The sequence below is a fragment of the Elgaria multicarinata genome, chromosome 1 (genome assembly GCF_023053635.1).
Source record: "Elgaria multicarinata webbii isolate HBS135686 ecotype San Diego chromosome 1, rElgMul1.1.pri, whole genome shotgun sequence".
In the NCBI taxonomy this organism is placed as follows: domain Eukaryota; kingdom Metazoa; phylum Chordata; class Lepidosauria; order Squamata; family Anguidae; genus Elgaria; species Elgaria multicarinata.
The window spans coordinates 524,646-576,236 of NC_086171.1; the positions used below are offsets into that span (position 1 = coordinate 524,646).

Here is a 51,591-nt window from a genome sequence, read left to right on the forward strand (position 1 = left end):
CGCCAAAGCGGCGCACCGCTGACCTACCCTGCAGGGTGGTTGTTGTATGCGCCTCTCCCTGAGTAAGGACTACACTGCAAGGTCGTTGTGAGCCGCTCTGCCAGCCCCCCAGCCGTATTCAGAGCCTCTAACCGGCAATAACGGGGCGGGGGGCAGCGGGAGGAGGAGAGAGAGGGGCGGAGCCCCAGGGGGCAGCGCGGCTCTCCGCACGCCAGCCCCGCAGTGCAGTCCGCTCTCAGCGGGCAGGGGCAAAGGCGCCACCTTTGAAAGAAGGCCCCTCCCACACCCCACACGAGACCAAAGACACCCCCCACAAAACCCCCAACAGTCCTACTCCCCCCGCCCCGGGGGGACGGACAGGCGGCGGCCTAATCCCAGCACGGCTGGAAGCCGGAAGTCCCCTCCGCCGGCGCCGCTGGGCAGCCCCCACTTCCGGCAAGAGGAGGCGGGGCGATGAGCAAGGTCTCCTGAGACCGGAAGGCGGAAGTAGCCCGTCCCGTCGTCCCCCGCGCGGGAGGGGGTAGGGGCGGAGCTCTCCGCAGAGCCGCCCTCGCGTATGCAAATTAGGCTCGCGTGGGCGGGGCCTGCTGAGAAGGTCGATGCAGCACCAGCAGGAGGAGGAGGAGGAGGAGGAAGGCTAAGCGGGGGGAAGCAGGCGCCGTCGCGCAGGCCGGAGTCGCACCGGTGCAGCGGCCTCCATCCCTCGGACATGCGGTGGTGGTGGGGGTTTGCCAGGTAAAGGCGTCTGCGTCCTCTTGCTTCGGGCGGAGGAGGAGGAAGAGGAAGAGGAAGAGGGGGGGCTACGGTTAGCGTGGCATGGACCCCCCCCCACGCGCGCCTCGGCTGCCTGGAGTGGCGCTGCTCGCGCGAGGCGTCCCTGCCCCGAGGCGCCTCCACTTGGCTGCCGCCGCTGCGCAGACTCTCCCGGGGACTTCCCCTGCGGCCCCGCCCCGCGAGCCGCCCCTCCTTCGCTGAGGACTGGCGCCTTGCGTGACTTTCGAGGGCAGAGGCCCTCTGGCGGAGCGGGAGGGAAGGGCCGGTCCGCGGCGCCCCCTGCCGGCAGGGCTGGGGAAAGGCGCCCTCGCGGGGGCTGCAGGTCGTCCTGCCCTGGCGGATGTGGCAGGCGAGGACAAGCCAGGGGACGAGGAAGCCCATGTGGCCGCGCGGCGGGGGAGTGGGGGTCGCGAGTCCTCTGGCAAAGCCCCGCGGAGCTGGAGCGCGTCCAGAGGAGGGCAGCCAGGATGATCAGATCAGGGGTCTGGAAAGGAAGACCTGCGAGGAGAGACGCTGAAAGAACTGGGCCTGCTGAGCCTGGAGAAGAGGAGATGGAGGGGAGGCATGAGAGCGCTCTTCAAGGACTTGGAAGGTTGTCCCACTGTTAGGCAAGTCCTTCGCCCCAGGGACGGGATCCCCTCAGCCCCGCAGCACGACTCCACACTTCAGCGACAGAGGGTTCAAAAGCGCTTTATTGATTATTAATCAAGGTCTGGTCTCTTGAAGGCGAGCAGTCAGACAGAGAAGAAGGGAATTCGGTAAAGCATTTGTAGCCTGCAAAGGGCAGAGCCTAGGAACAGCATGAACCAATCAGAACGTAACACTGGGGCATAACGGTCTTCCTAATCTTTGCTAAACAACCCCGTTGCTCAACTGTAAACTAACCTTCGTGTTGGAGACAGAGGCTCTTGTTTTTGGTAGGTAAGACAGACACAAGACGACACCCTTGAATACGTGGCGCCTCGCTTGCTACATAATGGCTGCTTCATAGTTTCCTTTTTAAAATGGAGTCACTTATGCTAACAACACAGAGGAGGGCCAGGATCATTACAGAGTGCATAAGGGACTCAAGTTACAGGAAGCCAGATTCCAGCTCAAGATCAGGAAAAACTTCCTGGCTGTTAGAGCAGTACGACAATGGAACCAGTTACCTAGGGAGGTGGTGGGCTCTCCCACACTGGAGGCCTTCAAGAGGCAGCTTGACAACCCTCTGTCAGGGATGCTTTAGGGTGGATTCCTGCATGGAGCAGGGGGTTGGACTCGATGGCCTTGTAGGCCCCTTCCAAGTGTACTATTCTATGATTCTATGATCTGCAGACTGGGCTTGTGAAGAACTTTCTGTGACCAAAACACTCCAGAGAGCTATTCTGGCCCAGCCAGCATAGCTGGGCCAGTGCCCTGACTCAGTGGGCCAGGCCGCACGACAGGATAGCCCATGCAGGGTTAATTTACTCTCGAGAAGTTGCAGCGCATCCTCTCCCTCGACTTGGGGTTGTCGCCTCATGCGAACGTGGCCATTGGTAGTTATGTGAGGATTAAACAATCCCTGCATCGGCCTTCAACAGACAGTGGGTAATGCAAGGCTTGTTTGACCCTCAAATAAGCCTTGCCGGCTAGGTTTGTGTGGCACAACCCTCTGGGTCGAAACGGTGGCCAGCGTAAGCTGCAGCTCCTTCAAGGCAAATGCATCCTCGATGGTGCCGTGTGGCCCAGGTCAGGTTGCAGCAGCTGCTCACTCCATGTGCTTCTGCACAGCTGTGTTCTCTAAATGGGCCCCCTTTGCTGGGGAGGGGCAAAGTTGGGCCAGGCTGCCTTGGGACCTCACCCTACCCCTTCTCTCTTGCAGGTCTGCGGGCCCCCACAGCTCCCCGAATGCTCCGCCATGCTTTGCCTGCTGCGCCTCTGGGCCCTGGGCAAGGGGAGCACTGGCCCCCGCAAGCCTTGGGTTGGGATGCTCCCGGCCCACTGCTGCACGGAGAGGACCACGCCACCACCAGCCCCACGGCTGCCTCCAGGGCCCAGCAGGGATTCCCCGTTGCAGAGCCCTCAGCAGGAGGCGCGCTGGACGGCCCCCCACCCCCAGACCTCCATCAGCAGGGAGCGGCTGTCCCACAACACCTTCTTCACCATGAAGCGGCTGCTGGAACGCTCCCGGAGCGTGGGTGAGGTGCTGCGCTGGCTCTCGCAGAACCCGGGCAAGGTATCGGCTGGCCACTATGCCATCGCCTTGCACTGCCTGGGCCGCTTGCTCCCCCAGGGCGGAGGCAGCCCCCGGCCCGCACCCCTCCTGGAGCAGCCTGACTTCCAGGGCCTGAGCCGGGCCGTCGCCAGGGGCTGCACCACCTTCGAGGACACACCCCTGGTCCGCTGCCTCCAAGCCGCTGCTGCACTGGGTGAGCCCTGGAAAGGGGTGGGGCTGGGGGAAGGCCAGGCAGAGAGGCTGGGCAGGGCTGCTGGGGGAGGGCAAGGGGGGAGCCCCCTGGGCTGAGGGCTCTGCCGGGCCCAGGCAGAGCAGTGCGGCTTTGCCGGGACAGCCTTTGGCCGGCTGCGCTCCTGGCCTTTGCCGGGCTGCTTGTCCATCTCCTGGGCCCTCCTCTCTTGTGGGCTTTCGGCAGGGGCCGCGGGGAGGGCGGGAGCAGTCTCTGGCCACGGCCAGCCCTTGGCCTGCCTGGCTTCCAAAGGGTCCTGCTGCAGGCTGGGCCCAGGGCGGTTCTGCTAACCCCTGCTCTGCCCCAGGCCTGCCTGGCGACTGCCCCCTGGTGCAGGCCCTGGAAGAGGAGGCCCAGCGGCGACTGGGCCACTTCAGCCGGAAGGACGTCTCGGTGGTGCTCAGCAGCGCCATGCGCCTGCACCCAGCCGCCCCGACCCCCCTGGTGCAGCACTGCCTGGGCCGGCTGGAGCGCCAGCTGGGGCAGGAGCGGCGCCCCCAGACGCTCTTCCTGCTGCTGTCCTACTACCGCCTGCGCGCCACGGACCGGCCAGGCGCCCAGCAGCAGGCCGTGAGCAAGCGCCAGGCCCTCCGCCTGGTGTGCCACGTGCTGGGGCAGCTGGAGGCCGCACGTGAGCATGAGCTGGGACTGATCGACGACACGCTAGCCCTGTGCGGCCAGGAGGCCAGCAACAAGGCCCTGGAGGCCATCTTCAGCGCCCCCCTCTTCTACAAGAACCGCCAGGAGCGCTTTGTCCGCAGCATGGCAGGTGGGTGCAGCGCGGCCCCCTTTGCCCCTCTCTGAGCCCCAGGCCCTGGCCGCTGCAGCAGCTATGCTCCGAGTTGGAAGGGCAGCCGGCCCTTGTCTTCCGTGCGGCGCCAGCTCAGCCCCGGCCCTCTCCCTGCAGACTGGTTCCCCGGCAGAGCAGATGGCCTGCCCCCTCTCACCATGGCCCTGGTAGCCAAGTACCTGGCCCGGCACCGCCTGCGGGAGCCCCCGTTGCTGGACAGCATCTCCCACTTCTTGCTCAAAAGGATGGACCAGTTGGACAGCAAGGTGAGCAGGGGAGAGAGCGGGAAAGGGCTGGCTTTGGGAGCCCTTCCAGAGAGGGAGGGAGACCCCCAGGCAGCCCAGCCGCCTCGCTGAGCTGATTTGTCGTTGCTGCAATTGGGACGTCGCTCTGAGCCTCTGAAAGAGCTGCAGGGTCAGAAGAGGCCCTGGTAGCTCCAAGGTCTGAAGCTGCAGCAACAAGGGCTGAGACCATCCTTGGAGGCCTGGAGCCTGCGGAGGGCTGTTGTTTGCACACGCCTCTGAGGATCTCCCACTGAGCCCCCTTTGCATTTGCAAGGAAACGCCCGCTCTTGAGGGGCCCTGGCGTGCCCCCCCTTCGCTGCAGGATTCACTGCACTGCCCGTCCCACCCAGAACAAGGGGCCTCCTCCCAGGGAAGCGTGCAGTGGGTTGCAAGCCTCCCTCCCTCCTTGGAGCTCTCGGGATGGAGCAGGCTCAGCGAGGAGGAGGGGTGGCTCAGCGAGGAGGAGGGGTGCCAGGCGCGGCTGCGGAAAGGCTTCTGGGGGCTCAGCAGCTGGGCCTGACTCTGGCGCCTGCCCCACAGGTGATCCAGAGGCTGGTCTTCCCCTTCAGCCGCCTGAACTACCGGCCGCCCAACCACCCGGAGCTCTTTCCCCTGCTGGAGTCGGTGCTGGAGCGGAGGGCCGGCGCCTCGCCCCTGGCCGCCCTCAACATCCTGATGTCCCTCTTCCAGCTGCGGCACTTCCCTGCGGCCGCCCTGCGTCAGGTCTTCTCCCCCGCCTTCCTTGGCAACGTCACCAGTAGGTGCTTGGTGGTGGTGGTGATGGGGGGGTGCCGCTGAGGAGGCCCCTCCCGCCCCAGTTCACCCCCTTCCTTCCTTCCACCCTCTCCCAGGCATCCCTTGTGGGCTGATCGTCCGCCGCTACCTCTCGCTGCTGGACGTGGCCGTGGCCCTGGAGCTCCCCCAGTACGAGGGCCCCCGCCTTGACCCCCGCTACCGCGTGCGCGTCTTTGACAGGGCCCTGACGGCGGATGAGGCCAACCGCAAGTACAGGTCAGGCGCTCCTCCGTGCCCCATTCGAGCGAGGGCCGGAGGTCGGGGGTGTGGGAGGCAAGGGCCTCCAGGGGAATTTGGGGAAAGGGAAGCCTTCAGAGCAGGAGTGGGGAACCCGCCCTCTAATCTGGCTGGACTCTGACTCCCATCAGCCCCAGCCAGGGGTGATGGGAGAGGAGTCCAAGGACATCCGCAGCCCCCTGCCTCGATGTTGGAAAGAGGAGGGGGAGCCATGGGTCGGTGGGACACGATCCACGGAGGGCAGGGTGAGAACCCAAGCAGGAGCTAGGTGGATAGACATCGCCTTGGGGAGCCACGCGATGGACCGGCAGTATTAAAAAAAAACACCTTCGGGAGTAAATATACTCAAGTTGCAGTTGCCCCCGGATCTCTTGGGGATGCTTTCTGTGCAATAGCCAAGCAGGACGTGGCCCCTGTCCCCTCTCTGCCACGCCTGACCCACGAGCTGCAGGGGACACGTTGGGCCCACGGGACGCGCGTGTGCTGCCCGCTGGGAGTCTGTGCTGATCTCTCCCCCCCCCCCCCCGGTCTTTTCCATCCCCAGCTACAAAGGCCTGGTGGGAGAAGCTCTCCGGCAACTTGTGGGCAGAGAGTGTTTCCGGCAGGATGAGGTGCTGCCCCCAGGATATTGCATCGGTGAGAGAGGCCCCTTGAGGCTGCCATCACCCACTGGCGGGGGGGACACGACACTCTGGGTCTGAGAAGGGCTGGGACGGCTTTCCTAAGCGGGCCTGGTTTGCAGCCAGGGCTCAGCCCCTCCGCTAGCCTTGCTGGATTGGAGCAAGCGTTCAGCCCCAGCATTCTGTCTCCAGTGATGCAGGGGGGAAGCTGGAAGACTCGGGCCACAGAACGGGTTGCCTACTTTGACCCCCTCCCCGTTGCCTTTCTCTTCTGCAGATTTCCTGCTCTGGATCAGCCCTTCGGGCCCTGGGTTCCCACGCGGATGTGTCCCAGGCTCTTCCGAGGCCATCACCACCACCAGCGTCTCCACCGCCATGCAGACCTTCCCCTCAGAACTGCAAAAGGGGCCTCCCTGCAGCCCGGAGCCAGGGGCCGTTCCCATCCGGAGGGAGAGCCTGGGCCCGCTGCCCCCCACAGACCGCCATGGCAGCCCGAGCACAAGCACGTTCTCGCTGAGCAGGCCCACTTCTCCGGAGCGCTCCCCACGCAGGGGCTGCAGCACAGCTGGCAACGTGACCCCCGCCCACTGCCCCAGCCAGGAGGCGGGCCGGCTCCTTCCAGGCCCCCCGATCTCCCTGCCCCTGTCCAGAGTGGAGGGAGCAGCCCACGACGGGCCACAGGAGGCCCAGGGCGTCCACAGGTATCATCTGTCCAGCCTTTCCGGGGTTGTGACCAGGGCGGGGAGGTGCCCTGTTTGGCAAACGGTTTGAGGAAGGGGGTGGGGATCTGCACTGGTCACTGCCAAGAGCCCCCCCCCTTCTGTCCACCCAACTGGGGGGAGGGGGAGTTACTCCACTGGCCTCCCCAGGCCACTCAGTCCGAGGCGGGGAAAGACCGGACCGAGGCCTGGGCGTTGCTCCCCCCACCGGCTCCAGGCCCAAGAAGAGCTCCAGGGAGCCTCTCTGTGGGCCAAGAAGGGATCGCAGGGGCGGTTTGCTCTGGGTCCTGCACATGCTGGGCTCCTGAGCAGGCCCAGAGTGCCGGCTCACTTCCGTCTCTTGGGTGCTGAAGTGCCTTGCTGATATTGAGCTCTAAAGCTGCCCCCCATATGCTGTATTTTTGTGCTGCTGGTGCCCCCCACAAGTTGTCTCCCCCCCATAAGTCCCTAATCCGTGTGGGAAAGGAAGGAGGAGAGGCTGGGACATTCCAGTGGAAGGACAGCCCCAGCCTTGGCCCCTCAGGAGGTGGGCATGGCAAGTGCCCATGGCACCTCTGGGGCTGGGGTTTGAGCTGTGGAATGCTGCTCTGCCCACTCTCGGACACGGACACACGCAACCCACAGCAGCCGCAGGGGTTTTTGGGAGACTGCTCCAAGAGAAAGGCTGACTCCTGCTCTCCCCCCATCCCAGGGTGGTGCTGTCCGTCAACGACAAATGGCACTACTGCCAGAACTCGTCCATCCTGGTGGGCTCTCGGGCCATGCGCCACCGGCATCTCCGCCTGCTGGGCTACCACCTGGTGCAGGTAACCGGGGCGGGCTGCCCCGGCGCAGGGCAGGCTCCCGGCACACGGGCGGGCGTCTTTTTGCTGGGGGTGGGGGGTGCCCGGGGAGGAAGGGGGCTGCCGTTTCCGTCTGGGGGAGGGTGCCTCACGGCCTCTCTGTGTCCTCCTCTTCTTGGCCCCCACAGCTGCCCTACGTGGAGCTGGAGAATGTGAGCGGCGTCGAGGAGGCCAAGCAGTACCTGTGCCGGAAGCTGAGGGAGCTGCAGTTCTGAGCGGGCGTGGGGGTCTGGCTCACCAGGGTGAACCATGTCCTGGGGAAAAGGAACGCTTGGCTGGCTGAGCCCAGGGGCACCCTCAGCTCTGCACGGCGGAGCCCTTTCCTCCCCTCTCCACATCGTAGGGGCTGCAAGTTCGGGCCCAACTGGGATAAGGAAGGATAAAGAGACTTTGCAATAAACGGGTTTCTAGCCACCCGCAGGCTTCCTCTGCCCCTGTGCACGGCCAGCCGGCCTCCGCGCCAATCCTCCTGGCTCCGGCTGCCCCCAGGAAGCCCCAGCAGTGCGCAGCGGCGTCTTTCTTCAGCCTGCCTCCGCCTCTCTGATCTGGCTCGGTGCCAGCAGGTGGGCAGCCGGGGCACACAGAGGCCCAGCCCTGCCCACTTCTCTCCTTGGCCCCCCACAGCAGGGCACCTGGCAGGGACAGAAAACACCCAACTCTGATTTGTAATAAAGCCATTTATTGACATGTTAAATTAACCTCTTAAATAAAATCATGTCATCCGGTGAGCAGCTGAGTCTTCTCAGAAGGGGCGTGTGCCCACGGGGGGGGGGGCTGTCTTCGCGGGACAGCGCTGGTGAAGGCGGGAGCTCGTGGGTGGCTCCTGTGGGTGGATTGGGGAGGGGCCTCTCCACAGCCCGCCCGCCCATCCTTGGGGAAGGGCCGGGCACGAACGGCAGCGTGAGGCCAGTCGGCTTCTCCTCTGCTGACGCCAAAGGCACTGGGGTGCAAGGCGGAGGGTGGGTGGGCCGTGGGCGCAGTCCAGGTGGCGGAGCTGCCCCAGCACCTGGCAGCCCTTTCGTCCGCACCCTTCACACGGGCATAGGCATTTCGTTGTACTCGTCCACGCCTTCCCTCTCGTCCAGGATGGGCTCTGCCTCGGCTGCGTCCAGCTGGGGAACAGAGAGGCGTGCTGAGGGGTGGGCAGGCGGACGGACGGCACCCCACCCTCCCCACCCCGCAAGGGTCTTTGGCCGGGAGCGGCCTCCTCCGGCCCCAGAGACCCACTTACGCATTTCATCTCTCGCTCAGTGAAGAGGCGGCTGAGCAGGCACATGCGAAGCGGCACGGTGAGGATGAGGATGAAGGGGAAGGCCAGTGAGGCCACAGTCGACATGACGGCCCAGAGCACGGCCAAGCAGCCCAGCTGCAACAGGGTGAAGAGGTGCATGCGCACCGTGCGCACCTGTGCAAGCACAAGGGGAGATGTCAGCACCCTCCCCGCTGGGGGCTGGCTGCCTTAGGGGAAGCCACGCCTATCCCAGTGAGCCACAACACGTGGCAAGCCAGGGTGGGGCCGGGGGAGGTGGCCCGTGCCACGGCCGGCCTTATACATGCCCATGCGAGCCGCCTGTGCACAATGCAGCCACACTTGGAATCAAAGAATCATAGAATAGCAGTGTTGGAAGAGGCCTACGAGGCCATCAAGTCCAACCCCCTGCTCAATGCAGGAATCCACCCTAAAGCATCCCTGACAGATAGTTGTCCAGCTGCCTCTTAAAGGCCTCTAGTGTGGGAGAGCCCACAACCTCCCTAGGTAACTGGTTCCATTGTCGTACTGCTCTAACAGGAAGTTTTTCCTGATGTCCAGCCGGAATCTGGCTTCCTGTAACTTGAGCCCGTTATTCCGTGTCCTGCATTCTCAGATGATTGAGAAGAGATCCTGGCCCTCCTCTGTGTGACAACCTTTAAGTATTTGAAGAGTGCTCTCATGTCTCCTGTGCAAGGCCTCAGAATGGATAGGGTGCGTGGAAAGCGGGCACCTGGCGATGGGAACGCTGCCACACCTCCATGCGGCGCAGAAGCCGTGGAGAGAGCGCTGTCTTCCTCCCGAGGCTAGAACACGCGAACGGGACCGGCAGGAGATTCCGGGCAGCCCAAAGGAAGCACTTCCTCGGGGGCGCAAGATGCCCAGCGGTGTGGCATTTGAGGAGGAGGAGGAGAGGCCTGGGGCTGTTTGCCACACAGAGAAATGAGCAGATTGGAAACGGGGGGGGGGGGGGGGACGGGACCAAAAGTGCAGTGCTAGGCAAGTCTACTCAGAAGCAAGCATCACTGGCTTCAGTGGGACGGACTGGTTGCGGGGGGGGGGGGGGAAGCACCACCACTGCTTCCCCCAAAGGGCTGCCAGCCACCTTCCTGTCCAGAGCAGAAAGGGGCAGACCAGCTGCAAGGGGCAGAGCCAGACCCCCGCCCTCCCAAGGGGTGGCTCCCTGCAAGGACAGGGGCTCTGGGGTGGGGTGGGGTGGGGTGGGGGGAGGGCTGCCTACTTGGCCGCCGGGTTTGGGGCTGCCTTTCCTCCTGGGCCAGCCTGGGAAATGCAAGGGAGGGAAAAGGTCCCAGGTGGGCCTCTAGCTGAGCAGCCTCCGCACCAGAGCGCTGGCGCAGAAGGGTGCAGTGTGCCGGCTGCTGCCGGCGTGGAAACGGCCCGTCGAGGGGCGTCCTGCTGGGAAAGGGCCCCGTGCTCCAGGCTCAGGGTGGCGCCGGTGCCGCCACAGCCCAGCGCCCCCCGCCCCCACCAACAGCACACGCTGCGGAAGACCCCGGCTCCCCCTCCCTCCCTCCGCCGGCCGGCCTCTGACCTTTTTGACGTAGGTCATGTCCGGGTGGTGCTTGGGGGGCATGAGCAGCAGGTGGAGGCGCTCGTAGAACTGGATCCCGTTCAGCGAGGTGACTCCCATGTAGAGGAAGATCCCAAACAGGACGGCCAGTGGGATCTTGCGCAGAAGGTCTCCGATCACAATGGAAAGGCCTGGGGGGGGGCAGCGGGGGCGGCTCAGAAGCATCACACCGAAGACAGGTGTTTGCAGGACCCAGCCTCCCTCCTCCCACCCAGCAAGGGGCAGAGGGGCCAGACCCCTTGCTCGATTCCTGCGTGATGCGGGGGGTGGACTAGATGGCCTCACAGGCACTTCTGACTCCTGCTCTTCCAGGGCCCTCTCCCTGGGGCTAAGGCTGGACACCAAGGGTGGTGGTGGTGTGGGGAGGGGCAGGTGATCGTCTCACTGTGGCTGACGGTGGACCTGGAAAGGCAGCTCAGGGGGGTGGGGGTGGGGGCAGGTGGGTCCTTCTGAGTTTTCATACTTGGTGGGGAGGCAGGGATTTGAGGCGCAGGGCAAAAAGCTCAGTCGTACCACAGCCAGGGCACCCGGTCTGGTGGGGAAGGGGGGTGCCCCTTTGGGCTGGGCTGGGGAGATGGGGCACGTGGGGGTTGGGGGTGCAGACAGCGCAGGGTCGGGGACTCACCCACCAGGACGGCCACCAGCAGCCCGGTGACCCGCTGCTCCTTCACCTCCTGGATCTTGGGCTTGTCCCCCGGCGCCACAGCCTTGCTCATGACGGTGAGGGCGTTGGCGTGAGTGACGGAGCGCACGGTGGCGGCCGCCAGCCAGGGCAGCCCGAAGAGCGCGCAGAAGCCGCCCATGGCCACGATGAGCAGCAGGTCCAGGTGGAAGCCGGAGCCCTTGCGCAGCTGCCGCTCCTTTTTGCTGATGATCAGCCTGCGGAGGAAGGGGGGGCGGAGCAGGCAGGCACTCACTCGGGGATCGGGGCCCCTTTCCCTTGGTCCTCCTCCCAAGCCGATGGCTCTGGGCGGGGGGCAGCCTGGCCTCCAGGCTCTCCGCCCACCCGATTACTCCGGCCCTCCACCACCGACCCAGCAGAAGAGACCACCCCCCACCCCTGCGTTCCTTACGTAGTGATTTGGGTCTCCATGAAGATCAGAATGAACACCAGGAGAGCTGGGAGCGCGCTGGACGCCATCATCCACACCGGGAAGTCGTGGCGGTCGCCCAGCGGGTTGATCACCCAGCCCCGCTTCTTGGGGTCTGTGACAGAGAAGCCGTGGGGCACCGAGAGCTTCTGTGGGGGGGGGGGGCGGATGAGCAGCAGGGGAGAAGGAAAGGAGGGGCGTGAAGGAGGACAGCCACACGCAGGCAGGCAGCAGCCTTCGAGTGAGCCAGACCCCCACCCCCACCCCCACCCCACCCAGGGCCGGTGCTACCATAGAGGCCACTCAGGCAGCCGCCTAGAGCGCTAAGGTAAGGGGGGCGCCGAACGCCGCACCCGGAAGCTGCTCTCCCACAGTGGCTCTGAGAGGGCGGCTTCCAGGCACACCATTCTGAAGCCGCCCGCCCGCCTCAGTGTCCTGGCTTCGCTTTGGCTGGGCGCCCACTCAGCCAAAGTGAAGCCACACACCCCACCTACCCCAGCGTCCTGTCTTCGCTTCAGCTGGGCGCCCACTCAGCCAAAATGAAGCCACGCTCACCCCCACCCCACCCTGGCTTCACTTCGGCTGGGTGGGTGCCCAGCCAAAGTGAAGCCAGGATGCTGGGGCGGGCGGCTTCAGAACGGCGCACCCATTCTCTCAAAGCACCTTCCGGCCGGGCGCACCATTCCAAAGCTGCCCCACCCCCACCCCCACCCCAGCATACTGGCTTCGCTTCGGCTGGGCAGGTATGATGGCGCCCCACGCCCATGTACGCTGGGGTGGGGGTGGGTGGGTGAAAGCAGCTCACTTGCCTAGGGCGCAAAATAGTCTGGCACCGGCCCTGCCCCCACCCCTGGCATGATCCGCCCAGGCCAGTCCTGCCCACACTGACTGGCAGCAGCAGCGGCAGGCAGGATTCTTTCCCAGCCCAGCCTGGAGATGCTGCTGGGCTCGAACGGGGGGGGGGCAGTGGCATGCCAAAAGGGGGCTCTGCCACAGAAGCCCCGCCCCGCCCTCCGCAGATGGCTGGCACAGCCATGGAGTCCACCACTGCCTCGCTGGGAATACAGCTCAGGGCAGAAGTTCACAGCCGGCCACTGGAGCCCCGGCCACCTGTCCCGGGTCGGAAGGGAACTGTCGAGGGGGACGTGGGTGTTGGAGCCTGGAAGGGGTGATCAGCCCACTTCCCTCTGAGCGCACCCACCCACCCACTTACCTGAGTGTAGGTGTCCTCGGTGCTGTAGTCCACCAGCACCATCAGCAGGATGGCAATGGGCACCCCGAAGTCGCCAATCACCCGCCGAACCTGCCCAGAGAGATTTGCTCAGCCGCAGGCAGGCTGGGGATCACCTGATAAGCGCCTGACTAACATAAGGAGCCTCTGGGCATGTGCAGAATTCCCCCCCCCCCGACAGAGACCATCCCACCCAGGGCCAGCAGGAGGCGGTCCCTTCACAAAGGCGCTGCTCTTCCCGTCCGGCTCTCGCGCCCGCCACCCACCCACCCCCCGGCCCTCCCCCGGCCACGCACCCGGCCCGGGAAGAAGCGGCTGTTCTTGAACTTGCGCAGGAAGAAGGCAATGAAGAATGTCCCGGCCATGAGCACCAGCGAGAGCAGCGCCGTGTTCGGCTGGCCGGTCACTTTGGGAGACGCTTGCCTGGCTGTCCCGTTCTTGGGGGCCGCCGTGACGTCCTCCACCAGGGCGGCGCTGCTGTCGTTCGCGTTCACGCAGCCGTGGAGGGGGTGCTCCTGAAAGATCTGCCCAGGGAGGGGGGAGGAGGAGGGCCGAGAGGGGTGTTGAGTCCCATACGTCACAGGGAAAGCCCACCGTGAGGGCAGGGCTCCACGCCAGACGCCAAGGCTGCCCGTTCTTTACGCACGGCACCCTGTCCCCCAAATCCCCCCGGGCATTCCTTTCCTGGCCCTCTCAGCCCCTTCCCGTGCCCCCGCCACAATGCCAGGCCCTCCCGGCCTGTCCCCTCCCGGCCTGTTTGAGCTCCTTAAAAGCCCCCCACGCCACGGGCAGCTCTGCCCCACTCCTGGCCTCACCTTGATCAGTTTGTAGAAGGTCTCATAGATGAAGATGAGGGAGATGAGGAAGGCAAAGATCTCCTGGGTGAAGCGGGAGACGAAACGCACCAGGAAGCTGCCCTCAAACGCCACCATGACCAGCACGATCACAATGAGCCACAAGCCGATCCAGACGCGGCCCACCAGGTAGTCCAGCCCTTGCGACGAGCAGAACTAGAGGGCGGCAGAAAGGGCTGAGTGGCGTGGGCGCTCCCCACGCGCCCCTCCCTCCGGCCTCCTCCTGTGGCGGGGGGGGCAGCGCCAGGGCCTGGGCTGGCCTCGTGTGCAGGTGGACCCCTGAGACCAGCCCCCGGCCCCTCTGGCCCGCCTTGACCAGAGGGGTGGCCTACGTGGCTCTGCCGCGGCCTCAGGCGGGCCCTGCTGCTGGAGAGTCCTCGGTCCCAATGCAGGTACTGAGGCATGGGGGTGAGGGAGAGAGAGTGGGGAATGGCACCGGCAGCTGTGGAGATTCCAGGGATCTTCAGGCATCTGGGAAACCCAAAGGGGAGCCCCCCCCCCCCGGCACTCACCGTGAAAAAGGCCTCCTCGAACACGAGGAGGGGCCCCGAGAAGCCAATGATGAGGAGCGGCTGAGCGCCCAGCAGGCAGAAGAGGATCCCCTGCACCGAGGTGGAGATGATCAGCTCCGAGACCCCGATCAGCCCTCGGGTCTTCTCTCCTGGAGCGGACGGGACGGGGGGGTGGGCGGCAAGGGGACCATGAGGCACTGCCCAGCAGAGGCACCGACCCCCAGGTCTCCCCCCGCGACCCCCATTGCACCATGTCCTGCCTCGGGGGTCCCTGGCCGATGGCTGCCTGGCCACTGTGTGACCAGAGCGCTGGACTAGAAGGGCCTTGGGCCTGATCCAGCCTCAGGGCTCTTCTGATATTCCATCGCCATGCCGGCAGGGAGGATGGGAGGGTGAGCCTCTCACCCAGGCAGTGCCAGCGCTCGTCCAGGCACCCCCACACCTTCGCCAAGCCCCCTCCCTCACTCACCCAGGAGCCCTCCAAAGGTGATGGCGGGCGACAGAGCGGCAAAGTAGATGAAGATCACAGCAGCCAGGCACTGAGGGTCCAGGGCATCCCGGAAGTCGCTGAGGTACTTGGGGTAGCGCCGGCGGACATCGCGGACCAGCCCCCCAAAGGGGCGGCCCGTGCGCTTCAGCGGGTCACCCTCTTCGCCTTCCTCTGCCACCTTCAGCTTCAGCAATGCTGGGCAGACACATGGGAAGCGATGGGATGGGTGTGCGCGGGGTGGGGAGGGTCCTCCTAGCCTAGCCCGAGGTCTGGGTAGAGGGGTGGGGGTTGTCCCCTCGGTCCCCTCCCAGAACCCTGCAGATCCCAATGGGGCGGATCACGCGTCACCATCCCCCAGAATGGGTCCAGCGGGCTTTTGCAGCAGGATCAGACCCCAGTGCAGCACGTGGGAGCCCAGGGAGGTGCCCTGCAGCCCGGGGACAGCATGCTCCCACACTGGAAGCCTCCGGGGAGCCCACGGCAAGGGCACAGGGGCTGGAGCCGCCTCTCCCGCTGCTGCCCCCAGCAACTGGCAAGCGGGGCAACTGGCGTTCATGGCTTGTCCTCCCCCCTGGAGGTTCCAGGACTTGTAGCCACCGGCGGCTGTAGCCCTTCGGTCGCCTGTGGGTCTCCAGCCAACGCCCGTCACGCCCTCTTGGGGGAGGGAACTCCACAAATAAAGGAGGGGCGCAGGGCGAGGGCAACCCACCGCCCGTGGCTGTGCGTGTGCTTAGCTAGGCTGGCTGAACCGGCACGGAGCACGAGGTGGTGGTGACCTCGCAGGGGCCCAGCAGCCCGCGCCGTCGGAGCGTGGCCCCCACTCGCCTGCACAGGTGAGCGCCTTGACGGGCGGCCAGGATCGAGTGTGGCCAGGATTGAGCCGGCCCCCCAACGCGGGAGGGTGAGAGGCTGGCTACCCACCCACTCGCCCCTCGGCCCTGGCTACCTTTCTCCTCGGGCGATTTGGGTTCCGCGGCGGCCCCCAGCAGCATCAGCCGCCGCTCCTGCTCCTCCCGGCGCCGCAGCATCTCGCGCTGGAAGTGGGCCACGCTGCGCAGGAGCTCCTCGCCCTGCACCTCCGAGGGGGGCAGGACCACGCTGCAGTCCAGGAACTCGTTGATGGCGTGCAGGAGGTCGTGCCGGTCGTCCGCCAGGTAGGCCGCCTCGTGGAATTGCTGAGGGCAGATGGGGCAGGCTGAGCGGGGGCCTCTGGCGGGGCAGGCCGTGGGGGGTGGGGCAGGGAGCAGGGGGCGGTCATGCGCCAGCCACGACGAGGGCTGCTGGGACGCACGGCCGGCGAGGAGACAGGCAGCGCCTACCTTGTCGGACATGAGGGTGGAGATGGAGCGCCCGATTTCGTGGTAGTCCATGTTGGCGCTGCTCGGACCCAGCAGCACAAAGAGGAAGCGCACCGGGACGGGCACCTCCAGCACGGCCTCCAGCTGGGCGGCCTCCTGCAGCCGCACGAACGCCATGGTGGGCTGGTCCAGGAACTCCACAGAGCCTGCGGGGTGCAGGGGTGGGTGAGGGCGGGCGGGCGGGCACCGCCTGCGACACGCCACAGCACGCCGACCCCTCACGCCCTGCCACCCAGTCCCAGTCCTCCCCCCTCCCCCCCAGCCCCTCTCCTTACCCACGAGCACCACGGTGGCCTCCGCGTTGTCGGGGATTTTCTCCAGCAACTTCAGCTCATGCTTGGACTTGGATCGTGTGATGTTGCCAGGCAGCGCAGGCGACACGACCTCCCTCTGGGGGGGGGGGGCAACCAAATGGGCATGAAGGGCGTGGCTTATAGGGGGCAGGGGAGCCGGCCGGTCGGGGAGGTGGACAGCTGCCGGAGGCCTCCCCTGCCCGCACCCCTCTTTCACCAGCACACGGTGCCTCCCATGGCTATATGCGCTTCCCGCCCTTCCCGACTCTATGCGTTTTATTCAGGAATTATCCGCGTCCCCTTCAGTAAAAACAATCAGCGCAGAGCACGTGAAACGGCCCCAGGGGAGATGCAAACAGCAGGGCAGCAAAGACTCCAGAATGAAGAAAGCCAGAGCCAAAGTTGGCTTCTGTCCACACAGGACTCCCTGGGATAAGGAAGAGGGAGAGCCGCTGACCACCGCGTTTCTGCCCTCCGCTGTGCTGATGCCCGTTCCTCACCCCTCAGACGCAGAGGGTCCGGGGCGGCGGGCTCAGGGAGAGGGGCAGGAGAACCCTGCAACCCTTGCCTTCTCCCCCAGCCTGTATGTTTGAGCCCAATTCAAGGTGCTGGTTTTGACCTATAAAACCGTACGCAACCCAGGAGCTCAAGACCTGACAGAGCGCCACTCCCGACATGAACCTCCCTGTCTGCCACACTCATCCCCTGAGGCCCTCCCCGAAGGAAGGCTTGGAGGGCGGCAACGGAAGACAGGGCCTTCTTGGTGGCTGCCTCCCGGTTATGGAATACTCTCCCCACTGAGGTCCGCCTGGCACAATGCTGCCATTGTTTTGGTGCCAGGTTAAGACCATTTGAGGGCATAAGAGAAGAACATTCATGGTTCCTGGGATTTACTACCGATTGTTTAAAAGTGTTACATTTCTGTACGTTGGCTTTATGTCACGTTGTTATATTGTATGTCGCAATACAAGAGTCACACTCTGCCCAAAGAGCCCCGATCGGCGCAGAAGCACAACCAAGGGCTGGGAGCGCAACCAACGCCTGGGAGGGGGTTAAGGTCTCACCTCCTTCTCAATGTCCACCCGGGTCTCGTGCTCGCCAACGTGGCCCCCGATGAGTGGGTCGGTGACCGTCGGTTCCGCCCCTTCTCCGACGTGGTTGGCGCTGTGGTGGTGGCCCAGCAGGGAGCCCAGCGAGCCGGCGGAGATGTTGCGGGGGAAAGAGAAATCCTTCTCGTCCGAGGGGTGGCTGCAGGGGAGGAAACACCCCCCAAAGCCCTGAGCCGATGGGCGTCTGCTGGCCCCTTCGGTCCCCGGCTGCTCCCAGAGCCAAGACCCCAGATAGCAGCGTGGAGGCCGGGGGGGCGGGGCAGGGGGGCTCACAAAGAATAGTCAGGGCGTTGCCCCCCTTCCGGCCCCTGCTGTGCCGGGGAGAGAAGTCCTCCCCGCTTAAGGGAGTGCCCTGCGCTAGACCAGTAGCCAGACCAGGCAGGGGTGGTGGGGGCGCCAGCTGGGCTTGCGGCTGCCTTGCCCTCCCCGGGGTGAAGCGGTGCCTCATCGACCTCCAGCCCCCCTCACGCCTCACCTGTGCTTGAGTAACAGCGCCCGAAGCACGTTGGCGCGGTCCTCGGCACGGATCTGGTCAGAGATGATCATCTGCTCCACCACTTGGTGCGCCACCCCCGGCAGCGTCTTCTGGTCCAGGTCGAGAAGGACGGCCCCTAAATGGGGGAGGGGGGAGAAGGGAGGGGGAAGACGGCCGTTGGCCCCCGCCTGTGCAACACTCCTTGCTCGGGGGTGTGGGGGGAGGTTAGGGTTGTGCCCCACACTCAGGCATTGCTTCCACAACTGCCCAGGTGGCCTGGCACATGTGACCGAACGCAGAACTCCCCAGGAGGGAATACAAGGCCGGGGTGGGGGCGGGGTCTCTCCTCCGCATGTAGGAAGAGCAGAGGCCCCTTCGCCCCTTCGGTCCAGCACCCCCTACTCAGAAGCGACTGTCTAACGCCTGCTCTCCTTTCCCTTTCAAAGGAGCCCCAACCCTGCAGGGACGGTGGCAAGAGGGGCGCAGATCCCCCTCTTCTGGAACGCCCACTGTGAGACTGGGAATCCCCAACACCGCTTGTATAACAACACCCCCCCCCCAAAAAAGAGGTGCCTTGTTTTCCTGACAGACAGAAGCTAGGCGCGTGTCCCTCCTATGCCAGGAGGGGGGACACATTTCCAAGCGCTGTAGCCACGAGGAAGTCACTGGCATTTCAGGGCATCTCTTAAGCAAAGATCCCACAAACGTGGCGGTGAGAGACCCCTGCAGCCCACGACAGCCACAACTCCCCGCTGCCTTTCCACGCAGTTCCCCAAATCCTCCCCCAATCCCCCACCTCCGGCCAAAGACTCTCTCCTGAGTCCACCCAGCTGCCCTCCTCCCCCCCGCAAGGGCACGATCCTTGGCTTGGAGGAACCCTGAGCCCTCCCTTGAGTGTCTCCACTTGTGGACATGGGAGCTCCACACAGTTCTCCCTGTTGAGCTCACTGCTTCTCCTTAGGGGGAGGCTCTCCCTGCCCCCCGCCCCCCCACAGAAAGAAGCATGAACAAGGAGCGCATCGTTGAAGTGGGTGTTCACGAAAAGCTTCCCTGCCCCACTCCCACCCCCTGGGCTCCTTTTGGCTGGAGCTGTAAGCCCCACACCAGGAGAGGGAGTGGAAGAAGAGCCCTGAGGCTGGAGGGCTCCGTGGGTTCCGTGGAGGCCGACGAAGACGACGCCTGTGGCACGTGTGGCACGGAGACGGAGCAGGCCCCCGAGAGCTCTCCCGAGGGCGTGCAGGTAGGCAGGGGGCCCTGGCTGGAGGGGGGGGGCGTGAGGCCTTGCACGCATGCCCCCTCTTGACTACTGTTTTGGGATTTTCACGTGGCAAGACCCTTCCATGCTGGGCTGCCATGATGCAGCCATGGAGGGGGGGGGGGACTCCTCTGGGTCTAGGGCCGAGACCCCCTGCCCACTCGCTTGCCTACCGTGGGACAGGGTCCGTCGCAGCTCCAGCAGGCTGCGGAAGGAGAGGGAAGCGACGTGCGGCTTCCCCCAGCGATCCGTCTCTTCCTCCACGTCCTCCTCAAACTTGATCCAACGGGCCGTCTCCTTCCACTGCATCTCCTGGTTCTTGTCCACGATCAGCTCGTTCAGCTCCACAAAGACCTGCGCCGGAGGGGGGCCGGGGGGGGGGGGAACGATGACTCAGAACCCGGAGGGGCCATGGGGGGGAGGGAGCTTCTGGGGCTGCCCTCCCTGGTGGGGGACCCAAAGGCCACGCAGAACAGGGTGGCTCCCTCCTCCCCAGTCGCCCTGTGTCAGCCAGGTGGTGCAGAGCGAAGGCCTCCAGAGGACTCGCGCCAGCCAGTCAAGCCGCGTGCGGGGGGGACGGGGGACAGACCTCCGCATGAACAATCCTGGGCTTGACGGAGCAACCTCCGGACGCTTCCGAAGGCAGAGCCAGGGGCTCATGAGCGCGGCATCACCCTTCTTGCATCGGCCAGCCAGAGGATCCTGGGAAGCCAGCAAGCGGGACCCGAAGGCCCCCCCTGCCCCCCGCTGCCTTCAGGGCCGCAACACCTGGCGCCGCGCTCCGCCTGCCGCTCCCTCACCTCGTGGGGCCGCCGGTCTTGCTTGCGCTGCCGGGCGCTGGTCTCCTTGCGGTCCTTGCCGATGTGCACCACTTGGCCCTTGGTGCTCTTGCGCACCAGATGCCTGCGCACCCCCGGGACGTCCTCGAACCTGTGACCTGTGGCGGAGAAGCAGGAGGCGCTGAATGTGGCCGTGGGGGAGCACGGGCGACGGGGGCTGCCGGTTCCCAAGGGGGCCTCGCCTGGTCCCCAAGGGGGCCTCGCCTGGTCCCCCACATCCCTCCCCCCCAGTACGAGCTGCCTTAGCGCCCTTCTCTAGCGCAGCTGTGCCCGCATCTGCAGGGATCCGGCTGCGCGCCCTGCCTCTGAGGAGGCGCCCTGCTCTCTCTAGCCCACAGGCGACTCTGAGGCTCAAAGGGGCTGCCAGAGGACACCGTGCTGCGCTCGCTGCAGCTGGTGGAGAGGGCCGGGCGCCCTGCAGTAGCAAAGCCCATGCCGCAAAGTAATGCACCCTCGGCAGTGCCACCGCTCCCGTGAGGGAGGCCGCTGCTCCCGCTTGCGCTAAGAACGGAAGAGCCAGTGCCTCGTCCCCAGCGCATGCAAGCCTCCCACAGCGGAGAGGCCCGGGCGCCCTGCAGCCCCCCACCCCCGTGCCTGGGGCTAGCTGAACGAAGCCCCTGCCCTCCCGCACGGCGCTCACTCTTCATGTAGTCCAGGTCCGCAGAGGCCAGGGTCAGGGCCTCCGACTCGTCCGTGGGCACCTTCTGGTACCGGGCCTGCTCCACCCCGGTCATGCTGCCAATGCGCCGGCGCTCATGGAGGTTGTAGCTGCGGTGGCCAGCCTGGGGCTTGGCGAGGGCGCGTCCGGGGGAGCCCCCCTCGGCCAGACCGGGCCCCTCCACGCCCCCCGGCCCTTCGACATCTGAACTGTGAGGAAGATGCCTGACTCAGCAAGCGCGGCCCCCCGCCCCAGAACCCGTGTGTGTCCCCCCCAACACATACCTCCCACGCAGGAGCGCGTCGAGAGAGCCCGCTCCACCCACCCCCCGCCTGAGCTCATCGGAGACCCCGGGGAGCGCTCCCGCTCACTCACTCACTCACTCACTCACTCACTCACCCGCCCATCTTTGCCCCCTTGGCAGGCAGGGAGCCCCCGGAGTGCGTCGGGGAGCTCAGGGGCAGCGTGGGGCTCACCGACCCCTCTGTCCGCCGGTCAAGACCATCGTCCTCCTGCAAGAAGAACTGAGACAAAGCGAGGGGGGGTGTTCGCCACAGGGGTTTCTGGGTTGTGTGCGAGGCCTCACCCCACCCGCCCCCAGCCGGGCCCCCTACCTACCTGCACGCCCTCGGGAGAGCTCCCGGTGAGCAGGAGGCCCTCGGGGGCCTGCTCCGTCTCCGTGTCACAGGCGTCGTCTTCGTCGGCCTCCTCCTCCTCCTCCTCCTCCCCGCCCTCGGCCTCCTCCTCGATGGTGGGCGTCTCCCCGGGGACGGAGGCCCGGGGCCGCTGCTTCTTGCCTTTCTTCGCCCCGCCCTTTTTCCTCCGGGCATCGGAAGGGAGGTGGCTGGACAGCGGATGGTGGATGTGGTGGGAGGACTGGCGGTGGTCTGGGGGAGAGCCGGCGGTCGTCAGGGGGGGCTCCTTGTCAGGGGGCTGGGTTTGCCCCCCCGGCCCCCGGCTCCTGCCCACATGCCACTCAGAAGGAAGATAGGCCATGCAGGATCAGGCCACGGCAGCCGTGCAGGCTGGCGGGCCCCCTGGAGGAGCCCGTGAGGCTGGCGCCACGTCCTGGGAGCGCACAGGGGAGGCGGGCGGACATCGACGGAGGAGCCATTCGCCAAGGGGGGGCAATTTCCCCGGGGCCACTGCCTCACCACCCTAGAGGCCTTCAAGAGGCAGTTGGGCAGCCCTCTGCCAGGGATGCTTTGAGGTGGATCCCTGCATTGGGCAGGGGGTTGGACTCGATGGCCTCAGAGGCCCCTTCTGACTCTGCTATTCTGTGATTCTGTGACCAGCCAGCCCAGGGCTACAAGAAGCCACCCGGGGGCACCAACATGGGCACTTTGCCCGTCCCGCTGTAGCACCTGCTCCCCCTGCTGCATGGAAAGGGCCCATGCCGTGCCCCTCAGTCACGTCCCCTCCCAGCCTCGGCTGCTTCCTCCGTGCCCAGGGCAGGACACGCTGCCACCCCCTGCTTCCATCTTGGCCGGCCGGGCCCCCCACAGCCCCCCCCACCTACACTCAAAGTCCTCCTCGCTGTAGCTCCGGCCAGCCTCCTCCACATTGCGCGGGTGCGAGTCCTGCAGGATCTCCTCAAAGCGCTCCACCCGCAGTGCCTTGCTCAGGTCCTTCTCCTCCTCCTGCTCCGGACCCCCATACAGGGGTGATGCAGGGCTCGGCCCGTCCTGCTCAGGCTGCAGAAGAAGCAGAAGCGAAGAGGTGGGAGGAAGATGAGGGCCGGGCGCCGGCAGAGAGCGCCACGTGCCGACTCCAGCCCCCGGCCACCGCACGGAAGGACGGGGGGCTCTCTTGGGAAGCCAAGGCAGGGGCAGGGAGCCCCCTCTGTCCCCTGGAGACTCACCCAAACCGGAGCCTGAGCATCACCCACACATGCTGTGTGCTTTTCTCATGCAGGCGGGTGTCTGAGGGAGGGGAGGGTTAACTCGGGGGGCCATGAATCCCTTTTGCCAGAGAACACGCAACCTGGACGCACAACCTGGGCTAAGCTGGGGGGAGGGGGGAGCACACACCAGTGCCCCTGCGCGCAGCCCCCGGGGAAGGGACGGGCCGAGGCCCGGCGTAAAAGGAGGCGGGAGCATGCGGAAAAGCCCCCTCCCCGCCATGTGCCAGGCTGCCTTGTGGGATTGGCTCGTGCCTCCCTCCCCGTGGCCAGAAGGGGAGAGTTTAGGGGGCTCGCAGGGGCGGGAGCAGCCCCCTCCCTACCTGAGCCATGCTGGGGAGCCAAGCCAGAGCTGCCGCCGCCGCCGCCACCGCCCGCCTGCCTGCTCCTTCTGGCTCTGCGCGGCGGCTGCAGCGGCGTCGGCGTCTCTGCCGGCCAGGCGATTTATCCTGCTCCGCTCCCTCCGGAGCCAGGAAGGTCACGGCGGCTGCAGGAGGGACGCCAGGCAGCGGGCGCCGGCAGGCGGCTCCATCCCCTCCGTGCCACTCCAAATATTGACGGACAGAGGCTCTCTTTGCGCTGGCCGACAGCAGTGCAGATTAGCGGAGGGGGAGGGGGAGGAGACAGCCCCCCCTCAAGGTGACAGCGCAGCCGCCGCTCCGGCAGAGGGGAAGGCAGCCGAGGGCACCCCTCCATCCCTCTCTGCGGGGGGGGGGGAGAGAGGCAGGAGCTGCAGCCTGTCTCCCACCCCCAAAAGCCACAGGTGGGAAGCGGGGGGGCTCCCTGACCTCCCTCTCCTTGCAGCCCTGGATGGGGAGGGGAAGGAGGCTAAACATCCGCACCCCTCCCACGCGCACTCCAGGAGTTATTTATGCTACGCTCCAAGGGGGCGCTGGACGTGTTGGCGAGCGTTGCTCGGGGATGGGGCCATCCGGGGGCACAGGCCCAAGCAGTCGCCCCCCCAGCCGCCACTGATCCGGCCTTGGAGCCCTGGAGTCCCCCCCCCCACGCCGCCCCCAGCCAGGGAAGTCCCTCCTCCCCGACTTCTTCCTTCCTTCCTCTTCATTGTTACTGCCAATGCCATCCCCCCAACCCCATTAAATATTAAGTAGCCCCATCAGCGGGCCTGGTGCTTCGCAGAGTCCAAGAGGCCAGGTCCCTGCCCCGAGGAGCATACAGGTCTAACATGAGACCCGGGGAAGCAACGGCGGGGTGGGTGGGGGAGACACCCCAGGAGCAGTTAAGGTGCAGTGGTTTCAGTTTATTTATTAAATATATATCCCATCTTTTCCAAAAATGAATAAAATAAAGATGAAAAACAAAATCTTAATTAAAAGAACACATAAAAAGAAATCAATCAAAAACCTCACAATAGAAGAAACGCCACCAAACCAAGTAAAACCCCTTCCGTAGCAGAGCAGCTTCCGTGCCGAAAGCTGGCGTGAATGAGAACCCCTTGGCCTGCCAGCCCCAGAGCCGGGGAGCGGCCACCGAGAAGGCCCTCCTTCACGCCCTCGCCAAACGCGCCTCCGAGGGCAGCGGGACCAAGAGTGGGGCCTCCCACCCCCCAGGCAGCCTCACGGAGGGCAGAACCAGCCCCACCAATTGCGCCTGGAAGCGGACCGGGAGAGCCAGCGAAGGGCGTGCAGCCAGGCAGTCCCCTGCTCCCTGTGACCGGCAGTGCTCAGCAGCTGGGCCCCGGCACTCTGCCCCAGCTGAGGCTTCTGGGCAGTTCAGCCTGCTCCAGCGAGGTTATGGGCCTAGTTAGAGGGGTGGGGGGTGGGAGTGGGAATGCCCCTGGCAGGAGCTCCAACCAAGAGACGTGAGGCTGCTCCCCCCCCCCCCACACACACACTTTCTGGAACGCTCCATCCTGTGATGGAGGGGCTGAGCAGGGGTAGCTGGTGGGGGTGGGGAACTCAACCCTGAGGCAAACTCAAGCCAACACACACACGCCTCACGCTGCAGCCCATGTCGGCCCCTCGGTGCAGTGGTTTTCCCGCCCCCAGCGCTGCTGCCTGCCCCACCTTGGAAAGGGGAGGTGTGGATTTCAGGGGACAGCCGCCCTCCGGCCCTCAGTGCTGCCACAGCCACCCCCTGCCCCCTTCTGCTCAGCTACCATGGCATGGGAGGGGGGAGCTGGAAGAGGTGGGCTGGCATCATTACCTGGGAGCAGAGCAAGAAGTCCATGGCAGCACCCAGGAGGAGGGGGCAGGCCAGGCCAGGGCGTGCGTGGGGGGGGGGAGACCCACGGCGTGCAGCCTCCTTCTCCAAGGCTCTCCTTCTCCTTCCTGGGTCACGCAGCTGCCGCCTCAGCAATGGCGGGCTGTCCACTTGCACGGAGGCAGCATGCAAGGGGTGAATCATTAACCCAACTGTTCGGGAGAGGCAGAGCGGCAAAAAGAGCTGCCGTGGGGTGGGGTGTGGGTAGGATGCGTCCCAGGGGGCAGAGGAACGGTGCCCAGCAAAGGAACGCTCCGCCTTCCCACGGCCCGAGAGCTCTGACTTCGGGGGGGAGTGGCGTTTCTGAAGCAGCCCAGGCCCTTGGGATCAGAAGCACGTCCAAAGTACTGGGCTGGATCGGAGCAGGGGCCCATCTAGTGGCCAACCAGCGTCCCCCCCCCCCCAACTGGGAAGCCCAGAAGCAGGATGTGGGGCATGGAGGGGAAAAAGCCCTCCTTCGGCTCAGCCGCTCTGCTCCCAGAAGCCCCCTGGGCCAGCCTGCTCCACCTCATCCGCCCACCTCTGGCTCAGGGTTTAAGCCTCCTTTACGCCCCACCTGTCGCCAAAGCCCCCTTCCCACACACACACACCCCTTCCGGGCTCCCTTGGGGGAGGAGAGGAAACAGCACGGGCCGGAGTGGGGAGGGGGAGGGAGAAGCCCCCTGGGGGTCTTGGGGCCTGGGGCACAGATGTCTTGTTCTCAGCAGCTGCTCCACTGGGGGCCTGGACTGGGGTCCTTGGCCTGCAACGTAGGGGCTGTGGGGCTCAGCGAGGCCCCTCATGTGACAGGGCTCCACCTGTGCTGCTGATGGCTGCGTGAGAGGCAGGCGTTCAACTGGTGAAGTCTCCCCCATACCCTTCAAGTCAGGACAAAGTGTGTCTGTTGAATTCCCACGGCGGTCCCAATGTGCCAGGTGCAGGAGAACACCCACCCCAGTCCCCGTCCTTTGGCCCGGCCAAAGCCGCAGACAGCCCCATCCAGGCGCTCCCGCACTGGGCTGTTTTGAGCAGAAAGGGGCCGGGGGTGTCTTGTTTGGCCCCCTGGGCGTCCGCTCCATGCCCACGTCCCACCCAGCCGGAGCAGTCGGCAGTGGAGCGAGGCCTTGTCATGGGCCTGGCAGCGGCCTGCTCTCCCTGCAACCGCTGCTGGGGCTGCTTTCTAGAGGGTGGGTGTCGTTCTAGAGGGCGGGCATCATTCCAGAGGGCGGGTATTGCATCCTGTTGGTGTGGGACTGCAGAGGTGGTTCAGTTTTCGGGTGGGCAGGTTGGGCGTTTGGTCTTCTGCCCTGCAAGGCTCCACCTATGCCTAGCCACACGCCGCCACCCCTGAGGATGCCGCCCGATCGCACCTGGCGAGATGGCCTTGCCACAGGGGCGCCCACGAAACCCAGGAAGGGTGCAGCGTTGTGGCTGGGCTACTCACCCCCTCGAAGGCGGCGGAGATGATGTGATGGAGCTCCGAGGAGCCCCGTGTTTGGCTCATGGCAGACGAAGGAAGCGGTGGACGTGGCCACTTAGCCTTTCTCCTTCTCCCGGGGACTCAGAGGGTGAAGTGAGGGCACCATAACCTGCAGGAAGGCACAGAGAGAGAGCGGGTGGGCACAAGGGTGCGGGTGGGTCGGTGGGGTCTCCTGTGCGGCTGTTCACCTCATGCCCTTCGAGCCGGGCCTCCCCACCTCCCATTTCACAGTTGAGAAGGGGTGCAGGAATGCCACGTCTTTCACAGAACCCGAGAAGAGAAGAGCTGGAAGGGGCCTCCGAGGCCATCGAGTCCAACCCGCTGCTCAACGCAGGGACCCACCTCAAAGCGTCGCTGGCAGAGGGCTGCCCGGCTGCTCATTGAAGGCCTCTCAGCTGGGAGAGCCCACTGCTTCCCCGGGCCATTGAAATAGACCAGCCCACCCTCACAGGTTTAGCGTGCGGATAAAATGGGGGCAGGAGAGGGGCACGTTGCCTTGAGTTCTTTGGAAGGCAGGTGGGAGACAAAGGGACGCCTGTTTCTATGGAGAAATTGCAAGCCACACCTTCGTCCACAAAATGGATTCCAAGGCCGTAAGGCGTCACATTTCCAATCATCAATAGGCTACTATTATAACAACAATAAAAATTAAACATCATAGAAATGGGGAGAGGGAACACCAGAATAGCTAATGGGATAGCTAATACCCTGGGAGACAGAAACAAACTTCAAAGTGATCTTGATAGGCTGGAGTGCTGGGCTGAAAACAACAGAATGAAATTTAATAGGGATAAATGCCAAGTTCTACATTTAGGGAATAGAAACCAATAGCACAGTTACAAGATGGGGGACACTTGGCTCAGCAATACTACAAACGAGAAAGATCTTGGAATTGTTGTAGATCACAAGCTGAATATGAGCCAACAGTGCGATATGGCTGCAAGAAAGGCCAATGCTATTTTGGGCTGCATTAATAGAAGTATAGCTTCCAAATCACGTGAGGTACTGGTTCCTCTCTATTCGGCCCTGGTTAGGCCTCATCTAGAGTATTGCGTCCAGTTCTGGGCTCCACAATTCAAGAAGGATGCAGACAAGCTGGAGCGTGTTCAGAAGAGGGCAACCAGGATGATCAGAGGTCTAGAAACAAAGCCCTATGAAGAGAGACTGAAAGAACTGGGCATGTTTAGCCTGGAGAAGAGAAGATTGAGGGGAGACATGATAGCACTCTTCAAATACTTAAAAGGTTGTCACACAGAGGAGGGCCAGGATCTCTTCTTGATCCTCCCAGAGTGCAGGACACGGAATAACGGGCTCAAGTTAAAGGAAGCCAGATTCCGGCTGGACATCAGGAAAAACTTCCTGACTGTTAGAGCAGTGCGACAATGGAATCAGCTACCTAGGGAGGTTGTGGGCTCTCCCACACTAGAGGCATTCAAGAGGCAGCTGGACAACCCTCTGTCAGGGATGCTTTAGGGTGGATTTCTGCATTGAGCAGGGGGTTGGACTCGATGGCCTTGTAGGCCCCTTCCAACTCTGCTATTCTATGATTCTATGAACAATAAACACGCAGGCAGTAAACAAAAGCAACACAGCCCATCGGAAATGCCAAGGCGAATGGGATGCTTTGCCCCCGTGCCCAGGAGAGCGGAAGCCCCCCCCCTCCCGAGATGACATTGCAGCGTGTGTGAGTGGGGCGGGGGGCACAGAGCAGCCCCTTCTCCGTCGCAATTCCCCCTCCTCCCAATGGCGCTGGGAGCTTGGCTTCATCTGCAGGTCGTGAGGCAGGGACAGGCCACCGCGGCAGAAGCGCTCCGTCAGGAACGTGGCTGCCGAACCGTTGACGGCTTTAGAAAGGGAGGCAGCAGCACTTTGGACGGAGCGTGGAACGAAAGAGGCAGCGACGCCGAGGACCCACCAGGCGAAAGTCTGAATTCTGGACTGGTTGAAGCTTCTGAACTATCTTTCAGGGGCAGCCCCATATATAAAGCATGACTGTAGTCCAACCCAGGGGTTACCAGAGCACGCATCACTGGGGCCAGGCTATCTCCATCGGTGGGTGGTGGGCGGGTGGGATGCATCCCAGCTGAAGCTGATAAAAGGTGACTGGGGTCTCCAGAGGAAATGCTAGATGACGGTGCCCCCCCCCCCCGCTGCACCCCGGCTCCTTCAGGGGGAGGGCAGCCCCTCCAGAACAGGCGGAACACCGACTTTCTGCACTGATTCACAGTGCCTCCGTCTGGTCCAGAGTCAGTCGGCGTGTGATGGCCCTCATCCAGCCCAGCTACGAGCCCAGGCAGAGGTTCAGCCGCCCACCCTGAGGCCCCTCACTCAGACGGGCTCCCCCAGGGGCTTTGCAGCCTTGTGGGGCCCCGTGGCTCCACTGCCAGGGAGTCAAGCAGACCTCCCTCCATGCTGCTTCTTGGAACAGGTGCGGGACCTTGGGGTCACCACGTCCCCCCATCACAGAGCAGGTATCGCAAAGGACCATGTTTCAAACATTGCCAGGAGGTCGAGGAGAATCGAGGCGTCCCCCCTGTCCTCGCATCCCCCCCCCCCCGACAGAGCTCCTCCGTCAGGGCGGCCAAGGCTCTCTGTGGGGCTAAACCCAGACTGGAACGGGTCCAAGGGAAACAAAATAAAACTGCCCAAGGTTCCAATAACCTGTGGAATGCCTTAGTCCAGGATGTTCTGGTGGTGGCCACGGGCATGCAGTGGCCGGCCCAGGGCACGGCTCTCTCCACCATCTGCCTCAGACGGACCCTCCTCCATGCCTGGGCCTGGAGGAGCATCGCCGTGGCTGGGGTGGGCCCAGAGCATCCGACGGGGCCTCCTTGGGGGCTGCATGAGGGGCAGGCCGGGCCTTGGCTCTGACCCCGAAAGGCCGTGCGGATGCTCCCTCCTGCTGGCAAGTCACGTCCCCCCGCCCCAAGCAAGGCCCGGTGCCCCCACTGAGCCCGGGGCCGGGATGAAGGCTGCTCCCGCAGGCACGGACCCTCTTTCCCCTGCTCTATCCACGCGCCAGAGAGCGGCTCCAGACCGTGGCCTGGAGAAACGTCGCCGTTGCAGAGTCCTGCATCCCAAGGAGGAAGAGGGCCAAGCTCTGGCAGGGTCCCCCGCTGACAGGGTGGGGCAAGAGCCGGGGGAGGCTGAGGCTGAGATGCTTCTTCCGCTGCCAACGACCTGCCGAGGGACGGGATCCGTGTCTCATGAAAGAAACAACAAGGACATCAGAGGAGGCCGGGGACAGCGGAAGGGAGGGAGGGAGGGAGGGAGGGAGGGAGGGAGGGAGGGGAAGCGATGTGACACCAAGGAGGGCATGCAGGAGGGAGGGAGGGCTACGAGACCCTCCCTGGAAAAGGCCAGCGAGCCTGCCCTCCCCCCACCCACCCCTGGCTCAAATTAGGAGCACTGGGGCAAGGGGTGTGTGCTGCTGGATTCACCCGTGTCCCAAAGGCACGGCCTTGATGTGGGAGCCTCCCCCCCCCCCACTGCCACTTCTCCTTCCACAGCCCCCAGTCAGGCCTTTAGGCAGAAGTGGAGACACAGGGCTGGCAGGGGAAGGTACCTGCTTCCCGCCCCCCCGCGCCCCACCGGACACTGGGCGCCCAAGAGAGCTTCCAGGGCGGAGGAGCTGACCAAGACCAGGGGGAGACTACGCTCAGGGAATCCCGCCAGCAACCCCCGGGATCCCTACGCCATGTGCAGCCCCCCACCCCCCGCCCCCTCCATGCAGCTGCAGGGTCCAGGCCCCAGGAAGATTCCTGCATCCCAAAGAGGAGGAGGAGCGGCGGCAGCAGCAGCAGAGGGAGGCAGGCGGAAGTCTTGCTGGGCACTGCTGGGCGACGCCCGGCCACGTTTGTCTTGGCCACGGGGCTCGTGAGCAGCGAGTCAGCGCCAAGAGCAATGCTTGGCACAGCGGGGGATTGGGTCCCCCCAGGCGGCCAAGGGCAGCTGGTCTGATCCAGCCAGGACTGAGCTGTCCAGAGGCGTGCCAGTTCCCCAGGAGCCCAAGGCCCGCCTCAGGCCCGAACGCGGGGAAAAACAATGCAGAACAGCAACCTCTGTACATGCGCAGAGTACCTTTTGCTGCCTGCCAAAAACCACGTGCTCAGGCTCCCATGCCTCCTTCAGCCAAGCAAGCAGAGGCTGGCCCGTATTCTCGTCCTGCACCGTGGGGCCACGCAGAGCCCAGCCGCCCCAGCCATGGACTCACCTCAGCTGCTCCTGCAGAGCCATGGGGCGGCAGCTGCCCTCAGAGCCCCTCTGGCCCCAGTGTCCGGGCCGGCTCCTGCTGGGGTTGACAGACAGAGGCTGGCCGGCCGACCGGCCAGCCTTTATTGCCTTGGGGTGGCAAAGAGGAAGGCGGCAGCCGTGACTCTCCCTCACGAGGGCGGCTCACTCGCTCACTCACCCCGCAGTCACCAGCCAGGGCCCCGCCCTGCAATGGGGAGGGGGGCACAGGGAGATGCTTGGCAGGGCACCCCCCACCCCCACAAACTCCATGAGGGCTCAGTACAGAGGACCTTAAAATACCCCCCCCAAAGCAGGTATGTTTGTATGGGGGAGGGAGAAACAGCATGGAGAATATAGATGCAGGGGAGGAGGAGCAGCTGCTATGGGGGGTCACAGAAAGAACGGGAGGGGGGCAAGGGTGGAAGAAGCTGCCTCCTTGTGGGGCAGGGGGATCACGCTGTTCCACTCGTGCTGTCCAGCCACCCCCATCCCGTCCCGGCCTGCAATCCCGGTACCCTCCTGCCACGGAAAGGTCCCCCTAGGGACGGGAGACACCTGTCCATCCACAAGCAGCACCCACCCTTCTTTCTTTCTGCAGAGGGCAGCAGAGCAACAAAAGCAGGCCACTCTAGCAAGTGAGCCAAGCAGCACAACCACAGGCCCCCAGCAGGACCGGACATGAAAAGGGGGAGGGGGACACCCTCGGATCCCCTGCCAAATCCATCCAGAGAGCCTGTCCCACGGAGACAGGAACACTGTGGGGTGCAGACACCTGCCGCGCCCTACCTGAGGCCCTGAACCACAGCAGGGGCTTCCTCAGGGGAGCCTGACCACCCACCCACCCCACACACAGACACACTACCCCAACCTGCAGCAGCCTCAAACATGCCCCCTCCCAGCCTGGCAGTGAAGCCACCTTGCCCCCCATGCCAGCAGAGGGGGGGTGAAGGACGTCCTCTCCCTTTTCACAGAGATGGCCCAGACCCAGAGATGGCCCAGACCCAGAGATGGCCCAGACCCTACCCCACCCACCCCGCAATCCTAGAGCGCCACCTGCTGGAACGCAGCAGGAAGGAGGGCGGGGGGCATGCTGACTTTTATGTCCCTCCTGGAAGAGGCTGAGACAGACGCAGGGCCGGGCAAAGCTGGTCATAGGCCCGGGCCAGACGGGAAATGTAGGCCCCATTTCAAACTGCTCATTAAGTATTTTTAATCAGTTCTAAATACATATAAACTAGAACGATTTATAAAAAAGGTGATGGCAAGCGCTTTTATTCAAGATGTATACAAGACATCACTTCTTCACATTCAGAAATGCTTTACGTGCCTTTCTTTGAGCAAATTCATCATCAACAACAGAAAAATCAAGCAACTTTGCCCAGGGGGACTCGGAGTAGCCCCCCCTCAAAATCGTAGGCCCATGTCAACTGCCCCCCCTCTGCCCAGCCCTGGACAGATGTCCTGGAACAGGACCACGCTGCTGCTCCATCCCAGTAACACCCCCCCCTCAGAAGTGGGGCGCTCTCTGTTATCAAAAAAATTGGAACGAGGTGGAGAGGAGAGAAATGCACACATGCCCCCCGCCCCATTCCTGCACATCTTCTGCCGCCAGAAGTGGCCCGAGGGCTCAACAGGACAGCAAAGAAAGCCGGTGTGGGGCCCAGCTGCCTTCCTGGCCTTGCGTGGTGGCTTGAGCAGGGCAGAGGGAGGGGCTTGCCACAGCCTCCCCCCCCCGGCCTGCTGACCTGGCCCCTCCACCCTGCAAGCAGCGCTCACTGGTGGACCAGTCAGTTCAAACACCTGCTCGGCTGGAGGCCTCACTGGGTGGCCCCTGGGGCTAGCCCTCTCTCCTGGCCTGGCCCAGCCTCGCAGGGCTGGTGTGTGGGCAGAGCCTTGGAGGACAGGTGGGATCCCGAGGGAGGGGGCTGCCCTGGGACTCCGCAGAGTCTGCACTGGTGGGCCACGGTGGGCCTGGGTCTCTCTCGGCAGATGTGGGGGTGGGACCGTCCCAGCCCCGCCTGCAGAAGCTGGCGGGGACTGAAGTGGGGCCCCCATCCACAGAGCAGGCGGCTTCCAACCACAGACCCAGAGCGAGCTGCGTGCCCCCGTCCCCTCAAGCCTGTTTGTCCCATGCAGGCACACAGCACAGGAACCGTCCTCGTGCCGTGGGGAGGGGGTCCAGAGCGATGGGGGGAGCAGCCAGAGGGAGGAGCAAAGCACAGCGCTTGAAGGAGTGCTGGAGGGGTGGGGTGTCCCTCCCTCCCTCCCACCTGCCACAACACGCTGGTCAGGCCAACCGCCACGGCTGCGGCCCCCACGGCTGTCCTTCGCATACGGGCTCAGCCACGAGCACGGGGGGGCAGGGGAATAAGGAGGCCAGGGCGCCCTCTGGTGGGGGAGCAGGTGCCTGCTGCAAATCCCAGCTGTGCTCAGGGAAGCGCCTGCCCCCTTGTGACCCTCCCCTGTGCCTGCAGCGCCCCCCCCTCCGAGTGTGGGCATGTGCGTCCCCTGCTCTGCACACGCACCTGGAGAGGGGGTGTCTGTGGTCGCCCATCCCCACGATGCCCTCAACTGAGCCTGGGGCTCACCCAAGCCAGGGGAAGATGGAGCCTTGCAGCCAGGCCTCCATCGCCCAAGGAGCTGCCTGCCCAGGCCGGTGGCTTGGGGGCTCTCCATGGCACCTGCCTGCCTGGGCCCGGCACCCTCTCTCTCCCTCGGCCCCTCAGACCTCTGGACAAGCAGCTTCCTCTCCTTAATCCGGCCGCCCAGCGCAGAGCAGGAGGGCTGGATTAGAGGCTCAGGAACGCATTCCAGACGGTCCCACAGAAAGCCCAGCTGAGAAGCGGCCCTGAGCGCCATTCTCACGGAAGGAGTCCGGGGGGGGGGGCACCCGCCCCTTCCCCAGCCCAGCGCACAAGAGGTTAAGGGGCAGGAAGGGAGAGAAGAATGCCGCCCCCCAGCCCAGGAGTGCCTGGCGCTCAGCATGGCATGCAAAGAGCTGGCACAGAGGCGCTGGCAGACGGTGCAGATGAAGTTCAAGGGCCCAGGAGCAGGAGAGTGCCTCTGAGCACATGCAGAGTGCCTGTCCCTCACCGCCCAGGCCTGCTTTCAGCCAATGTTCACTGGGGGCTTGACTTCCGGCATCTCTTCCAGGGCTCGGCTCACCCCACGGCAGAAGGGCTGAGATGACGCCACAGGCGCTCGGGGCCGTATGGGCAAAGTGCTTTTGCCCCCGGAACCACGCAGGAGGATTGGGACAAGGAGCATGAAGACCCCGCCCACAGGCCCACGGCCCCACACGCCAAGCAAGCATGACCCCCCCCCATCCCTACTGCAAACATTCTCTACAAGCCCTTGAAGATGAACACCTGAAGCCAGGGTGGGCAGAGAACATGGGGCCTGGGCTGCTGCCAGAAGGAGCTGTGGGGGGCAGAGGGGGCTCTGATGATGCTAGGGAGATACCCTTTCTTGGAGCGGGGAGAGTGAAGGGTAGGAGTTAGAGCAGGCACGTGGGAAGGAGAATCTCCGCATGCTGGTTGGTGCAGGACCCCAAATCTGGGCCTGACAAGCACTTTCCTGCCTCAACAGAGGGGGGGGGGGAAGGCACAGTCAGTCTGCAATCACTGTCCGTGCGCCAGCAGGCATTGCCAGTGCATTGCAACGGTGGACATTCTGCACAGGGTCTGAGGCACTCTTTTCTGGAAACTACCCTCGGCCAGCCCTCCTGGCCCCCACTCCAGGGTTCTTGCACTATTAGCCGAAAACCCGTCTGGGGCTGATGCTTCTGGGCGCTTCTGCCTCAGGGCCGTTGGGGGCTCTGCACCCGGCAGGATCCTCCCCCGCCCTCAGGCGCCCAACGCCCTCGCCTCCAGCCTCAGCCAGACGCCCCCCCCCCGGGCAAGGCCTACCGGGCTCCATGCCACAGCTGGCCTGGGCAGCCGCTGCCACCGCCGCTCCCTTGCCAAGGGGGCTGAGCCGGTGGCCCCCAGAGCATTTCTCCTGGGGCTTTAGGCAGTGGACAAAAGGCCCTTGTTAGAGGCGGGGCCGCCAGCCAGAGAAGCAGGGCCAGGCCGGCCAAGGACCCCGGAGCCCCCCCCCCCCCCGACATCCTCAGCATTAATTACAGGCTGGGGCTGCTGACGGCGGGGGGGGGGGGCAGCTTTGCAACTCCCAAAGTCACATTCCAGGGACGAGCCCCAACCGGCCTGCCTGATCCGGCTAAGGCGATTACGGGGCGCGGAGCCGACGCCAAACTGGCCTCCCCCCCCCCCTCCGCGGCTGCTTTGGACTCTTGCTAGCCTTCAGGAGGACTGACCCCCCCCCCCCACATAATCAGGAAGGAGGCAGCAAGTGGGTAAAAGTCTGTGGGGAAAGCGAGAAGACAGGACAGCAAGCTCACCCCCCCCCCCCCGCCCGAAAGCAAGGGTTTTGGGCTCAAGCCCTACCCGCCTCCTTTTGTGTCATGCCTGGGGACTGTCCCTGTACTCATCTCTCTAAGCTGATGTCCAGCCGGAATCCGGCTTCCTTTAACTTGTGCCCATGATTCCGTGTCCTGCACTCTGGTATGACTGAGAAGAGATCCTGGCCCTCCTCTGTGTGATGACCTTTCAAGTATTTGAAGAGTGCTCTCATGTCTCCCCTCAACCTTCTCTTCTCCAGGCTAAACATGCCCAGTTCTTTCAGTCTCTCCTCACAGGGCTTTGTTTCCAGACCCCTGATCAGCCTCGTTGCCCTTGCTTAGCAGCCCCATGGCTCAAGGTGGGGGGGGGGGGAGAAAAGCTATCCATGGCTACTAGCCCTGATGGCTATGTGCCATCTCCAGTATCTGAGGCAGTAAGCCTGTGTGCACCAGTTGCTGGGGAACATGGGTGGGAGGGTGCTGTTACACCATGTCCTGCTTCATAGAATCATAGAATAGCAGAGTTGGAAGGGGCCTACAAGGCCATCGAGTCCAACCCCCTGCTCAATGCAGGAATCCACCCTAAAGCATCCCTGACAGGTGGTTGTTCTACCCTGGCCAATGGCTGCCTGGCTACTGTGTGAGCAGAGTGCTGGACTAGATGCCCCCTCGGTCTGATCCAGCCTCAGGGCCCTTCTTATGTTCTTATAAGGAAACGTCACTCTTTCTGCAGCCCAGGAGTGCTGCAGGCCCCCCAGTCCCAGAGCAGCCAGGGCCCCTCTCCCACCTCTGCCGAGGCCCTGGAGAAACCATTCTGCCCCCCCCACCGCACGTGCGGGGCACCAAGGCTGCTCCCTGCAAAGGCGCCACTCTCTGACCCCTGCAAGGGGAGGAACGCCACGGCGGGGCAGCAATGGCGCTCCCGAGGCCCAGGACCCTGCGCTGAGTGGGGCAGCTCAGGGACCCTCAAGCCAAGGGCCCACAGTGCCCAGCTGGGCTCAGCATGAGGCACTATCTCTCGCCCCGCTCGTGCTCTCCGCTCCTCTGATGCTATGCTTCTCGCCTGCCCTAGGACCTCCACTTCCCTTACTCGGCTTCGTCCTTTTTCTTCTGCTGCCCCTTACGCCTGGAACGCTCTTCCAGAACACTTGAGAACTACAAACTCAATCACTGCTTTTAAAACTCAGCTAAAAACTTTTCTTTTCCCTATAGCCTTCAAATATTGAGTTTGTTCTGACTCTATACTGTTAGCTTCTCCCTACCCGGTGCCTGTTTACACTTCCCTGTGCCTGTTTGCATTCTCCTTCCCTCTTTATTGTTTACTACAACTTATTAGATTGTAAGCCTATGCGGCAGGGTCTTGCTATTTACTGTGTTATCTGTACAGCACCATGTACATTGATGGTGCTATATAAATAAATAATAATAATAATAATAATAATAAGGGGGCATAAGAAAGTGAGGCCCCCCAGGGCATGGTCTGCCAGGTGGAGCCCCTTTGCCCCCTCAGGAGGGAGTGCTGGGGCTGCAGCACCTCTGTAGGGCCAGCCCCAAAGGCATGCTCCTCCCAGCTGCAAAGCCCTCCCACCCTCCCCAGTGACTTTGGACCTGTCCCTTGCTCTCAGACTAACCCTCTACCTTACAGGGTTCTTAAAGTGAGGGTCACACTGCTGCCTGGGGCTGAGAGGCACTGTGAGTGAGCCCAAATATCTGGAGGGCCACCAGTTGCCCCCCCCCAGACCTGGGGGGGCTGCTGTACAATGTCCGGGGGGGGGGGCTCGTTGCTTGTGCATTGCTGCTGGCCTTTTTCGGGGGGGGGATGATCTTACCTCCTGCACCAGCGTGCGCAAAACCATGGCTGCAGCCCTGTACACATCTGCCTGGGAGCAGGTCTCACTGACCTCTGTGGGACTTACTTCTGAGTAGACATGTATAGCATGGCACTGAAAGGAATTTACACCATTGAGACTGCAATGCTGGGAGTAAGCTCCACTAGACAGAGTTGGGTTTACTTCTGAGTAAACATATGCATGATTTCATAAATATACCAAATGGGAGAATTTTATATGCTATGTTAGAAAAGATGCATTTTTTGTTTGTAAAGCAGTAAAATATGTTTAGGCTTGATAAGTAAGTAAGCACTGCAAATACTTTAACCCCCACCCCACGGCTTCAACCTTTCAAGAAATGTTGATTTTCTTGGTAGCAGAGGCTCAAGCAGGGCCTGCCAGAGGTGCCAGGCAGATACCCAACAGGAGCAGCAAGGGCGAGTGCACAGCTAGGCCATGAAAAAGCCTAACAAGAGGGCAGGAATATTCTCTCAAGCCTGCAAGGGGAATAAACCACACTAGACTCCACACCTGGACTCGCTCTGCATCATTTAATGCTGCTCCCGGCAGCCGTGGGGTCAAGGGCTGGGCTGGGCTGGGCTGGGCTGGCTGGGGGGTTCAAAGCCCTGCCGGTCTCATCCGGAACTCCCGCTGGGCCTTCAAGAGGCAGCTGGGAGAGCCAGCTGCCAGGGATGCTTCGTGGTGGATCCCTGCAACAAGCAGGGGGGTGGGCTCGAGGGCCTTAGAGGCCCCTTCCGACTCTATGATTCCTGTATCCACAATGAGGGCTAGAAAGTTGTTTTCCACAGCAAGCACGGAAGCCGAGGTGCTCAGAAAGCTGGGCCCTGATCCAAGCCATCAATCCTGTGCTTGCACAATGAGGTTGCACGGTACGAGGCTCTGCTTAGCTGCGTGACGTGTGCAACTCAGCAGAGGGCCAGAGCAGCCTCGGGGGAAGGAGTCGGAGCCAGTCCTGGCCAAGCCGGCTCGCCGCCAGCCAAATTCTGCCACGGAGCCCCCTGGGCACGGCGTGTCCTCTGCCATCCCAGCCCAAGCAGCCAGCGCCTCAGGGCTCAAGGATCCTGCAGCTGCACACCGCACCGGGGGAACGGGGGCAGGGGGGGGAGACCTGGCACAGACCACTCGGGGCTGGAAAACCGCCCTTTCGGAGCAGGGAAGGGCGAAACGGTGCTGGCTCCCCCAAGGTGATTCCTCTGCCCATTCTCTGCGCTTGCTCCTGTGCAAACACTCCCCTCCCCCGCTCAATTGTACCCTGAAAAGAGCAAGGACCCCCAGCCACCGGACAAGGTGGTAGAGGTAAAGACATCCACTGCCCCCCCCAGCCCTGAACTTACCACGGCCTCGTTTCCAGCAGGAAGTGTTCCCCCCCCAGCTGCCCAGCAGCAGCTGCTCCCCCCCCCCGCCCCCGTCAGGATGATGGCAACCAGCCGGGCATCTCCGAAGCAAGCAAGCAAGGCGGGCACAGCAGAGGCACACCCAGCCAGCCTTGGAGCCACTCAGCTCCAGTTAAAAATAGCTCTTCCCCCGCCCTCCTCCGCGGAGCGCGTAACAGGATCCTGAGGATGAATCACGGGTGACCCCTTTGGCACGTGCACCGCGATGCTCAGAGGGACTGGGGGGGGAGCGCCAATGAACTCGGGGAGCCAGTGGCAGGGACCTGCTCCAAAGCCAGCGGCGTCCTGTAACCCAGCTGAGAACCGTTCCCGGCCCTCCTGCCCAGCCGGGCGGGCCGGTCCCTGCCTTGGACCCCGAGACCTCCTCCTCCTCCTCCTCCTCTTCCTCACAGCCCTTGCCCGAGGCGCAGCCGTGGCTGGGAAGACTCAGCTGGCGGCTTCCCACCCGCCCTTGGTGCAGAAGCATGTCGGCCTCCCCTGGCTGTCCTTTGCCGTGCGCTGCAGGGACGGAAAGGTACTCCGGGCAGGCTCTCAGCTCATGCTCTGTCCCATCATGACCCCAGGCTCCATCCTGGCCCTGGGCTGTCATGAGTCCTTCATGTGGGGCAGGGAGAAGCAGGGGAGGACTGTGCCCCACAGCTGCTGAGAACCAAGCTCTCGGGGGGGGGGAGAGAGAGAGGAGGGGGACCCAGATTCTCAGCCTCAGTTTTTACCTGTACAATGGGGCTAAGGAAATGCGTCCCGCGTGGGAGGAAGGGTGCCACACAGACAAAAAAGTCAACTAGTCCCATCATTTCTGCGGCTTGCTGCACCCATGCCAGGGCAGCTCAGTGCCACCAAAGAACGAGACCCTTGGGGTCCATCCCGGGCTGCCTCTGATCTGACAGAGCCGGGCACTCTGCACGCGCCTCGCCTCCCGGCCGGCACCCAAAACCCAGCACACACACCCCTCACTCACCCCATGGCTCCCTCGTCTTCCGGCAGCCGGCTCCTCTGTGAAGGGGCGGGGGCGGGGGCGGGGGGCAGCTGCTTCCTGCCCCAGGAGCTGTGCAGGAAGCAGGAAGCCCCGCAGGCAGCAGGAGCCAGGCCCAGTCCGCCTCAGGCAGGGCTCACGGTGCCAGCTCCAGCCCGGCCGGCTTCTTCCGCTCGTGCTCCAGTGCCCCGAGGAGCGGCTTAGGAGAGCCGCGGGGGGAGGCTGCCCTCCATCACGCGGCGCGTCCCTCACCTGCCTGCCCGGCTCTGGCCGCCACTCCTTTATACCTGAGCGCCCGAGGGAGGGAGAGGGAGGGAGGGACAGTGGCAGCGGCGGTGGCGGCAGCAGCAGCAACTCCCGCGGCCTCCTCTCTTTGTTCAGGCGACTCAGTAACAGAGTTGCACTTTCTCCAAACAACCTCCCAAGTGCTAAATCTTTGCAATTGCTACTTAGCCAGCAGTGGCCACACCTCCCCCGTAGACACACGCGCGCACACGCACACGCACACGGCTCCTCCCGGCACAAGCTCCTGGGGGCCACGGCTGCCTCCCAGGCAGGCGAAGCTCAGAGCTCCCCTTCTCAAGGGTGGTGTCCCGGGTGGGGGTCACACTGCCCGGCACGGGGGGGGGGGGCACTTTCTGCTTGTGAGAGGTGCTCTGTGTAGGCTCAGAGTTTCTCTTTCTTCCTGCTTATCCCTTCACATATTCCTAAACTGAGCCTTTCCTACAAGCAGGTTCTGGGGCTGCCCTGAGGAGAAAGGCAGGGAAGGATCAGCTACATGACGCAGAGGGGGCTGATGGGATGTGGGCAGTTGCTGGCGGCCAGGCTGTGTCTGTGTGTAAGAGGGAGGGCGGGAGGGAGGGAGGGAGGGAGGGAGGCTGCTGTGGTGCCGGCCACCCCATTCTCTCCCTCCGCAACACACCTCTACATCACGGCTCAGAGGGTCACCCACACAACCACAGCCAACTTCGTGCCCCGAGAACACCACGTGTTTTCACACGCACACAGTCAACACAGTAACACCTTACGAACTCACCCGAAATAACAAGCACCCCAATCCTCACCTTTGCTCTGAGAGACAAGAATCCCCCCCCCCCACTAACCCCTTAAATAGTCTGCCATGCCAGGGCACGTGGAGGAGGGACACTGAGCAGCACGGACCTGGCGTGGCCTTCCAGCCTGCCTTGGGCATGGTCTATGGGTCCCCTGCCTTGTTTGGGGGATCCCAAGAACACCCAGAAGATCCCAGGAGGGTGTGGGGGCTGTGGGGGTTAGGGAGGGGGCAGTCACCACAGCCAGCGAGAGGGGACACCCTCACTCATCCATCCACAGGCCTTGCAAGACCCACGCAGGCCCTTAGCAGCATTTCTGCCCCCGTCCCTCGCAACGGTCACCTCCTGCCCCAGCTGGGCTGCACTGGAAAAGTGCCGCCCCGGGCCCTCCGAATCGGCACCCTGCCCCAGCCCGTGGTAGGCCGTGGTATGGCAGCATTCCTCACCATGCCATGGAGGGCAGTCCACACAGCCATCCGGCGGCGTCCTGGAATCTCCTGGGCGAGGCATGGCACGGGGAGGGGGGGCAGGAGGGGCATTTGGAAGGATGGAACGCCCGTGCCAGCAGGAACACCGGGCTGGACGTGGGCTGGACAGAGGAGCAACAAAGCATGTTACAAACCCACGCACGCATGCACATACACGCTTGCAGTCTGAAGGGGTGCAGCTGAGAGGCTGGCTGGTCGCTGCAGCCTCCATTCCTCCACCTCCATTCCTCGTCTGTAAAATGGCCAGAGGAGAAACACATCAAAGGCCCGGCGCCATTTCAAAGGGCCGTGGAAACGTTTGGCGGCAGTGAAGAGGCTGAGCCCCCCCTCCGGCAGGCAGCCATGGCGGGAGGGGGCCAGGCGTGCCTCACCTCTCCCCCGCCCAATTACACGTCCTGCTGCTGCTGCTGCTGCGTAAGCAGGTAGCCGCCTGGCCTGTAAACCAAATTGCCCTAATGCCAGGGTTGCCGTCTAGCGACCCCCACGGCCCCTCCCGATTCTGGCCCCGCCGCCTGGCTAGGGGGTAATTACTCCCAAACCACCCGGCGTCACAGCATCCCCATCATCATAAACGGAGCTGCCTTTGGTGGGGTGGGGTGGGGGGGCGGCAGAAAGTGCTCCTTCCGCTTCAAGGCAAGGCTCCACCCCCACTGTGCCCCCACCCCCACTAGAGAGGGCCGGGCAAACACCCACGTGCCCCAGGCACAACCGCCCCCAGGCTTTCCCAGAGTAGCCTTTGGCTGGGTGCCTCCCCAGTCCTTGAATGGAAAGGCACGACTGCTGGGGGTGGGGGGGCACCTCCACACCGGTCTCTCGCCCAGAAGGAGAGCCGCAGAAGAGGCCGTGGTCCCCGGTCACTCCCGGCCCTTCTGTCCCAGCACCGTCCACTCAGACGGGGGCGAGGGAGGGGGGCACTTTCCCATCAGCTGCCCCCTGACAAGGCCCTTTGACCTGTAGATGCCAGGATTGGACCACGGACCACCTGCACGCAAAGCACTGAGTTCCGTGCGACTCGCAAGAGGAAGAAGGCCTGACCTGGGTCCTACTGACAGGGCCCCGCTCCATATGTGCACGCCCCCATCCCGTCCCCGTCCCCCCCCAGCAACAGCAGTGCTGCCCGGCAGAGTTGCAGAAAAAAGCAGCACTTTCCGGGGGTTGGGCCCCCTTTCCCAGGAGAAAGGGAGGGGCCACGGCCTGAAGCTCCTCCCACGCCCAGCTGTCCTCAGCACGCAGCTCTGCCACCTGCCAGCGCACTTCCAAATTGCCCCGCAGCCGTCCTCGTCTGGATCCCCAGGTCCAAAGAGAACCCGCTGCGAGTCAAACCCAGCAGAAATGGGGGAGGGGAGAGGGGTTCCTGTGCTGTCAACTGGGCTGGCTGGATCTCTCCTTCCGAGCACCTCAGAAACATCTGGACCTTTTTAGGCTCCCTGGAACCTCTGTCCAGCATCTCACAAGAGAGACCACAAACCGCCGTCGCTGTGGGTCTCCACTGGATCCACCCGGAAGGGCTTCCCTGAACCCTGGACTGGATGAGGGTCTCCCCCAAGCTTTGGTCAGGGGCTGGCCAGATCCTGCCCCCAAGTCAGCTCTGGACGTGGCGGGGCCTGGAAGCAAAGGCGTGGGGTGCATCTCTGCAATGCCTGGCTGGGCACTGCCCTCCCCTAAACACACTTCTTTGAAAGAGGAAGAGGGGGGTTGGCTGCTGGCATCAGCCCCCGGGGCCCTCCCGGTTCTGATGCCTGCCCTGAGACTTGTGTGGAAAAGGGTGCTGAGGCCACTCCGGCCATCTGGCAGACCAGGATTTTCCAGCACGAACCAGAGACTGACTCAGACGGACGTCCCGCAGTGGCGGTGGCTCTGGAGTGCCTTCCCTGCCCAACGCCAAGAGCACGGCGCACAGTCAGTAACCCATGGAGGAAAGGAAGTTGGGTTGAGCGGGGGGGGGGGGGGGGAGAATGAGGTCATCAGGGATGAGGGAGAGAAGCCAGGCTGCTCAGAAACGCAGCCATTTCCTTCCGTCCCCTGCCCTGCCCTGCCCTGCTCTGCCCTGGTTTTCACTCGGTCCTTCTTCCCCCACAAATAACTCCAGGGAGAAGAATCAGTGAGGGATGTGGAAGCAGGAAAAGGCCTCTGCCCCACTGAGCTGTCAAATGCAGCTGCCTGCTCTGCAGGCTGAGGGGCAACTAAGACTGAGAAAGCAAGGAAAAGGTCCCTCCCTCCCTCCCTCCCTCCAAAGGCCCCCTCCAAAAATCTCTCCCCTTGGGACAGCCTTCTCCCATCTGTCTTGCACACACCCTTACTCCCAACTGTCTTGAGGGTCGGGAGATCACAAGGAACCCAACTTCATTTAGAAGAAATGGGGGCCGGGGGCAGCTTGCTCCAAAGCATTCCTAGCAGAAGTAGGTGGACGCGATTCTCTCAGCACTGCGCAGTCACCTGGCTTCACGGCGGAAAGCTGGCCACACACACACGCCCGCCAAAGGCTGACTGACAGGCCTGGAAAAGCACCTGGGCGGAGGAGGGCAAGGACCAGGGATCGCCCCCCTCTCCCTGCAACGGTATGGAGGCATCTGACAGTGGTCAGAGATCGTTAGGCTGATGAAAGGGCTCTGGTCCCCAGGCAGCCTGACGCCCTCCAGTGACCCCAAAGAACATAAAAGGGGGCCCTCCGCCCTCCTGCCCCGCTGCAGGCACCGGGCTCACTGCCAGAACAGCCGGAGGCGCGCCGCACTGGCCCGGCAGCGGGCAGGTCAGGAGAACCGGAGAGGAGGGGGCGGCAGGAGAGGCAGAGCTCCGGGCCCCTTCCGGGCTGCTGCCGGCCGCTCCTGGCCACCACACAAGCCTCCAGCCGGCACTAAAGCGATCCGACGCTGCAGGAGCGCCGTCTAATGAGGCCGCCAGAGGCCGGGGCCAGCCGGCACCAGGGCTAGCGGCACCCCTAGGGCAGAGCGGGCGGGTCCCGCCAGGGCAAGCGCGTCATCGTTGTACCCACTGCTCCTTGGGGGCCATCCCAGCAGGGTCAAAGATACACCCCCCACCACACCCCGCACTGAGCCACCGCTCAAGTCAAAAGTACCCGCCCAAGAAAGGATAGGAACGGCGGAAGGCCCCGTCGGACCGCCGGGGATCTCTTTGGGAATGACACTGGAGCCCCAAGCAGCCTCCCAGAATCAGGGGCGGGGACACACACACACAGGGACGCCACCCAGCCCAACCAACCCAGGCCCGCCTTTTGGTTAAGCTCTGGTTTTGAGAATTACCGTTCCCAGGTATTCTCAACTTTGCCCGATTTGTCTTCCGGTCAAGGCAGCCCAGAGGCTGCCTTGCTGTTGACCCTGCTGTGGCCCAAGAGCCAGCAAGTCTTCCGGGCACAATCCGCTGGCTCCTCGATTCCACGAGGCTTATGGAGGGGACCCCTCCCCCAGGCACTCACTGCCCTTCTCCCCAAGCCTTTGCATCTGCTGCCCAAACGTTCCCAACAGGCCCCTGTTCAAGTCTGGGGAGTTCGTTGCCCTCCTCTTCATGGTGTCAGCAGCCCCCCTGGCAAGGGGCGCTGACCTCCACTTGACAGGGGAAGAAAGCGGGGTGGGGGTGGGGAGAGACCTGACCAGCACAAGGCTACGAAATGAGTCCGTGGTGAAGGTGGGGCTTGGCCTTGGATCTCAGCCCACGCGCGTCCCATCCAGACAGGGAGGGAATTCCGCCTCCCCCTTTCCTCCCCCAGCATCACAGCTGCGGAAGGGCTGTGAACGATGGGAGGCCCAGCCTAGCCCTGGCCGCAAGGCTGCCTCCTCGGCCGCCCTCCCCAAGGGCCTGGCCGAGGAGGCAGCCCAGAGCCTTCCTTCTCACCGGCAGGGCTGGGGGCCCTCCTCTGCCCTCACACTCCCACAGGCGGCGGCAGGAGGCAGGCGCCCCCACGGGCTGTGGGTGGGTGCAAAAGCCCCTTCTTCCCTCTGGCGAGGCAAAGGAAACCGATGGCAGGAATTACAGCATCCGGACCCAGGACTCTTGGCCCCCACTCCAACCACCCCCATGGCAGAAGCAGGAGGCAGCACAGAACACGTTGCGCCATGTGGGCACACAGAGGGAATGAGGCCCCCAAGGGCGTGCCTTAGCCTCAGCAGACAGCCCCCCACATCCCCGTCCCCGTCCCCGAAATCCTGCAGTCCACAGTAACACCCAGTGGGCACTTCAAAGGAGGGAGAGGCGGTCCTAACCCTTTTGACTCACTGCAAGTCACTTCTCCCCACCCACCCACAAATCGTGGGTGGGTGGGGGATCGTGGCTGAATCTGCAGCTGTAAAGCCACCCACCCACCCACAAAGATGCCCACAGCATCAGAGGAGGTAGGGCAACAGATGCGTGCACACATGCACGCACACCAGGCCGAGTATCATTAGCTGGTTTGACCTGCCAGATCAATGCCTCCCACTGGGTCACTGAGCCGGGAGGGGCAACCCCCTGTCCTGATTAAAGCCCAGAAGGAAATATAGAGCGGGGGGGGGGGGGGGCAGCCGCTTCTCTATAGTTGTTGAAGCCCCGATGTCCCAGAAGAAATAGGGGAGGGGGGAAGGAAGAAATGGAACCAATGACCTAGGGAGAGCAATGATTTTGTTCTGACTTTATACTGTTAGTTTTACCCTACCCAGTGCCTGTTTACCCTACCCTGTGCCTGTTTGCATTCTCTTCCCCTCCTTATTGTTTTATTATGATTTTATTAGAATGTAAGCCTATGCGGCAGGGTCTCGCTATTTACTGTTTTACTCTGTACAGCACCATGTACATTGATGGTGCTATATAAATAAATAAATAAATAAATAAATAATAATAATAATAATAGGGAGGTTGTGGCTTCTCCCACACTAGAGGCCTTCAAGAGGCAGCTGGACAACCATCTGTCAGGGATGCTTTAGGGTGGATTCCTGCATTGAGCGGGGGGTTGGACTCGATGGCCTTGTAGGCCTCTTCCAACTCTGCTATTCTATGATTCTATGAAAGCAACCAACCAACGCCCCTCCTAAATGTATCCCACATTTGCAATGCTTTCAGCACCACATCCAGGGGCAGTAAGCCCAAAGGCCCCAATCCTGCTTGCCTGCGTCTTCACTCCCTTTGGAGCAAGCGGGAGAGAGAAATGGTCGCCTACAACTACATGGGACCCAAGTCTCTGCTGTTCGCCCCCCACCCCCGCCATTCCCTGTAGCCCAAAGAGGAGGCGCAGCCTCCACACCCACCGGTCCCCACACGCCCCTCCAGCCCAGAGGGCAGAAGAGAACTCACCTCCTCAGCCAGGCCTCCTCAGCGCAACCTCCGGCTCTCAGGAAGGACAACGGACAGCCAAGCCACTCTGACCCATTCCACAGGATGCTGCAAAACAGACAGCCAGGATGGGGTTAGCCCCTGTGCGCCCCCCCCCATCCCACCACCACGGGGAGCACCAAGCCCCCCAAGAGGGAACCAGCCCCCTGCCCCACCACTGCGCACAAGGCCACCCCTAGCCAGCGGCGCACCACTTGCGCCCTGGCCCACAGCCATGCCACACCCCACTCGCTTCAAGGCAGCTTACAACAAAACCCAATAGCTATTATGCAACATTAAAACAGTAGGAACAAACGAAGCCAGAAGACTGGCTTCCTGACTGTTAGACCAGGACGACAACGGAACCAGTGACCTAGGGAGGTGGTGGGCTCTCCCACACTAGAGGCCTTCAAGAGGCAGCTGGACAACCCTCTGTCAGGGATGCTTTAGGGTGGATTCCTGCATGGAGCAGAGGGTTGGACTCGATGGCCTTGTAGGCCCCTTCCAACTCTGCTATTCTATGATCCTATGACTGCAAACAGCATTTGAAAAGAGCAACCTAAAATTTATTTACACCACGCTTTTCTATCGAGTATAACCAAAGTGGCTCAGAACATCAGACAAGCCCTGAGGCTGGATCAGTCCAAGGGTCCATCCAGTCCAGCACTGTTCACACAGGGGCCAGGCAGCTGTCAATCAGGGAGCCATAAAACAGGACACAGTGCAACAGCACCCTCCCACCCATGTTCCCCAGAAACTGGTGCAAACAGGCTTACATAATGTATTAGCATAAGAAATTATAATGTATTTTGAATAATTTGAAAATGTTCCATAAAATGCAAGAAAGCCACCAGCAGCCAGCCAGCCAGCCGGGCCAGGAGAGCAAAACGCTACACCTCGAAAGCCTGCCGGAGAGGGAAGCCTGGCCGGCCAGCCCCAGCAAGGCCCCACCACTGAGAAGGCCCTCTCTCCCCTGTCCTGCCCACCCAGTGGGCCACCCCTGACACCGGACCTCGGCCAGGTTTGTATGACACAGGATAGTGCTCTGATCTCAGACCGCTCGGGGCTTAAAGGGCTAACATCCACACCTGGAAATGAACAGGCAGAAAAGGATGAACAAGGGGAAATGCTGAGCAGCTGCATTTTGGACTACTTCTAAGGTTGCAGACTGTCACCAAGGGCAGCCCCATGTAGACAGCCCCACGGTAATCCAATCTGGATTTATTCTCAGGCAAGAATGTCTGAATCCTCTAGGAAGGGCTGGTGCTGCCAAACCGGTTGAAGCTGGTAAAAAGGACTCACGCACACTTGCGCATCCCAAAATGCCAGATACGGGAACAACACACACACACACACACACACACACACAGGGCAAATGAAGTGCTGGCTGTAAAACTCCCCAATTCGCTGCAACCCCCCAGCCGAGAGCCCTTCCACTGTGTCTGGATCGGGTCCTGGTACATTCCCTGCTTCACTCCAATGCTGAAGCCAGAGACCGGTTCAGCAGGTCCACCACCTCCCTGGGACCAGCGCATGGAAGGGGGAGCAGCAGCAAGCCAGCCACAGCCCAGCCCAAATTTCCAAATTGTCACTATGCAGAACAACCACCACAGCACCCACCCTGAGCATGCGCCACGAAGAGCATGCACTCTAGCCAGATGCAATATTAGGCCTTGGGGAGAGCATTCCAAAGTGAGGGTCCCACCACGGAGAAGACCTGGTCCACAGTCACGTCACCAACTGCCTAATCTCGGTAGGCTGCGTTATGCAAAGAATGCTTTCCTCAGACTGCATCAACGCCCAGGCAGGTTTGCCGGGAGCTGACAATCCCCGAGATAACGCCACCTATGAAGCCCTCTCTGGCTTGGGGCCGCAAAGGTAACGCTAGTCCTTGGAACTGACCCCAGAAAGGCACAGGCGGGCAGTGGGACTGTTCAAAGAAAAGTGGCAAGATGTGTTCCAGTGACATGTGCCCATTGGTAGTTGAGCTTCTGTTTTCTGAACCTGCTGGTTTCTGGGAAATCTTCAAGGGCAGACCCACACATAACATATTGTAGTAGCCAAGACTGGGCATGCTTGGATGACTGTAGCCAGGCTACCTTTGTCCAAGAGATGTTGCAGTTGGCACACTTTCCACAGATACCAGTTGGGCATCCAAAGGGGCAGATCTAACAATTCAATCCCAGGGGGGAGGGGGCAACTCCATCCCCTAACTGTGCTCCCCCCCCCCTTCCCAGAGCAGCCGCACTGCCTACAAACGGTACCTCTGTCCAGTCTGGATTGAGCTACAGCTTATTGGCTCTCAACCAGTCCATTCCCCAGTGCCGGAGTTCCCTGATGAACGCTTCCTTGGATGGACCAGGTAGATTCCCTGGTGAACAGTCAGGCCTGGACAGCAAAGGACATTTTGGAGGAGTCTAAAGAATGGCGACAGGAGCCTGGGATGGATGTAGAACCTGCACACGCGCGCACACACACAGAACGGTGTGCACCAGCTGAGATGCAGCAACTGACAGAACACTGACGAAAGCGGAGGCAGACTCAAGAAACGGAAGGAGCCCCGGCTCAGGGGGCTGGACGGAGGGGCAGCCAGGAGCCTCCAGGAAGGCTACAAGCAGGGGCATGCAGCCCGGCCCTCCCCTGCCACCCACCCCAGCTGGCATTCAGACCCCTGCCATGCGACCTCTCCTCCTCCTCCTCCTCCTCCTCCTCCTCCTCCTCCTCCTCCTCCTCCAAGATGCTGGCTCTCCCTTGAAAGTATCCCCATGGCCACGAGTGTCAGGAGAGGGCATCAGAAGACAGGACTCAGGGGGAGCAACGCAGCCTGCCCCCCCGCCTCCCCGGTCTCAGCAGAGCCCTGGCTCGAAAATGCCACATGGCGCATGCCACGGCATCACTCCGAACCCCACAGCCGCCGCCCCCCCCCCCACGCCACTCCAAAGAAAAGAAAGGACAGACCCCAGGAAGAGGAGACTGCTGCCTCGAAGCGGCTGGCCCTCCCAGCTCCAGGGAGCCGCCTCCAGCACGGGCCACGCCAGCCAGGGCTGCTCTCACGGGCAGAAGGCCCAGACGGCTGCGTTTTAAGGCAATCGCCCTTCCCACTGCGGACAGATAGAACAGAAGAAAGGGCCCTGGCCCCCACCCCAAACACCTTTGAAGAGTGGGAAGCAGTCAATGTTTGCTCCCTTAATCTTTTCTTCAGGCTCAACTAATGTTTAACTTAATTCTACGCCCTCTAATCAGAACCCCGTGGCTTCCCATTTTGCCAGGTCCTTGGTGGTGGGGGGAATAAAGGGGGGCTGGAAGCTGCAAAGAGACGGTTCAAGGGCACTGGGAGTGGGGCTGAATCCGATTCATGGCTTGCCAGAGCCCAGCCAGGGAATCCAGTCCCAAACACCACAGCAAACAAAGAGTTGTGGTCATAATAAGTAAATCGTTCTCCTGAGAATGCACAGAGCTTCCGGGGCACTGCAAGGGCAACTCTGAAGCAAGCCCCAGCTGCGTTACCAGGCGGTGATGGGGGCTGTGCCGCCCAATGCCCCTTCTCCCCCCCCCCCACGCCTGCCCTGCTTTTCTGCCCTAGTGTTGTCAAGCTCTCTGGGGATTGGACAAAGCAAAACACTCTGAACTGCAGAGCTGCCGTAGGGATTGCAAGACCCTCCCTTGCTAAAAAAGAAGAAGGAGAAGGAGGAGAAGCAGCAGCAAAAGATAAACGCCCGAGAGGAAAGCTGGCGTCTGCTCAAACCTCCTGCACGGCAGGAGCAGCAGCAGCAAAGGGGTGGGAGCCGGAGCGCGTTTCCACCCGCCTGAAGTGCTCGTCTTTGGGATGGGCTGTGCCCCCCCCCCCAGGGAGCAGGCAATGGGGAAGACGCTCAGAAGGGGGGGGTGGAACCATGCACGATGGTGTGGAGGACTTTCTCTCCTCTCCCACAAGGCTGCACCAGGGCGGCACAGCAGCCCCAGATTACGCCTTCCTACAAGGCCTCCTGCCTTGCCCCTTCTGAAGTTTGGTGCTGCAGGAAATGCTGAAGGCTGCAGGCAGGCGGGGGGGGGGGCTTTACAGGGGAATTCTATCTGCCCCCTCCTGCCTGAACGTACCTGTCAGCAGCTGCTAATCTCTCCACCTCTATGGAACCAGGGATCAGCCGGCCAGAGAGCCCCATTGGGGCTGGCAGAGGAGGGCAGTTGCCTCCGGTCCTGCTTGGGGGCTTCCCCATTGGGGCCTCTGGGAGGAGGTCAGCTGGACTAGCCGGGCGCCCGGGTCTCTTCCGGCAGGGGCACGCTCCCCCTCTTGCGCTCATCTGCGGATATTTAGGGCTTTGACTACATTTTAAAATGTCTTCAAAGCCGTTTACAAATCCAAGCCCAGTTCTCTGAATAAATTAGCAGCAGAGTAGCAGAGGATGGCCAGAGGCAGGCTGGGGCACAGCTGGCCGCAGGAGCGCTGGAAGGGAAAGGTGCGGAAGGGGGCAGCCCCGAGGCCCAAACCAAGAAGGCCCTACTGCTTGATGGAGCTGGAAGCAGGGTGAGCCTCCTCAAGGGCCGGCCAATTCGGAGGCTTGACTGGGATGTTTTCGTATGTGCAGTTTTTGCACCATTGGTCTTTACAAGCTTCATAAACGTTCAGGGTGGATTTGCGCCCCTCGCCCGGTGGTTCCCTCTGAGGGGGGTCCGGCGCTAACGAAGACTCTAAGATGCTGCAAGATACAGCTGACGCTTCGGCTCTGGCCTGCGGGTTCCTCCAGGAAGAGGCAGCTGGACAACCATCTGTCAAGGATGCTTTAGGGTGGATTCCTGCATTGAGCAGGGGTTGGACTCGATGGCCTTGTAGGCCCCTTCCAATTCTGCTATTCTAGGATTCTATGAATAACAGCAGTTTGGCCCCAAATGGAATAACAGCAAGAACAGAGATGGTCTGGGGCAAAACAGGCCACATCCTGCAAATGTGACTTGGAAGCAGATTTGCCCAAAGCAGGGCAGATTTCAAAATGCTCACCAACATTTTCAGGTGAGGACAAAAGTGACGGAAACGAAACTCACAGTGCCCCCGTGGCACGGCTACCACTAACCACGCCAAGCGCTCCTGCTTTTCGTGCAACGGACCACTCTCTCCCTGAAGCCCCCTCCCCGAGCACCTGTAGTTCCTTCTTTGCACTGCTGCAGGGAGAACCAAGGGCAGAGGTTCCAGAGATGTCGCAGGTGGTGGTGGAGGAGTCCAATAGACTCCCACCCCCCAGCTTCCCGGGCTCCTGTCCGTAAACCGCCACCACTTACCTACCCCTGTTCCACACCCTAAGAACATCAGAAGAGCCCTGAGGCTGGATCAGACCGAGGGTCCATCTAGTGCAACACTCTGGTGCAGCCACCGCCACATTCAACAGCACAGAAGCAGCCCACGGCACAAGCGCCACCAGCTCTGACCTGAACCACAGCTGGGAATTGTGGAGGTGGAAGGGGTCAAGCTCCAACTCCCTCCTCGAAAGGCCAGAGATGGGAAGGGCCAGAAAAGTAAAAACAACAAATGGAGTGTGTGTGTGTGTGGGGGGGGAATCAGTTAAAAAGCAGCTGCCCCCATTTCTTCTGGCCTTTCCCATCAGGTGCCACATGTGCCACAGGCAGAGAGGTCATGCAGGGGGGAAAGCTGTGCGAAGCAAGAGAGACGCCTCACAGAATCATAGAATAGCAGAGTTGGAAGGGGCCTGGAAGGCCATTGAGTCCAACCCCCTGCTCAATGCCGAAAGCATACCTGACAGCCCACCACCACCCTAGGTAACTGGTTCCATTGCCTCCCCTGCCCTAAGGCAAATTTCCGTCCTCCCAACTTCTC

General features: G+C 62.8%; 2 protein-coding genes across 4 annotated transcripts; one reads left to right on the forward strand and one right to left on the reverse strand.

Moving 5' to 3' along the window:
* The first annotated feature begins 564 nt into the window (after positions 1-564).
* FASTK (Fas activated serine/threonine kinase) lies at positions 565-8,218 on the forward strand. 2 transcript variants are annotated; one of them, XM_063121577.1, is made up of 10 exons: positions 565-735; positions 2,621-3,167; positions 3,511-3,972; positions 4,111-4,259; positions 4,818-5,034; positions 5,129-5,288; positions 5,854-5,945; positions 6,207-6,630; positions 7,340-7,454; positions 7,619-8,218. In XM_063121577.1, the coding sequence occupies exons 2-10, from the start codon at positions 2,657-2,659 to the stop codon at positions 7,703-7,705; spliced, it is 2,217 nt and encodes a 738-aa protein (XP_062977647.1). In that variant the 5' UTR covers positions 565-735; positions 2,621-2,656; the 3' UTR covers positions 7,706-8,218. The 2 variants fall into 2 exon arrangements, with proteins under 2 accessions (XP_062977647.1, XP_062977653.1); XM_063121583.1 differs by having other exon boundaries at positions 566-735; positions 2,621-2,936.
* Positions 8,219-8,313: 95 nt separating this feature from the next.
* SLC4A2 (solute carrier family 4 member 2) lies at positions 8,314-48,141 on the reverse strand. Of its 2 annotated transcripts, XM_063121544.1 has the most exons (24): positions 48,029-48,141; positions 45,747-45,833; positions 26,042-26,186; positions 22,015-22,189; positions 21,114-21,382; positions 20,895-21,019; positions 20,478-20,704; positions 19,799-19,935; positions 19,172-19,352; positions 17,744-17,879; positions 17,224-17,407; positions 16,142-16,256; positions 15,828-16,012; positions 15,455-15,683; positions 14,488-14,703; positions 14,019-14,167; positions 13,468-13,662; positions 12,949-13,176; positions 12,635-12,724; positions 11,404-11,570; positions 10,956-11,209; positions 10,292-10,461; positions 8,722-8,895; positions 8,314-8,602 (listed from the first exon to the last, which is right to left on the reverse strand). In XM_063121544.1, exons 3-24 carry the CDS (start codon positions 26,099-26,101, stop codon positions 8,522-8,524), a joined length of 3,747 nt encoding a protein of 1,248 aa, XP_062977614.1. In that variant the 5' UTR covers positions 26,102-26,186; positions 45,747-45,833; positions 48,029-48,141; the 3' UTR covers positions 8,314-8,521. The 2 variants fall into 2 exon arrangements, with proteins under 2 accessions (XP_062977614.1, XP_062977621.1); XM_063121551.1 differs by lacking the exons at positions 26,042-26,186; positions 45,747-45,833; positions 48,029-48,141 and adding an exon at positions 24,562-24,661.
* Between the last annotated feature and the right edge of the window lie 3,450 nt (positions 48,142-51,591).

Coding starts and splice junctions, on each gene's coding strand:
- SLC4A2 (XM_063121544.1), bottom strand. CDS start 26,101: ATGAGCCAAACACGGGGCTCCTCGGAGCTCCATCACATCATCTCCGCC. Junction 17,408..17,743: donor GCGCTGTTACTCAAGCACAG/GTGAGGCGTGAG, acceptor CCTCCCCTGCAG/CCACCCCTCGGACGAGAAGG. Junction 14,168..14,487: donor CACCTTTGGAGGGCTCCTGG/GTGAGTGAGGGA, acceptor CGTCCGCTCCAG/GAGAGAAGACCCGAGGGCTG.
- FASTK (XM_063121577.1), top strand. CDS start 2,657: ATGCTTTGCCTGCTGCGCCTCTGGGCCCTGGGCAAGGGGAGCACTGGC. Junction 5,946..6,206: donor GCCCCCAGGATATTGCATCG/GTGAGAGAGGCC, acceptor TCTCTTCTGCAG/ATTTCCTGCTCTGGATCAGC. Junction 6,631..7,339: donor GAGGCCCAGGGCGTCCACAG/GTATCATCTGTC, acceptor CCCCCATCCCAG/GGTGGTGCTGTCCGTCAACG.